This window comes from Sycon ciliatum, chromosome 6 (assembly GCF_964019385.1).
Source record: "Sycon ciliatum chromosome 6, ocSycCili1.1, whole genome shotgun sequence".
NCBI classification, from domain to species: domain Eukaryota; kingdom Metazoa; phylum Porifera; class Calcarea; order Leucosolenida; family Sycettidae; genus Sycon; species Sycon ciliatum.
In genome coordinates, this window is record NC_088648.1 from 18,290,077 (window position 1) to 18,361,281 (window position 71,205).

A 71,205-nucleotide genomic window follows, 5' to 3' on the forward strand; every position below is an offset into this window, starting at 1 on the left:
AGGCAAACGCCACATCATTTCCGTACCGCTCCTGTAAGCCGGCTGTTTGAATCCGTTTATACACATTTTGGCTCAGGTGGAAGAAGCATCCTCGTACATTGGCATCAGGGAACTTGGTCTTTGCAGCTTTTATCGCCCCAATCTCAAAGTCACAATGTATGGCATCGGGCTGGAGACCTGGGGTGTGGTTAAGTAGGGCTTGGAATATCCTTTCATACATGGCTGACGTCTTATTTGGCTGCAGACAATAGGCAGCGGGAAGAACTTGAAGTTCACCATTCCTTGCCAAAATTGTGTACAGCTGCGAGAACAGTAGTGGCACACATTTGAACGTTCCATCCATATGGAATGCCTTGGCGTCTCGAAGCGTACGCATGCTATCGGCACTGGCGAAGACAATGCATCTCAATTGGCCGGCCTCTGGCCCAGCGTCATGCAGCACGAAGTCATCGCCGGTGTGCGTTCTAAGGTAACGGTCAGGCAGCTGTAAATCCAGTAGCGACGCTGGTGTCGGGGTAACATTTCCAGCAGTTACTCGTGTCCTTTGAACTTTGCGTTTCAATACGTTGCCCGATGGGAGTTGTACCACGGCTTCCTGCGATACAGCGTTGGTTGCAGACGTCACAATGTGGTGACTGGAGTCTTGGGAGGATTTGGCTTTCTCCTTCACGTCCGTGAGCGCCTTCACAACCTCAGCTCTGGTTGCATCTGGAGCGTGATTGTGGCTCCCAACATAAGCTACTATCAATCCGGCGTCTGTCCTCAATCGTCCGTTACATGCAAACTCGTCGCGGCTCTCGCATTTCCAGTAGACAATCTCGTCTCGACCTCGCTTGTCCTGCACGTATCCATAGCCGGATTTAACCAGCTTCGGTCTTCCTCGGCTTGTGATGCCAACATAGTCGGGTTGTTCCTCGGCCATCGTCGACCTCGACAAGAATCTGTGGTAATTAGTCTGGTGCCATTGCTTTTGAAGGACGAAGGTGTAAAGTTAAAACCAGGGAGTCGTGAAATGAACAGGCGAAAAGAGGTGCGATTCTTCTCCCAGCAAAAGCCATTGCTTTTGAAGGACGGAGGTGTAGAGTTATAACCAGGGAGTCGTGAAATGAACAGGCGAAAAGTTCAAACCAGGGAGTCGTGAAATGAACAGGCGAAAAGAAGTGCGATTTTTCTCCCAGCAAAAGCGGGTGTGACGACGAAATGAACAGGCGATGTCGTGGCCATTCTCCGAACTGGTTCTCGTCGAATCGTCTGGCGCCGAATTTGACACACTCCGAAGTGTCCCCGTTCCTAACTGACCTTCTTCGAAATGACCGCTTCGAAATGTCGCGCGACAAGACGTCACGCTCCGAAGTGACGGGACACCAACCAGCCGAACAGCTACAACTTTACAAGTCGCAACTCCACATAATCATTGACCGTCAATGAGCTCTCATCCCTCGCTCCATTCCCTTCTTCACTCCATTTCACTCTCCTGAAGGAGAGCGAGGAGAAACGTTACTCTCCTATACACAAAGTAAAATGGCTCGAAAGAAGTCACGTATCACCAAATCACGCACAGTTTCAAGTTCGATCCGAACGTGACAGCCGGTGCGATTTTCGTAAAATCACGTGGCTGGCTCACACCCGTAAATCGGCGGTATCCCAGTATGGCAACCTAAAACGTTACTTTCCCATGTCTCACCCCAACTAACTTACCAAGGATGAAGTGAATACAGTCAAGTAGTGGTCAAAAAACCCGTCACGCTAGCCAAAGACGAAAAACGCGACAAATTGCAGCTACGCAGGACACTGTATGTTCTTTGAAGACAGACTCTGCGTCTTGCTTCCACTCTGGAGCATTACACGGCAGGAAATGCGCGAACTCCTACTTTAAAAGAGAGAAAGGCACATTTTCTCCACTACATGATTGTATCGCCAAAGTAGAGCTGATTTTACTCAAGTAAGTAACTTAATTCGTTCTTCGTGTCGATTTATGACTAGTTCCTCGCCGGTAGGTCACAGTCACAGGCACAGTCACTGGCACAGTCACTGGCCTCTCGCCACACGCTATAATAATAACTACAGTTCTGATCAGTGAAACGCAACAGCGCGAATCGACCAGCGCTGACTGGTCGTGCTAAACGTTGCGAGGGCGATCACAGGAATCCGCACAGTTGCAAGGTTCTAACATGTTGGTGAGACCGGATCTCATCGCATACGTCAGCAATTGGAACGATATTTGCGATCGTGAAATCATAGCTTACCGCAGACGCGCTGACACCTTTCAAAGCTCATATAAAGACCAGTATGAGCAGCACTAACACGCAATATGATTTTTAAAGCGTTCGGTGTTTTTGCAGATAGAACAAGTATGGCTAACCGGAAAATGAAGAATGAAGAAGGCGCCGGTGTCAAAACGACACACATTGTCGACACGTTCAGCCAGGAGGTCGCGGAGAAGCTTTCGTCTACATTCGACGGTTCATCGATAGTGGCACTGGATGCAGAGGGTGTGGATCTTAGCCGACTAGGACTCATCAGCATTGTCCAAGTCTCGACGCAAAGCTGCTGCGTTCTGTTTGATGTTCTGGGGAAAACTGCCGACGACCCGCTCGTCCAATGGCTGCGAACGCTGCTAGAGAATCCGACCGTCGTCAAGGTCATTCACGACTGTCGAATGGACGCAGATGCGCTGTACCATCATCTTAGGATTGATCTGAAGAACATACACGATACGTCCTGCTGGCATGCTTCACTGACAGGTTTCAGGGATGAGAGCCTTAGCAGAGTCCTAGTATACAACCGGCTTGACACGAACCAATTCCGAGACAGTTCCGTTTATAATGTGAACCCGGCCTTCTGGGCCAGTCGCCCTATCACGAAGAAGATGAAAGACTGGGCATCCGGCGATGTGCAATGCATGTTCGCCCTATACGAAAAGCAGCTCGGTGCCGGTGGTGCCTCTGCCAACATCCTCGCAGCAGCACGTCGGCGAGAGGACGCGTACTTGTCCTGGAAACGAGCGAGTGTGGATTTGGTGACGGCGATGGACCCCGGCTACTTCATTGGTCGGGGTGGATCTAACGTTAGGCAGCTGCAGGATGACACATCAACGATGATCTATCGCGCACCAGTGGACTGCAAGGGCTACCAAAACGGCGCGTTCATGGTTTACTATCATGCTGAAGATGCATTTGCCGAGGTGCAAGAGGCTGCTGCATGCACGGCCGACGAGGAAGACGATCATAGTTACTACTAGAGTGGAATACAGAAATCGGAGTAGACTCAATCTCTTTCTTTTTACTCATACATTAGTATGTGCCGGACAGTGGTCCGGTATTTGGCATGACTTTAATAATTTTTAATATACATTGTACCTGGTAGCGGTGGAGATAATTTTTTCGCTGTCATTGTTTTCGTGTACATGTACATGTACATGTATGGCAGTAGTTGTAGCTAAGTTGGCTAAGTTGCATGCAACAGAATTTATGTTATGAAAGGTCCTTCAGATTTGTTTCCCATTGCGTTCCTTTCACATCCATTATCTACTTACTGTGCTGAATGCTGACACCGACAAGACTTGTATGACGTGTACATAATTACATACTTTTGCGTCTCTTTACCCGTCACTTTGGATTTGATTTTTCTGCTTTCCTAGAATGGCTATTAGAGATCTGGAAAACTTAAATTGATCCTTCGAAGCAATTGATTGTTAGCAAGCAGGTTGTAACAGGCAGGAATTGTGGCATAAAGTAAAAGTGTATAGTGTTATTATACAAACGCGTCTGGTTCGTTACAACAAACTAGACGCGTGGTACTCTGTGACTCGTGTGTTACTGCTCTGCTTCTGCATTCAGCACTCTATCGAACCGGTGGACTCCGCTCTATGTAGTATTATTATAATTATATAACAAGGAGAGTGAGAGAGAGAGAGAGAGAGAGAGAGAGAGAGACGAAAATTAATGATTGTAGCCGACTGGCCGAAATTTAAATAATAAAATAAATAAAAAAGCCAATTGTCCTCCACGTCATTTGTTCAACACCTCCATGTGATGAGTGACACTGACTCTCCCTGCCGTCTGGAGTTCTCCACGTGGTTGCCGCGCTGGAAACGGGGTGTCACAAATTTCATTTTAATTTAAAGGGGAAGTTCAGGCAAAAATTAAAATTTCACCAGTTGTAGTCTTCGGGGTGCTGAGTCGAATGGTCGTGGTCCGAGGAAGCTGAGACGCTCCCTTCCTACTTGAATCCCAATCGAACTCGCGCACTTCCACCGAAACTGGGTGACTGCGCCCTACTAGATGGGGATTTGTATGCAAAATGTCACTAAAAGCGCCATTTCGTTCTTATAAAAGCACGGATGACCGCGATTGGCCCATATGTTGTGGTCTTTTGGACGCTGAGTCGACTGGTTTTGGTCCGAAAAGGCTGCGATGCAGCGTTTCTCCTTTATTCCCAATCGAACATGGTTGAAGAAGCGGTCACGTGGTCCTGGGTGCCCAAATCACCTGGTCACCACGCCAGCAGGTGACAACTATACTTTCACACCAAGGTTCAACTCGAGTTCAACTCGAGTGACAGGACTGCACCCAAAAAAGGTCAAACAGGCTAGTAAGTTGTACCCTGCAGGCACGGTGACCAGGTGACTGGTGTACGCAGGAGCACGTGACTGCTTCTTCAACCATGTTCGATTGGGAATAAAGGAGGAACCCCGCATCGCAGCCTTTTCGGACCAAAACCAGTCGACTCAGCGTCCAAAAGACTACAACATATGGGCCAATCGCGGTCATCCGTGCTTTTATAAGAACGAAATGGCGCTTTTAGTGACATTTTGCATACAAATCCCCATCTAGTAGGGCGCAGTCACCCAGTTTCGGTGGAAGTACGCGAGTTCGATTGGGATTCAAGTAGGAAGGGAGCGTCTCAGCTTCCTCGGACCAAGACCATTCGACTCAGCACCCCGAAGACTACAACTGGTGAAATTTTAATTTTTGCCTTAACTTCCCCTTTAATACTCCAGCTCAGCTGGTGACGGGCGAATTCCCCGAACCACTGTGTATTGATCAGGGAGTAGTGCTTTCTTGCAGGTTTGCTGAGTGGAAGGTTCGATGGACTTTTCGTACAATAGCTCTTCAGACCATTCTCACATTTAGTAGCTTGTATTATGCCACACTTCTACATGTACCGGTATGTGGAAAACGCGTACTTGCGCAATTTCCGCTGTATAATTAATATTCCTTTACACTACTTTATCATGATTATCATTAATATTATTATTTATTGCAACATCTCAAGACTCGGCGGAAACACCGGCCAATATTACGAGAGTGGGTGATTGCCAACCACGGCGATAAATAGAAATAAGGGGAGGGAAAAAGAAAGAGTAGCAAAACGAACAGCAACAACAACTCCGTAAAGAAAGATAATGTCAAATAAAAACAGTGAAAAACACAGAGACGCAAAGGACATGTGGATAATGAGCTATGCATGTCGTAGTAAATAAGGGGCGGCACGGATCTTAAACAGGCGGAGTGAGGTCAGGTCCTTAACTTCTCTGGGTAGAGTGAGCCAAACAGAATAAGCAATAAAGCATCCTTTACTAGTGCTGTGAGTACTGATGAGCTCGAAGGAGGGAAACAGCTGCCTAGAGGCGTAACAGCGGAAGTTTCCTTGCTGTGCTGGACTGCTGGTGCGTTTACAAAAATGGAAGTTTCCGGAGGAGGAAGGAGGAAACTGTAGTTATCACCAACCCTCACCGCGCCCAGCTCACGCCGCTACGGCGTGCGACCTGAGCTGGGCGCCCTGCCGTGCAGTATGGAACTCTCCTCAAGCCAGTCACGTATTAGGCAGCCCAGTGAGCTGTCTACCGGATCGCAGCGGTTAGAAGAGCCAAATGCGGCAGGGCCAGTCTCCGGCTGGTCGCGTAGGCGGCACGCGGCGACCGGCAAGGCTGCATTCGCATTTGGATCACCGAAGTGATACAGGTGCGTCGACGGCACCCCGTGGCACATCAGGGAGGCATCTGGGGCCCAGGCAGCCCGGCGCTGAGCCCGCCCGTAAGCGCACCACCGTATCAGGTATGCGCAGGTGGAGCAGCAGAGCAAGATGTGTGCCGGACACTCACCATCATCCGGTCGACTGCATGGTTGTGCGACTTTACACAGCCGGCACTCATTACTTGCTATTGCTTGCAGAAGGCCAGAATTTTTTTTTCGCTCTTTCCCATCTTCCAGGCACGGCTTCATGTTAGAGCAGTAAATTGCAGTTAGGGACTCAGCTGAGTCAAGCTGGACTCAGCGTGTCAAGTTTGGCATAATACAATAAGCGCGCTATCCCCAAACAGTTGTGTGGTTATTGTGTGAGTGTATATGCAGGAGTCCGGGGTCACGTGAGGGGGAGTGATAAACAATGGTTTATCATGGTTTCTGCTTCAGCATTGGTTCGGCTGATCTGAGACTTGTCACTTGAGGGCGCGTGGTGGGGACGGTACGGGTTGAAAATAATGTAGTAGAAAATGGTGAAGGACATTGAAAACGTATTACCCCAGCGCGAGCACACAGTCTACAGGTACAGCTGACATCATCAACCTCGTCTACAGTCGGCACAGAGAGCACCTTCTCACGACAGTACTCGTAGTGTCATGGTGGTGACAGTAAATGTTGTCAGCTGACGAGCTGAGAGAGAGGGACGCCATGGCATGGGCAGAAGTTGAAAAAAAAGGAGTTTTAATAGCTACTTTTATTTATGACTACATGTATCAGCCAGGAAGCTCAGGGTTCCGAGGCCGCCCGAGAACAACACTCCCGCGATCCATCAACAACGACCTGAAAAATTCCAGATCCACAAACTCCCTCACATCACACGAGGATCTAGTTGCACTGAGGCAGCTCGCCCAGGATCGTCGAAAGTGGAAGGAACTAATGTGTGCTGTGTGTAATGGCTGAAGTTATACAATTACACTAGATACCCTTAAAAATAATAACGGATACAATTACACTAGATACCCTTAACAATAATAACGGATACAATTACACTAGACACTCTAGATACTAGATACTCGGTACTCTAGATACTAGATACTCTAACAATTTTATCAAACATTATGATAATTACCACATCAAATGCTGCGGAGACCTATCCAGAATCGGCAATATGCTGGCCCTGGCCTGGAGATCTGCAACTACATGTATAATCAGCTTCTACTTTGCAACACTAACGGATTAGTCCCCTTTGTCGATTGATGGATCAATCGGTAGATTCGGCTCTGTTTTTCTTTCCTTTCTTTCTTGTTTTGAATTGTACGTTGAACTCATTGGATTTCTTTGTATTCTGTATCTCGTTATCGTTATCGTTAGATTTCCCTCTAGCCCTCTCGCTTAGGATGAGCTTTCTTTTTTATGGCAGCTTAAGCGAAGGCTATATACCTGCTTTATGCAGGTTGATGCCAACGCGAACAAGCAAAATAATAATAATAACATGTATCAGGACGACATCCAGGACTAGGAGCGATCAAAGAATACACGATTGACGTAACTCGTTTTGGAGAAGTCTAAAAAAACTCCCCTAGCAATAAGAGGGTCAGAACCGGGTTCAACACCCATTGTGGTTCAGATGTTGTTGTTGTTGTTGTTGTTGTTGTTGTTGTTGTTGTTGTTGTTGTTGTTGTTGTAGAAGTTTATTTAACGTCGCACCACAAACAGGCGATTTCGCCTCCTTTGATACATGTGGACGACAGAAGGAATGAGAGAGAGGGGGGGATAGAAGTATGGAGAGAGGAAGGGTAGAAATAAATAAGCAATCAACCTCAGGGCTACACCAAAGCAAAAACGGAATGGGAACATACTATATACAAAATAGCTTCATACATATATTGCAAAACACGTTTACTATTCTTCAGTCCGCTATACCACAGAAACACACTAGCCGAAAAGCACTTAAACGGAGCCATGATGCGCTTTTAGGAGGGCACAGAACTGAAGGTGGCTGGGCTCGGAACGGAGATCAGGCGGGAGCTGGTTCCACAGGACTGCGCCGATGAACTGCATGGTCGCTCGACCCGCAGGACCGGGCCAAAATGGTACTCGAACGAGGTGATGTGCTGCTCCCCGAGTGCGGTCACCAGTAACTCTCACGAAGAAACTGGTGAAGAGGGAGCTAGCTCGGGAGAACAGACAACGACGGACAAAGATGAGGAGCTTAATGTTAAACATGTCCTCCAGGGTGGTGAGGCGGAGCTGTTCAAAGATCGGGCTCGTGCGCGACCACGGTGGCAGACCGAAGAAGCCGCAGATGGTCCCAACGAACCGGGGCTCTACCAACCGTGGATGGTTGTACCAACCGTGGATGGTTATACCAACCGTGGATGGTTGTACCAACCGTGGATGGTTGTACCAACCGTGGATGGTTATACCAACCGTGGATGGTTATACCAACCGTGGATGGTTATACCAACCGTGGATGGTTGTACCAACCGTGGATGGTTATACCAACCGTGGATGGTTATACCAACCGTGGATGGTTGTACCAACCGTGGATGGTTATACCAACCGTGGATGGTTGTACCAACCGTGGATGGTTGTACCAACCGTGGATGGTTGTAACCACCGTGGATGGTTATACCAATCGTGGATGGTTGTACCAACCGTGGATGGTTGTACTACTTCAGCACTTGTACTGTTTCCGAACACGGACGTGTCCTCGTTTCATGCCGTCAAACCAACAATGGCAACATGGCAACAACATACTGTAATGTCATTACCATGATTACTCATTAGTACATCTCAGTACGAGCGTAGGTCTATGAGTCGTGGATCTACACAGTAGTACTGTACACGTAACAGTACCAGGCACTAGTAGTAGATCTACTAGTACAGGTGGAATCCTGATAATTCGAATATGGCTTAATTCGAACATACCGCTTAATTGGAAGTTTTTCCAGGACCGATTTCTGTCCATACGATTCCCACATAAAAATTCTGATAATTCGAACCTCGAACCTGACATGTCCGATTAATTCGAAGTTCCACGGAAGTTACATAGAAAATGTGTGGGATTTGTGCTGATAATTCGAAGTTTAGATAATAGCAAAGTGTAATTCGAAGTTCACTGTACACTGTACTGGTCAGTTCAGTTTGCATAAGCATGCTGTGCTGGTCAGTTCAGTATCCGTGAAATCTTTATCTACGGTCCATAGCGCAACTCTGCTTGACCATGGGAGCATTTTGACATACATAATTACAGTCAGACCTCGCTTAACCGCACACATCCGTTTTCCACAAAAATGTCCGGATAGGCGAGGGAACCGGATAACCGAACACCAGTTATGTAGGATGCATTGCGTATGCTGTAGATCTGTAACCAGCTATTTTCTTCCGGATAGCGAGGGATCCGGATAAAAGAGGACCGGATAAGCGAGGTCTGACTGTATTGTGTTGTGGGGTCATGTTTGGATAATTAGAATGTCCGGATAATTAGGAGTTTTTCCTGGAATTTCGAGGTTCGAATTATCAGGATTCCACCTGTAGTAGTACAGTAAGTATCGTTTATAAAGTGACCGGATATAATGATATACCGGTTATAGTGATAGAACACGTCAAAATCAAAATCAAATCTGAAAAAATACAGCTAAAATATCACTATATACACTATTATCGGCTATACTGATATATCGCTTATTGTGATGGCCTTCAGGAAGCAAACCATATCAAATGTACAGGAAAATATCGCATGATCAAGAGTGATCTTTCTGCATGCTCTTGTCCGTTTCTGGCTGTGTTGCCTCTCACGATGATGTTGCCAACTCACGTACACAGCCACTCATGTCTATTTCTGGCTCTACGCAACTCGTTGGACACCGAGTAGATCTACGATCTACGTGAGCACGGATCCAGCTCAGGCTTTTTTTGGAGAACACGCTGAAGAAGCAGCCATGCCACATGATGTATCGAAGTTCTAGTACATGTACAGTCTGTACTCGTACTGCAGTGCCATGCACTGCTCTGTGTCATGCACCGGTACACAGTCCGCGGAGCATGCATGCACTTTCAGCATGCTTTTTCCAGCGTGTACGCATCATTAAATGATGCGTACACGCGAATTTTCATGTGCAGTCATGTGCCATGTGTCGGTCAAACATGCAAATCGGCTATAGTGATGCACCGGATATAGTGATACATTTTCGAAAATCAAAGGGGCACGTTATATCCGATATTTACTGTAGTAGATCGTACAACCGGTAGTAGCAAGGAGGGGGCTAATCTTCTCGCAGAAAAGGGGGAAAAGGGGAGAAAAAGGGGGAAAAAGAGGGGGAAAAGAAGAGCGGGAAATTGAAAAAGAGGGGGTAAAGAATGGCGGGAAAAGGAAAAAGAGGGGGAAAAGGATGGCGGGAAGCATCCACCGTTTGAATGTGCATACATCTAAAGTGAGGCTTTTTCCAGGCTCTGCACGAGTACACGTCCACCACGGCCTCTCGCAGCCTCCTCCTCTTCCTCTCCCCCCCCCCCCCCCCCCCCATCACACACAATGTGCCGATTATCCTAATATCAACTATCCAAATGATTAATTATCCAAAATAATTGCTTCCATTTAATTGAGGGGTAGAAGATGAGTTTCAAGTTGTTGATTTTCGTCGCTCAGGGCACCATTGAAGCGATTCACAAGATGTATTACAACAGGTTTGAGTCAAAATGTGTAATAATAGTGTCATTAATTTAGAGGAGCTTGAGTGCACCTAGTTCCTATTGCACTGCTGAAGAGAATGAAAATGATGAAAACATGCTGGAATATGCATGATTTAGATTGATGTGTGACTACTCTCTTATCCGAACATTCTTCTCATCTGAACCCTCTGGAGACAGCCTGCGTCCCGAGGGGTGGGGATAATCGGCACTCTCCTGTACATCTAATTCTATTCTTAAATTATATACATATTGTAGAGCTCTTTCTGCTGCCGGGAATGAGAAAACACATCCCAGGTAAGGATACGCCCCTCAAGGAAACACAGCTGGTGGATTGCAACAGTCAGGGGCGTCGCACACGGTACAGTCACTACAGTATTGACCGTACCACTTTTTGCCCCAGATACCCCGTGAATCAACAAAATACACTGATCTGGGATCTAAATTTCCAAAATGTTCGGCTTAGCCACCACTCCCACACGAGTAAATTGTACTTCAGATGGCTGACCGTACCACACTAAAATACCTTCCGACGCCCCTGACAGTGGTATGAAACTCATACACAATCAATTAGAAAATAAACCTTTGTTGGTGAAACAAAGTTGGGCGAGAGTATGATGTTCAAGTAAAACAATACTAAAGTGCCGTAACGTGAAGAAAGGAACGTAGCGCACAAGTTAATGAAGATAAATTCACATACAGAACACAATATGCTCAGATGTGGAAATTTAAGTCAAGATGAGCAGAATATACACACATGCAAACACATACACACACAAGCGTGTGCACACAAACGCAAACACACACACACACACATACGCGCACACACACACACACACACACACACACACACACACACACACACACACACACACACACACTGTTGGTTGCTATAATGCGATGGCCTAGACAGAGGAAACAAAGTTTACACAAACAAATTCCTACTCTTTCTCTTTCTTTGTCTTCTTCTTCTTCTTCCTCATATTCGATTCAAGGCAGGCTCTTCTATTTTTTTGCTTCGGCCAACCTCGTTTTGGGATCTGACCCACTTTATTGGGGCAGTACAGGTACCCTGAACCTGAGAGTGTCCTTCTGATGTCATCGCTCTCCTACATTTTCTGCACGTCTATATTATTCTTTCTACGAGGACAGCAGAAGGACAGAAACAAAGACATCCACACCATTTTTAAGACTGCATCTTCCAAAGAACACATCAAAAAGCAAATTCTACACGCCAAGCATCAGTTCACGCCGTAACAAATCTCCACGCTATGAAAAATTCCATCGAATGCCTGGTGGGAGATGCTTTTAAAAGGCTTGCATACACTTTTCACAAAAGACACCGGATTCGTACAAGAATATGTCAACTTCTAATCAAGGACTGTAATAAGTTCTGCCTTAAATATTAAAGGGGAAGTCTGCTGAATTTTTTAAATTTCAGGACACGTAGATTCGGGGCGCTGAGTTGAATGTTCTTTTCCAAGGAGGCTGCGGTCCATGGTTCGTCAGATACGCCAAATCGAACATGAGCGAACGTGAGCACGCAGTCTACCTGATCCAGGTGATAAGGTCACAGTGTGCAGCCAGGTAGCCACACCATCTATTTGTGTGCAAAATGGCCAATATTCGAAACGCGTTCGATTTGAGAACCATCTGTTGCAGCTTCTCCGGACCAAGAGCATTCGACTCACTGTTACAAGCCCTACGTACCCTGTGATTTTCAGCTCGGCAAAATTTGAGGATATCCCGTTTTAGCCGTTTCCGATTTGGACTTTTTACATCCGCTGGCTTCTGCGTGCATGCCATAGTCAACAAACATACGGAACACTACACTACAGTACTGCCGGGCGCCGAAGAACGGGGTCAGGGTTCTAGCCTAGCCCGTTCTCATTTTTAGCGAACACAGCAGTTTCGTTCTTATTCGATGGTACAGTCTTACATGCACATTTATGCGTCTGAGTGTACATCATATTCATATTGTACATTACGTTTCTACCTAGACCGTTCTTAAAAAATGGCGAAATTATAGCCTGGCCGTTCATCGGCGGTCCGTTCTTCGGCGCCCGGCAGTACTGTAGTAGTAGTAGTAGTAGTAGTAGCAGTAGTAGTAGCAGTAGTAGTAGCACATGACTAGACCCGCACTGCTGTGCTAGCGCTACGCGGGTCGTGTGGTAGATCTAAATGTACAAGAGACTAGTCAATACACGGACGTGTCATGTACTGCACCCGGTATGTAGTTAGAGAAGGTGTGCTCCTCCGGGCCGGTGATTGTGCTTTGAGAAAGAAATATTTTAGTTTTCCGCTTGGAATAGTCCAGCCTCATTTATGCTACAATGATGAGTCCACAACCGTGACAAGCGACAAAACCGCGAACAGCTCCCGGACCTAAAACGTTCAGATCCCGAAGTGTTGTGAGCCTTGAATCGAAGAGTCGTGTCCGTGGTTCCAAGAACCTGCATTGTATATCCAATCGAGCAGCGTCTGAGCTATGTTTGCACCAAAAATCGTGAAATTTTCCACTGTATCATGGAAATGCCACACCCTGCAGTCCCGCTGTTACCATATTTTACCGGTATAAGTCGACTTATTGAATTGAATTCAGTGCAAACAGGAATTTCGGATAATTGACCGTTTGGACAGTTGACATTCGGATAATCGACATTCTACTGTAATCCTAGTGCATGCAATGAAACATACTTGACTGTTGGGAGTCTTGCTGCGCCAGTGCAACTTGGCAGTTAATGCTAGAAGCTGCAGTGAACAACATCACAAATAGAAAATATAGAAAAGCAAATACAACTGAGCTTTGATACTGGAAATTACAGATCTGTTGCCCGCATCCACATGTCCATATTCTACATGTGCGATTGATCCTGCAAGATCGTCACTGCCCGTCTAATTGAGGATGGCACCCCGAATAGAACGGGCCGCTTCTAAACCAATCAAAGACCCAGGTTGTTATACTCCAGCAACCGGGCAAAGACCTGTCACCCATCCATGACCCATCAGCCCACCTCCTTATGCTCACATTTTGGTGTAGTAGTTGAGCACCTGTCCTTCCTTCATCAAGTGGATATCCTAAGCATGTGACTTACCGCTGGTATATCTCTGCACTTCCATCTTGACTGGTTGTCAAGTCCCTTTCCGGAGAGGTAGAGTGGATGGTAGGGTCAGTGCAGTCCTGGCCACGCCATGAGAAAGAAGACATTTTCCCATCAGGAGAAGGCCAACATCCTCCCTCTGGGTAGTGCCTTGATACCTGCAGTGCAGTGCAGTAACATTAAACTGCAATTGAAATTGTCTCCATGCCATTGTTAAGCCCAGTTCACATTCGACGGGGCGCAACGGGACGCGACATAAGGATCAACGGGAAACGACGGGACGGTCACCCCGTCACGGACTGTGCCTTATGACTCGCACCATTCGCTGTTGAACATCGCAAAGACTGGAGCATGTCGTGTCGTACGAATTGTACAAGATTTTACAGCTCACCCCAGCTGTCAGAGGCCCTTACGTCCCGCACCGTCAGCGTTGCGTCAAAAGAGAACTAGGCTTTAGAAAGATTACGTGTTGGTATGTGCTCCTACTTACACACAAATATACAAAAGGTATATAAAGAGAAAGCATGATCCACCCCATCATTGACACCAACAGCCCGGCACAAGAGCAGCAGCACCTGCATTCTATTAACCCAAAGTTCATCTGCGAATATACTCACAGAGTCGTCTCCTTTACTGTGCCCGACCTTGGAAGAAAACAACACAGCAACGTAGTGTTGGTGTCGGTGAGGGCTTCTACGTTCACATGAACATACAGAAAAGCACAATATATTTCCAAACAGACGCCAACTAGTATAACCAAACAGCAACGACAACACCACAAAGACCTAACAGTCTCTTGAGCACAAAGTGTCTGGGATAAAAAAAAGAGCAGAAGTTCACCATTGACACTGGTATTATAAAACTTTCTACAACTGCTGCAGAGGCAGCAGCAGGGTTCTAGTGCCCGGACCCAAAGCTCATCTGAGAATTTTCGCCATTGATACAAAGCAACGACCATGGTAGCAGCAGAGAGTAACAGCAGCAGCCGTTTGAGCAGCAGTATCAGCAGTCTCCAGCTTCAAGGGAGTGACCTAGCAAATTTTACAGTAACGTGAAAGGTGCAACTGCACTCTTTCCGGCACCAAATATGCCCTGCTGTCCCCCGCTGCAAAATAGAGGACAACTCTCAACTGTCGCCAACACCTTGGCCCAGAGGGAGTCTTTCCTTGGACGTTCTCCCCGGCCAAAGAAGGTCAAAACCCAAGTGGTGTAATCATGTACCTGCTTCTCCTATCGAGACACTGGCAAGGCTTGTATAGGCATGATAAATTGATAATACTGTATGCATATAACAAAGGCAAACACACAAACTCACGTCCATGCACATGTGCACGGACGGTATCGTTGGCGTACACACACACACACACACACACGCGCATGCACAGGACAAAGGCATGTGCAAAGGAGCATGCTCACAAAAGCACAGGACTGGCACACGACTGATCTACGGATGTATCACGACATTGAAGGGACGGAGCTTGCAGCAAGCCTTCACCCTCTGGAGATTCCTGAAATACATAAATACATGTCAGCAGTAAATAGTAGCAGCATAAACATTTCCACGGGGACTGTGCAGCTTCACTAACCTTAACTTCAGTCTCCCCAGAATGCAGCAATCAGACAACGGCTACGAAGAGGTGCAGGAAATTTGAACAACTGTTTCAAAAGCAGTCCTCCAAGCCTTCTGCACCAACAGGTGATTCAGTTCGTGCTCTTATACCATCCTGGCAGGTAGAGACATTTTCTAATAACACGGAGAGCACAATCATCAATGTGGGCAAATCCTCAAGAGAGAGTGCACCCTAACTTACACTACAAATCATTTACTGGACACTACTGGACAGAGCGTCCAGTCCATTCAGTCCAGGGGAGAAGAGGCAAAGGCATAGGGCTCCTGAGAAGATAAAAGGGCAACACATTATCAGTACTACATTAATTTTATTATTGGGGGCAGACGTCTTCTCTGTAAAATATGAGGACGAAAGGCACATCAGTACTCACATCCCTGCTCATATCACTGCTCATCCCTGTCCTCTACGAGGGCAATGCATTTAGGGCTGAAACAAGTATACAGATAACTCGCAAACCGATCGTTTTAAGAGCGCAATCGATAATCGTTAGTGTTCAAAGCGAATGCAAACGATTTTTTATGCATGCATACCAGTGGCAGTATTCTAGCCCTTGCACTCCATCCAATTGTGGATACGAGTGCAATCGTGTACTTTCAAGCGCAGTAATATTGATGCGTGGCTATGAAAGAGATCGGGAGTCAAGACGGTATCTTTTCGATTGATTCGTTGCGGAAGTTGGTGATAAGAGCTTCAAGCCAAAGGGTGACGACAAGCCTGATTCTTCGTTCTAGAAACAACAACATGAACTCCTCTAGTTCATATTGATAAAGCCTAGTTCAAATTCGACGGGACGCGGCGTAAGGATCGATGGGAAGCGACAGGACGGTCTGACGGCGTCCAATGTGAACACCAGGAACGGGAACGCAACCATACTACCGTACGGATCGGGAAGCGACGGGAAGTGTTGGATCAGTTCAACTTTTCATACCGTAGACGGGCATAGACGGAGACGCAAGCGTACAAAACGGCTGCATTTTGAGTGAGAACAGGAGGCGGCGTCGTGCGCCATCCACTCCCGATTCGTACTGGGAAATTTTTAGGATTTCGAACACTGCGCTTCCCATGATAACTCGCAGAATGGCTAACACGACTTGAGTTGAATTTTAGCAAGATAAGATCTCATGTCACTTATGGTATTTAGGGATAGTTTAGGAGAATGACAGATGAACTGTTTTATCATTTCCTAGGGCTACTATTCGAATGGCACAACTTTCAGGGCTACTTTTTTGTCTCCATGAAAAACTGGTATTGTGAATTTGATTTCGCTTCATTCAAGGAGAAATAATTGAAAAGAAGTCCCGAAAAACAAGAAATTAGGTCCGAAAGTCACCCCGTCACGGACTGTGCCTTATGACTCGCGCCGTTCGCTGGAGAACATCGCAACGACCGCAGCATGTCGTGTCGTACGAATCGTAAAAGATTTTACAGCTCACCCCAGCCGTCCCGACAGGCCCTTACGTCCTGTACCGTCAGTGTTACGTCGAATGTGAACTAGGCTTTAAACCAGTCAGATGTCTACAGGAGTCGACACAATTGCCTGAAATGTTTACAGAATATCAAACACTGAGCGGTAGCCTGGGTATATGTAGAGTGTTTGACTGGTGGCCACAGCGAATGTAGCAAAGGCATCATGGAATTTCTTCATAGTCTTGTGTTCGAGGTGCACGACTACAGCCGGAAAGAATCTATAATTCAGTATGAACCAACAATTATAATTGATCTCAATGTCTCAGTACTCATACTCCTTGTCAGTTTTGTGCTAGATTGTGCACGTCTGACTATTCGAAATCTGGTTTAGTTGGTGGACTCGATTGCATAACTTGTGCCCACATTTTTCTATGTTACAATGATATTCATCTCTAAAGAGATTGGTTGATCGCTTGGAGTTATTGAATGATCGTTTCAGCCCTAATTTATTTTCACCCTGGCCACAGCACTAGGCGAAATTCTCTGACACGGCCTTTACCTGCATCCACTGCTCTTTCGCATCACGACGAAGGACATGCAGGGGTTCTCTCTGAGCAGAGGAAAGTAGCCATCGCCACCACCACCATCACCATTCACCGACAATACTAGAGAGACTATTTTCCCCGTCGTGGGTACTTCCAATAAAGTAATTCCACTTACATAGGTACCGTCAGCGGCGCCACCATGTTCCCAACAGTGTATTCCTATTGTGGGTACTTCCACGGGCAATAAATTCGGCTCGTGCTGTCACTCGCAAGCCATCAAATTCCTATACCTCCCTTGCGCGAATTGCCTCTGCAAACAAAATTATTTCAATGATTGGATTAATTCAGTTCTTTTCGCTCGTGCACGTCACGCCGGGTGCACTGCGCGCGGCCCATCTCCGCCCGTACATTGTTTCATCTTGTTTCATTCGCGGCCCATCTACGCCCGTACTTCGAGTAAGGAGGGGGCTAATCTTCTCGCAGAAAAGGGGGAAAAGGGGAGAAAAAGGGGGAAAAAGAGGGGGAAAAGAAGAGCGGGAAATTGAAAAAGAGGGGGTAAAGAATGGCGGGAAAAGGAAAAAGAGGGGGAAAAGGATGGCGGGAAGCATCCACCGTTTGAATGTGCATACATCTAAAGTGAGGCTTTTTCCAGGCTCTGCACGAGTACACGTCCACCACGGCCTCTCGCAGCCTCCTCCTCTTCCTCTCCCCCCCCCCCCCCCCCCCATCACACACAATGTGCCGATTATCCTAATATCAACTATCCAAATGATTAATTATCCAAAATAATTGCTTCCATTTAATTGAGGGGTAGAAGATGAGTTTCAAGTTGTTGATTTTCGTCGCTCAGGGCACCATTGAAGCGATTCACAAGATGTATTACAACAGGTTTGAGTCAAAATGTGTAATAATAGTGTCATTAATTTAGAGGAGCTTGAGTGCACCTAGTTCCTATTGCACTGCTGAAGAGAATGAAAATGATGAAAACATGCTGGAATATGCATGATTTAGATTGATGTGTGACTACTCTCTTATCCGAACATTCTTCTCATCTGAACCCTCTGGAGACAGCCTGCGTCCCGAGGGGTGGGGATAATCGGCACTCTCCTGTACATCTAATTCTATTCTTAAATTATATACATATTGTAGAGCTCTTTCTGCTGCCGGGAATGAGAAAACACATCCCAGGTAAGGATACGCCCCTCAAGGAAACACAGCTGGTGGATTGCAACAGTCAGGGGCGTCGCACACGGTACAGTCACTACAGTATTGACCGTACCACTTTTTGCCCCAGATACCCCGTGAATCAACAAAATACACTGATCTGGGATCTAAATTTCCAAAATGTTCGGCTTAGCCACCACTCCCACACGAGTAAATTGTACTTCAGATGGCTGACCGTACCACACTAAAATACCTTCCGACGCCCCTGACAGTGGTATGAAACTCATACACAATCAATTAGAAAATAAACCTTTGTTGGTGAAACAAAGTTGGGCGAGAGTATGATGTTCAAGTAAAACAATACTAAAGTGCCGTAACGTGAAGAAAGGAACGTAGCGCACAAGTTAATGAAGATAAATTCACATACAGAACACAATATGCTCAGATGTGGAAATTTAAGTCAAGATGAGCAGAATATACGCACATGCAAACACATACACACACAAGCGTGTGCACACAAACGCAAACACACACACACACACATACGCGCACACACACACACACACACACACACACACACACACACACACACACACACACACACACACTGTTGGTTGCTATAATGCGATGGCCTAGACAGAGGAAACAAAGTTTACACAAACAAATTCCTACTCTTTCTCTTTCTTTGTCTTCTTCTTCTTCTTCCTCATATTCGATTCAAGGCAGGCTCTTCTATTTTTTTGCTTCGGCCAACCTCGTTTTGGGATCTGACCCACTTTATTGGGGCAGTACAGGTACCCTGAACCTGAGAGTGTCCTTCTGATGTCATCGCTCTCCTACATTTTCTGCACGTCTATATTATTCTTTCTACGAGGACAGCAGAAGGACAGAAACAAAGACATCCACACCATTTTTAAGACTGCATCTTCCAAAGAACACATCAAAAAGCAAATTCTACACGCCAAGCATCAGTTCACGCCGTAACAAATCTCCACGCTATGAAAAATTCCATCGAATGCCTGGTGGGAGATGCTTTTAAAAGGCTTGCATACACTTTTCACAAAAGACACCGGATTCGTACAAGAATATGTCAACTTCTAATCAAGGACTGTAATAAGTTCTGCCTTAAATATTAAAGGGGAAGTCTGCTGAATTTTTTAAATTTCAGGACACGTAGATTCGGGGCGCTGAGTTGAATGTTCTTTTCCAAGGAGGCTGCGGTCCATGGTTCGTCAGATACGCCAAATCGAACATGAGCGAACGTGAGCACGCAGTCTACCTGATCCAGGTGATAAGGTCACAGTGTGCAGCCAGGTAGCCACACCATCTATTTGTGTGCAAAATGGCCAATATTCGAAACGCGTTCGATTTGAGAACCATCTGTTGCAGCTTCTCCGGACCAAGAGCATTCGACTCACTGTTACAAGCCCTACGTACCCTGTGATTTTCAGCTCGGCAAAATTTGAGGATATCCCGTTTTAGCCGTTTCCGATTTGGACTTTTTACATCCGCTGGCTTCTGCGTGCATGCCATAGTCAACAAACATACGGAACACTACACTACAGTACTGCCGGGCGCCGAAGAACGGGGTCAGGGTTCTAGCCTAGCCCGTTCTCATTTTTAGCGAACACAGCAGTTTCGTTCTTATTCGATGGTACAGTCTTACATGCACATTTATGCGTCTGAGTGTACATCATATTCATATTGTACATTACGTTTCTACCTAGACCGTTCTTAAAAAATGGCGAAATTATAGCCTGGCCGTTCATCGGCGGTCCGTTCTTCGGCGCCCGGCAGTACTGTAGTAGTAGTAGTAGTAGTAGTAGCAGTAGTAGTAGCAGTAGTAGTAGCACATGACTAGACCCGCACTGCTGTGCTAGCGCTACGCGGGTCGTGTGGTAGATCTAAATGTACAAGAGACTAGTCAATACACGGACGTGTCATGTACTGCACCCGGTATGTAGTTAGAGAAGGTGTGCTCCTCCGGGCCGGTGATTGTGCTTTGAGAAAGAAATATTTTAGTTTTCCGCTTGGAATAGTCCAGCCTCATTTATGCTACAATGATGAGTCCACAACCGTGACAAGCGACAAAACCGCGAACAGCTCCCGGACCTAAAACGTTCAGATCCCGAAGTGTTGTGAGCCTTGAATCGAAGAGTCGTGTCCGTGGTTCCAAGAACCTGCATTGTATATCCAATCGAGCAGCGTCTGAGCTATGTTTGCACCAAAAATCGTGAAATTTTCCACTGTATCATGGAAATGCCACACCCTGCAGTCCCGCTGTTACCATATTTTACCGGTATAAGTCGACTTATTGAATTGAATTCAGTGCAAACAGGAATTTCGGATAATTGACCGTTTGGACAGTTGACATTCGGATAATCGACATTCTACTGTAATCCTAGTGCATGCAATGAAACATACTTGACTGTTGGGAGTCTTGCTGCGCCAGTGCAACTTGGCAGTTAATGCTAGAAGCTGCAGTGAACAACATCACAAATAGAAAATATAGAAAAGCAAATACAACTGAGCTTTGATACTGGAAATTACAGATCTGTTGCCCGCATCCACATGTCCATATTCTACATGTGCGATTGATCCTGCAAGATCGTCACTGCCCGTCTAATTGAGGATGGCACCCCGAATAGAACGGGCCGCTTCTAAACCAATCAAAGACCCAGGTTGTTATACTCCAGCAACCGGGCAAAGACCTGTCACCCATCCATGACCCATCAGCCCACCTCCTTATGCTCACATTTTGGTGTAGTAGTTGAGCACCTGTCCTTCCTTCATCAAGTGGATATCCTAAGCATGTGACTTACCGCTGGTATATCTCTGCACTTCCATCTTGACTGGTTGTCAAGTCCCTTTCCGGAGAGGTAGAGTGGATGGTAGGGTCAGTGCAGTCCTGGCCACGCCATGAGAAAGAAGACATTTTCCCATCAGGAGAAGGCCAACATCCTCCCTCTGGGTAGTGCCTTGATACCTGCAGTGCAGTGCAGTAACATTAAACTGCAATTGAAATTGTCTCCATGCCATTGTTAAGCCCAGTTCACATTCGACGGGGCGCAACGGGACGCGACATAAGGATCAACGGGAAACGACGGGACGGTCACCCCGTCACGGACTGTGCCTTATGACTCGCACCATTCGCTGTTGAACATCGCAAAGACTGGAGCATGTCGTGTCGTACGAATTGTACAAGATTTTACAGCTCACCCCAGCTGTCAGAGGCCCTTACGTCCCGCACCGTCAGCGTTGCGTCAAAAGAGAACTAGGCTTTAGAAAGATTACGTGTTGGTATGTGCTCCTACTTACACACAAATATACAAAAGGTATATAAAGAGAAAGCATGATCCACCCCATCATTGACACCAACAGCCCGGCACAAGAGCAGCAGCACCTGCATTCTATTAACCCAAAGTTCATCTGCGAATATACTCACAGAGTCGTCTCCTTTACTGTGCCCGACCTTGGAAGAAAACAACACAGCAACGTAGTGTTGGTGTCGGTGAGGGCTTCTACGTTCACATGAACATACAGAAAAGCACAATATATTTCCAAACAGACGCCAACTAGTATAACCAAACAGCAACGACAACACCACAAAGACCTAACAGTCTCTTGAGCACAAAGTGTCTGGGATAAAAAAAAGAGCAGAAGTTCACCATTGACACTGGTATTATAAAACTTTCTACAACTGCTGCAGAGGCAGCAGCAGGGTTCTAGTGCCCGGACCCAAAGCTCATCTGAGAATTTTCGCCATTGATACAAAGCAACGACCATGGTAGCAGCAGAGAGTAACAGCAGCAGCCGTTTGAGCAGCAGTATCAGCAGTCTCCAGCTTCAAGGGAGTGACCTAGCAAATTTTACAGTAACGTGAAAGGTGCAACTGCACTCTTTCCGGCACCAAATATGCCCTGCTGTCCCCCGCTGCAAAATAGAGGACAACTCTCAACTGTCGCCAACACCTTGGCCCAGAGGGAGTCTTTCCTTGGACGTTCTCCCCGGCCAAAGAAGGTCAAAACCCAAGTGGTGTAATCATGTACCTGCTTCTCCTATCGAGACACTGGCAAGGCTTGTATAGGCATGATAAATTGATAATACTGTATGCATATAACAAAGGCAAACACACAAACTCACGTCCATGCACATGTGCACGGACGGTATCGTTGGCGTACACACACACACACACACACACGCGCATGCACAGGACAAAGGCATGTGCAAAGGAGCATGCTCACAAAAGCACAGGACTGGCACACGACTGATCTACGGATGTATCACGACATTGAAGGGACGGAGCTTGCAGCAAGCCTTCACCCTCTGGAGATTCCTGAAATACATAAATACATGTCAGCAGTAAATAGTAGCAGCATAAACATTTCCACGGGGACTGTGCAGCTTCACTAACCTTAACTTCAGTCTCCCCAGAATGCAGCAATCAGACAACGGCTACGAAGAGGTGCAGGAAATTTGAACAACTGTTTCAAAAGCAGTCCTCCAAGCCTTCTGCACCAACAGGTGATTCAGTTCGTGCTCTTATACCATCCTGGCAGGTAGAGACATTTTCTAATAACACGGAGAGCACAATCATCAATGTGGGCAAATCCTCAAGAGAGAGTGCACCCTAACTTACACTACAAATCATTTACTGGACACTACTGGACAGAGCGTCCAGTCCATTCAGTCCAGGGGAGAAGAGGCAAAGGCATAGGGCTCCTGAGAAGATAAAAGGGCAACACATTATCAGTACTACATTAATTTTATTATTGGGGGCAGACGTCTTCTCTGTAAAATATGAGGACGAAAGGCACATCAGTACTCACATCCCTGCTCATATCACTGCTCATCCCTGTCCTCTACGAGGGCAATGCATTTAGGGCTGAAACAAGTATACAGATAACTCGCAAACCGATCGTTTTAAGAGCGCAATCGATAATCGTTAGTGTTCAAAGCGAATGCAAACGATTTTTTATGCATGCATACCAGTGGCAGTATTCTAGCCCTTGCACTCCATCCAATTGTGGATACGAGTGCAATCGTGTACTTTCAAGCGCAGTAATATTGATGCGTGGCTATGAAAGAGATCGGGAGTCAAGACGGTATCTTTTCGATTGATTCGTTGCGGAAGTTGGTGATAAGAGCTTCAAGCCAAAGGGTGACGACAAGCCTGATTCTTCGTTCTAGAAACAACAACATGAACTCCTCTAGTTCATATTGATAAAGCCTAGTTCAAATTCGACGGGACGCGGCGTAAGGATCGATGGGAAGCGACAGGACGGTCTGACGGCGTCCAATGTGAACACCAGGAACGGGAACGCAACCATACTACCGTACGGATCGGGAAGCGACGGGAAGTGTTGGATCAGTTCAACTTTTCATACCGTAGACGGGCATAGACGGAGACGCAAGCGTACAAAACGGCTGCATTTTGAGTGAGAACAGGAGGCGGCGTCGTGCGCCATCCACTCCCGATTCGTACTGGGAAATTTTTAGGATTTCGAACACTGCGCTTCCCATGATAACTCGCAGAATGGCTAACACGACTTGAGTTGAATTTTAGCAAGATAAGATCTCATGTCACTTATGGTATTTAGGGATAGTTTAGGAGAATGACAGATGAACTGTTTTATCATTTCCTAGGGCTACTATTCGAATGGCACAACTTTCAGGGCTACTTTTTTGTCTCCATGAAAAACTGGTATTGTGAATTTGATTTCGCTTCATTCAAGGAGAAATAATTGAAAAGAAGTCCCGAAAAACAAGAAATTAGGTCCGAAAGTCACCCCGTCACGGACTGTGCCTTATGACTCGCGCCGTTCGCTGGAGAACATCGCAACGACCGCAGCATGTCGTGTCGTACGAATCGTAAAAGATTTTACAGCTCACCCCAGCCGTCCCGACAGGCCCTTACGTCCTGTACCGTCAGTGTTACGTCGAATGTGAACTAGGCTTTAAACCAGTCAGATGTCTACAGGAGTCGACACAATTGCCTGAAATGTTTACAGAATATCAAACACTGAGCGGTAGCCTGGGTATATGTAGAGTGTTTGACTGGTGGCCACAGCGAATGTAGCAAAGGCATCATGGAATTTCTTCATAGTCTTGTGTTCGAGGTGCACGACTACAGCCGGAAAGAATCTATAATTCAGTATGAACCAACAATTATAATTGATCTCAATGTCTCAGTACTCATACTCCTTGTCAGTTTTGTGCTAGATTGTGCACGTCTGACTATTCGAAATCTGGTTTAGTTGGTGGACTCGATTGCATAACTTGTGCCCACATTTTTCTATGTTACAATGATATTCATCTCTAAAGAGATTGGTTGATCGCTTGGAGTTATTGAATGATCGTTTCAGCCCTAATTTATTTTCACCCTGGCCACAGCACTAGGCGAAATTCTCTGACACGGCCTTTACCTGCATCCACTGCTCTTTCGCATCACGACGAAGGACATGCAGGGGTTCTCTCTGAGCAGAGGAAAGTAGCCATCGCCACCACCACCATCACCATTCACCGACAATACTAGAGAGACTATTTTCCCCGTCGTGGGTACTTCCAATAAAGTAATTCCACTTACATAGGTACCGTCAGCGGCGCCACCATGTTCCCAACAGTGTATTCCTATTGTGGGTACTTCCACGGGCAATAAATTCGGCTCGTGCTGTCACTCGCAAGCCATCAAATTCCTATACCTCCCTTGCGCGAATTGCCTCTGCAAACAAAATTATTTCAATGATTGGATTAATTCAGTTCTTTTCGCTCGTGCACGTCACGCCGGGTGCACTGCGCGCGGCCCATCTCCGCCCGTACATTGTTTCATCTTGTTTCATTCGCGGCCCATCTACGCCCGTACTTCGAGTTTCATTTGGTTTCATCTTGTTTCATCTTGTTTCATCTTGTTTCATTTTGTTTCATTTCGTTTCATCTCGGCCCCATCTGCGCCCGTACATTGGCGTTTCATCTTGTTTCATCTTGTTTCATCTCGTTTCATCTCGTTTCATCTTGTTTCATCTGTTTCATCTGGGGGGAAGACGGGCCCGTCAACCTTGCGATGCCAGTCACTAGCCCATGGCATGGGCCATGGCCCAGTAGTACTAGTAGTACAGACTCAGGCCATGCATGGATCCAGATTTCAAAAACCTTCTTTTTCGGGACTTTTAAAGTTTTATCGTCCGGTAACACTTGTGACGTGTTTGTGTGCTTGAATCTCGTTTTGTGACTAAAATAATTGCGTCAAAATTGCCAGCGCGCCGATTCAATCAGCTCCGTCGAAGGGTAGGTGATATCGCAGACACCACGTCCCTGATAAGTATTATGATGACTGACGCCGACACGAGAGAAACGTTAGGTAGAACAGATCTGACAATGGATAGCGACGACGGAAATGTGCAACCCAATGAAGACTTCATGATGCCAGTCACAGTGGACAGACAAGAAGAATCAGAACCGGTTGAAACGTTAGATGCAATCGAGGAGCTGGTGATTGAATCGACAATGGCAAGCCAGCAAGACGACATGGCGCTAGTCGCAGAGTCGATAGAAGCTGATGTTGTGGATCCTGCCGAATCTTCTGCCGACACTGCCGCTCCCGATGCTGCAGTGAAGAAGTGCGCTGTGTGCGCAAGCATACGTGGCGGCTTCGACACAGCGCTATGGACTGACGTGGGCAGGTTCACTACGAAGGAGATGCGCGCTGCATTCGGCGTGGCACCGTCGGAGGGAGTACTGTGCAAGACGTGTCGGGTGGCGATATTCTTCATGCGACAGAATCCCAACTGCGTGAGCAATTTCCATCATTATGTGAACAAGCGAATGAACGATTGCGAGCAGACCTATTCTGAATCGTCAGCCAAGGTACGAGCGAAGCACACGTACACGGCTTCAACATTATTTTAAAAAAAATTTCAAATGCCAATTACCGTACTGGCAATATATGTTGCCGCGTAACGCGTAACGCAGGGGGGTGCGGCGTAACGCGTAACGCAGGGGGGTGCGGCGTAACGCGTAACGCAGGGGGGTGCGGCGTAACGCGCGACCAGGCTAGTGCGACAAATTTTCGTTGAGTTCGTAACGCGCGTACGGCGGGGTGCGGCGATCTTTTCATTGCAGTTTGCACTGCACAAGAAAAATGATGCGGCAAAAGCAAAAAAATGATGCGGCAATAGCAAAAAAGTGATGCGGCAATAGCAAAAAAAGGACTGCGGCAATATAGAAACCTGTGTAACGGCTCCTGTGCGACTTTGCATGTAACGCCCTGCATGCGGCAAACATGTGCCAATGTAACGCTTCATGGCCTCACTGCGGCAACATATATTGCCAGTACGGTATTATTAAAAAAATTCGTTTGAAAACATGGAAAATACTGGGGCACGAGCTATGCGTTAGAGTCCACCAACTAGACCAGACGTCAACGTGAAATCAAGTGCCGGCATAGTAAGACTCCACTAATCTGGCCAGGCTGGGACCGAGCAATGGCTGTGGCTAGGAATTGCCCATAACTCAGAGTGTGACATACTTACTGCATGCAAGTAAAGGTCTTTCTATACCCGTCTCTAGCTTTCGGGGCCGGTAGATATACGTGGCTGGATTAGGGGAGCTTCACTGAAATGTCATACGTTGAATAACGGGTACTGGAAGTATCAATAAAATTGTGAATGGTACCGTTCGGCTGTTTCTAAATTACTGTAAAACCTGGTTTAAGCGACCACCCCACGGTGCAAACAAAGCGGTCTTTGAAGCCAGGTGGTCTTTAGAACCAGGTCCCACAGTGTCTGTGTAGAATTGTCCGTGCATGAAAAACGGTCGTTAAGAGCAGGTGGTCGCTAAAAGCAGAGGTCGCTTACACCAGGTTTTACTGTACATAAAACTCTCCTCCTCCATGAGCTCTAAAGTCGACCATTGCTACTCTCAGTAGCCATTCGTCACACCAATAATCTAAAAAAACCGAAGGGGTCACGGGTAAAACATTTCGTTCCCCTACGTTGTTTGAGATCATTGGTGTGAGGAATGGCTATCAACAAGAGTACATAACCCCCCAAGAGTGTGCAACTCCACTATGGGTGCTGTCCCGACAGAATTTCAAGTTGACGTCATTTTGATGATGCAATGCGCACTGTACACGGATTATCAGACGAATCTGGAACCTGTGGTTGACCAAAGCCGATCGATCCTGTACAAATTATTACAAAGAAAAACGTGTGATGCGTTGACACCCGTACACATGTTGTAAATCACTGGTGCAAGGAGCATTGCGTCATAAATAATGACGTCAAATTGAAATTCTGTCGGGACAGCAGGGTATGTGGGAGTTGCACACTCTGGGGCGTTATGTACTCTTGCTATCGAGGGTAGCAATGGTCCTGTAAGTCAACAAATATTCAGAGCATATTCATTCTCGGCCATTTTTAGCCTGGGAAGCCGGAATAGTTGTTTTTGCAGGGTTCAGTGTGACATTGTATCAGTACAGGGCGAAATTTTAATGCGGCCAAAATGTGTTTTAGCCCTGGGAGGCCGAAATTTATACGCGCCGAAAATTTGCAGACTTTAGTAGTGGCCGGTCACACGGAGGTAAATTTTGAAAATAAATCACCCGTTGTTACCATGGATATTTGCCGCTGAGGGGGGGGGGGGGGGGGAGATTTGAGATATATAATCCACTCGATGAAAATGAGACTAGAGACCCTGCTTTTCCGCGGAAGATTATAATCATCCGCAGCTTCCACTACATTTCTTTGAGTTTCCTTGCGTTATGAAGTGGAGCGATACCCTGGAGGCTGTGCTCACGCAGCTCTGGCCCAGGAGCGCTGAGCGGGGCTGACAGACTGCCAGAAGCGAATGGTGACAAAAAACATAGCTCGTGTGGGTGAGATTTTTTCATCATGCGTATCCAGTGTGACCGGGATGAAAAGTTTTAAAAAAGCCTGTTCCCGGTTTAAAAAAATTTATATACTCTTATTCCCGGTTTATAATCCGAGTATTGTTCCCTCAATGTGACTGGCCCCTAAGGCCCTCTTCAGACTAGGTACAAAACAGCCTATAAGTCACATTTACATAGAAGTTTCCAAGACAACAACAAGAATCTGGCGGGAAGCCTAAAAAGCTGCCCAATCCTTTCAGGCAGGGTGCCAACCCTTGTACAAGGCAACTTTCCTGCATTTATCGTACTTTCACCAGGCTGTTGTACGAACTTTGTACCCGGGTACGACTGTCCGCTGCTTTCACACATCCCAGGCCCCTTGCGCAATTTCGTAGGGTCAAAGGTTGCCTGTATATTGCATGTGAAATGTGTAGTCTGAATGCAGGCATGGGAAAATGTTGCCTTTTAGGTTTTATGTGATTTTGTACTGGATTTTCTATGTACGTAGTCTGATGAGGGCCTTAGGGAACAATCCTAAGATTATAAACCGGGAATAATTTTTTCTGCTTTTCATCACGGCCACACTGCATACGCACAATGAAAATAATCTCACTCACGCGAGCAATTTTTTGTCACCATGCGCTTCTGGCTGTCTGTCAACCCTGCTCCTGGGCCAGAGCTACATCAGTACAGCCTCTAGAGTATCGCTCCACTTCAGAACGCAATAAAAACGAGGAAACTCAAAGAAATCCAGTGGAAGCCGCGGATGATTATAATCTTCGACGGAAACGCGAGGCCTCGAGCTGATTTTCATCGAGTGGATTGAATCTCTCAAATCTCCCGATCAGCGGCAACTATCCATGGTAACTAAGAATTATTTTCAGAATTTCTCTCAGTGTGAGAAATAAGCAGCAGCATTCGGGCCTGTACAGATTTTCATCAACCACCACATCATAAGTGCACTCTCCAGCTCTCTTTCTCTCTTAGCCATTCTAGTGATGCAATATCTACCTTCAATGACAGGAGTGTTCTACTGGAAACAGCTGTATGAAGGAATTCAGTTCTTACAGATGTGTAGCTTTGCTGATGGTGATGGCCGCCGTGACCAAAAACTTGGCATTCTTGAAGAAAGCCTTTCTTGAGATTGGCTCGCCGAGTTTTCTCGTTTGTAGTCCAGAAAGCCAACTCAAAATCGGCTTGGCGCCGGCACCACACAAAGTGCGCAAAGAAATTCATTGCCAGGTTCAGTCGACCCGACGGTGTACACTTAACCTGGTTACCATGGTGATTGGTAATCATCTTTAAAAACAAATGGCGCCCTGTTGTCTAGGGTGGGTCGTTTTGTTCCTGGCCAAGTGGCTGCACAGTGAATACCATGGAACAGTGGTCTTCGCCAGACTGACACTTTCTGCTGAGGATGGTGCGGTCCGAGCCGTGCCCTGGGGATGACCTTGTTCGACTATAGATCTTCCAGAACGAGATCGATAACGGCTGGTAGATAGTTCTGGTCTTGCGTGAACACATTTCTCCATCCTCCAGAAGGCGGGCTTGGCCAGTTCGGCCCATTGCATGAAGTCGATCTGCACTTCTCAACCGTATTCCACGCACGGCGTCCTGGGCAAATGTTGTTGTAGAGACTCTGATGTTTTTACCACTGGTTGAATAGCGAACTGTCGAGCGGAAACACAGGCGTTCGTTTTCCTTGATTGATGGTGATGAACCAGCTGTTCCACTGCCTCCATCGACGAACACTGTCCTTCTTCAGTCGAAATCCATCTCGTGATATTCCATCGCCTTTGTGCTTTGTGTAAGCTAAGCCTTGGACCAGTGAAATAGTAAACTTGACACGATTTACAACGACGAGTACTGTCTTTCTTTAGGCGAATCCATCTCCTGATATTCCCTTGCCCTTGTGTAAGCTAAGCCTTGGACCAGTGAATTAATAAACTTGACACGTTGTACAACGGCAGGGCTCAGTAGTAACCTGGAGCGACGAAGACAAATCTTTGACTGGAACATTCTAGCTCAAACACCGGCTACGGGAGGGGGGGGGGGGGATGTTTTTACCACTGGTTGAATAGCGAACTGTCGGGCGGAAAGACAGGCGTTCGTTTCCTTTGGTTGATGGTGACGAACCAGCTGTTCCACTGCCTCCATCGACGAACACTGTCCTTCTTCAGTCAAAATCCATCTCGTGATATTCCCTCGCCTTTGTGTAAGCTAAGCCTTGGACCAGGGAAATAGTAAACTTGACACGATTTACAACGGCAGGGCTCAGTAGTAACCTGGAGCGACGAAGACAAATCTTTGACTGGAACATTCTAGCTCAAACACCGGCTAACAAGTTGCTTTTGTGTAGACCTCCTACGCAACACTCCTCATGCAAGATTGGTATGTCCATGGTGTTGATGCACTAGACTCAAAGTTAAATTCAATGAACAGTAGCATCGCTGACACCGCTGCTCCCAACGCAATGTGGCGTGATCCAGCGCGAGCTACTGGCATGCTGGCAGTTTGCACCAAGACGTACTTGTTATCTAGCTCACTCAGCCAAAGTAGTAGTGGCGCTACTGAGATGAATGCCCTCAAACTATTTGTCACATGTTTCCCAAACGCTATTTGGTATTGGATTCTTTGCTCTCAAGCGCAATGCTTGACAAGTAGCCGACTTCGAGCCAATCGCGTTTGACACCTACGATTGCAAATCTAGTCATTTTCTTGCTGGCCTGCATAGCGGTGGTCGTAACACGTTTGTACACCGCACTGCACTCAACGACTTTTCCTGTACATCTTCTACGTGACGCCTCAGGTTAGCTACTAGTGTAGTAGCAGGTTTACTTGCTGTTATCTTTCCACATACGTGTACATTGTCTTGCGCAGTTTGCCAGGTATACTTCTCCTTCAATGCCAGCAATGCATAAGGTTAGGCCTGGTCGGGCCTGTACGGGATTTTCATCAACCACCGCACCATAACTACGCTCTCCAGCTCTCTTTTCTCTCTCTCTCCCTCCCTCTCTCTCTCTCTCTCTCTCTCTCTCTCTCTCTCTCTCTCTCTCTCTCTCTCTCTTCTCTCTCTCTCTCTCTCTCTCTCTCTCTCTCTCTCTCTCTCTCCCAAAATTTGCCGGTTTTGCAGTACATTATCGGAGAAAATAATTTGCAAAACCCGTAGTTTATTTCAGTAGTGAAGTGCTGTCGGATTCAGCAGAACCCGGGAGATCAGCCTTGTAGCCTAGGCCAGGTTCTTATTTTCATGTGCTATTCTCTATGCACAGTTGTACGTGTCTGGTTCGCGAATTTTGAGAATTTGCGCAATCTGGAGATCCCAGGTTCCTGATTGCCAGATGGCCTGCGTGCATTCTGGGGTGACACGAAAATATTTTTGGGGCGAGGCGCGGTAAATCCGCGACCCTGGGCTTCCATGAGACCTCTAGGAGTACACCTAAATACGTGTGGTGCAAGATTCACGTGCCTGGTTCGTGCAGTCTGTTCATTTCGTTGAAAACTGAAGAGCACAGCGAATCCGTGTGTGGTGCTATCTGTGAAAAGCATGGATGAACATGCACTGAATGCACAAGCAGTTATTGTCTGCGCAATCTAAGAAATCTCGGAATGCATGTTTGCGCTATCTGCAGATTGCGGAAATTCTCAGATTGCGCAGAGCATGTACATTTGTATATGCTGTGCATGGTGAAGTTCTAGGTAACTTCTAGCCTGTACCTTCTTCGGCACTCCGTTCCTCGGCACCCGGCAGTTGTGAAGTTAGCAAACAAGTACGGATTGCAGTGTGATTGCAGTGTGATTGCAGTGTGATTGCAGTGTGATTGCAGTGTGATTGCAGTGTGATTGGAGTGGCATACAGGTGCGTGTACCGATCCGTTTCCTTCGACTGGGAAGGTCTGAAGTGCAGTCACCTCAGTCACCTCGGTTTCAGGCCATTAATGGGTTGAAAGACGGCAATTGCTCGGGAAGTTGCAAGGGGGCTCGCTGAAACCTGATATCTTCATGTATACCGTAACGTCTATTGTGTTTTCTTCAGGATATGGACAAAGTACGTATGCAGGAGGACAAGAAGAAACTGCTACGCAAAGAATACAAGAGACGGATACGCCTCATTCACAAGATGAAGGCTGGTAAGCGGAGCCGAGCAACGTGGTATTGTGTTAACTCTGGTGGTGGCGGTGGTGGTCGTTTGGTTGTTTGTGTGTCTGGGTCTGTGCATCTGCATGTGCTTTGGCATGCATGAGCAGTGATGATACCGAGACCCTTGGTCGGTTTAGCTGCTCTTGTCCCGCCTCCACTGCTTCGGCTATGTGTATCCCTGTTCGTTTTAGCCGGTTTGCACCATGATGGTTTGTGGCTATCTTGTAAAACAATGTGTATCTGTCTGTCTATTGCATTGGCGAATAGGCCGACCACACAACCGGAACAAAACTTGACTGTTTGATACTGATATATAAATTACACAAGGCAGAACAACAGAGACCAAAAGGTTTCTCGTTACTCCAAGTTTCGTGTTCAAAAACACTCATCAGACGAGGATATATTTATTATATTTACGTTTCGACGACTACCTTCTTCAGAATGCTGTGTGTGTGTGTGTGTGTGTGTGTGTGCGTGTGTGTGCACGTGTGCACGTGTGTGTGTGTGTGTGCGTGTGTGTGTGTGTGTGTGCGTGCGTGCGTGTGTGAGCATGTGTGTACGCAAGTGTGTGTGTGCGTGTGTGTACGTGTGTACTGACATGTGCCTGTCACTCCCACAGCCGAATCGTCCCGAGAGAGCCTGGATGGCAAACTGCTGGACAGCGAACAGGCACCGGCAACCAGTGCGGATGTGACTCAAAGTGAAAGTGTTGTCGACCGGCTGCGTGACGTCATCGAGTGTGAGCTATGCGGCTACCGTGGCGAGCGCAGGTACTTCTTGAAATCCGGCCGCTTCTGCTCGAAATACTGCACGAGATCGTTCAGCTCGGCGTTTCGTCTGGCAAAACTCGGTGAGAGAAAGAGCACGGTCCTGCTTTAGGATGCATGGGATTCAACTGAAGTGTTTCCTAAGGCTAATATGTATTGTCGTGTTTTCCATAGTATACGTAAGCCGCACCCCCATTTTCTTCCCACGAAATACAAACATCTACCCAATTAAAAGGTCGGCGTGGAGACAAGGAACCTAATATCGATGAAAGTAATGTGACCGCACTCATACCACGAGAACAATGGAACAATAATTCATGATTTGAACGTTGTTTTCACCGTGATAATCATCAGAAATCGTCATCACACTGAGAGTTGGACAACAGAGTCGGCTGTGAGAGCGCATGGAGGAGAGGAGAGGAAGAGTTCTTTACATTATTAGATCTAAAACTAATACAAGAAACACTGATATTCTAAACCTAGCACTATTGAAGGCGTGATTACATGAGCAGCGAACAGTGTGAAAGAAAGTGTAGATTGGAGAAGTGCAGGTGAGAAAGGTACATGTATGTGAGTGGGTATGTGAGTGTTGGTATGTTTAAAAGTGAAGGGTGTGAGTGCTGTATTGAATTCTTTCTATTTGCATAAATTTTTGCGCGTATTTCTGCACGCCCTGTGGTACTTGATGTAGCAGCTCGCTATGTCGGATACCACTATCCACCATGCATAGACTAGGTAGGGAGTTCAGTTCCGGTCACTGAAAAGCGAAAAGTGCAGTCACAGCTCGCCTGTACAAAGTGAATGGGCGCCTCGTGACTGCAGGTCGAGATGCAGTTCGAGGCCCGAGTATCTTCTCCCGCGGCCTTTTCAGCCTTGTCGATGCTATTTTTAGGTAGCTGAGGTCATTACCTTTCCAATGGTGCCACACATGCCATGCTTCCAAAAATAATGCCTCCGCGCTTGGCGCGGATGCACTTCGAAGTACTAATTTCGACCAGATCCGTACTCGGCCCCGCGAGGAACACCCGATTTTCGTGTTCAGCGGCCTCGAATCAGCCTAAACCAAGAAAGAGGATTCTAGAACATTGAGGCTTGCGCTTTATCGCGGTAGAAGGAAGATGATCACAGAAACCAGCCCACGGCGATTTCCTGGTGGTAGACGAAAAAAATCGAGTGAACTGCGCGCACACTGTAGAAGCAGTGACGGTGAAAACGTGTGACTTGTGCAAGTAGGCGCGCACGGCATGCGTGCACACTGCATGCATGCACACATCCTGTATAGCCATGTATGCACCAGATAGTGCAGTGCTTGACGGAAACCACACGGCTCACACACATACTCGCATTTACTTCTGTGACTACTTTTGGTTCAAATTTTCTCAGGTTGTTTCTCACATCTTCCCGGTTTAGAAAAACTAGCGTTTTATGCGAAACTCGCGAATTTGGTTTTTCGATTGAAGTCCCTAGACTAGGTGCCATAGTGGTGGTCAGAAGGAGAGCTCTGTGCGAAAGTGTAACCTTGCAGTTTAAAGGCGCGTGTGGGTAGGCGTGTATTTACCGGCATTTTGCCAGGCATGTTTTTTACGTTCATACAAGTCAAGCATATACATGTACGTACAGCTGGAGTGGAGTCTTCCATTTCATACTCTTGTATGATGTGGGCACGTATTGCTTGGTGAACATAGTGGAGGGTTCAATTTCATTCTCTTGTGTTGCGTGGGCATGTATTGTTTTGGTGAACGTTTCCACAGCTCTCAACCGATCAGTCTCGGCCAATTCGGGAGCGGCAAAAGCAACGTTAAAAAAGTCCAAGAAGATCAAGAGCAAAAAGCCTACGAAAGTGGCTGTGCCGAAACGGCCGATGCGAACCGCAGCAGGTACGACGCTGAGAGCAATTGGCGGAAGTGACTTCCTCCGATCAGCAATGTCATCAGCGCCGCTCCTGAAGGTGAGGAGGACTGCGAGTGAGTTGTCCGATGAGTGAGTTGTTTGGACTCTTCTCCCGGAACATATGCATGCCCAAAGAAAATCTCACCAAACTTAGTCTCTTCGCGTAGCATTCGCACATGCTGGCGTACTGTATGTCAACAATTGTTCGGCGCATATTTCTTTTGGGCCATTTTCGGCTTGGCCACTTTGGGGCTAAAATTTGTTATGGCCGAAATTTTGTTCCGCAAGGTTCGGTGTGACAGTGTATACAGGCAGCAGCAGCAGCAGTACGGGCTGAACGTTTAAATTACTGTGGCCGGAATGTGCGTTAGTCCTGGGGGCTGAAATTTTAATGCGCCGGAAATTTGTCGACTTACAGTACGTAGGACAACAAGAGCACAAGCATGGCTAGTTTGTGGCCCTACTCTGAGTTTCATGCTTACACAATCATCAGGCAACATGAGGGTGGTATTGGCCATGCCGGTACTTATGACTTCCAGTACACATGACGTTACTGCCTGTGCCGTGGACTCCCTGCACTGTCACAGGCAGACACCCTGTGTACTCACCTCTGTACTTCTCAATCACCCCCTCCTCCTCACCCCCCCTCCCCCGAGGTGTAATAATGTTACTACCTACATGTAGGAAGCTAGTATTGTTGGGATGTTTCTTGATATAATTGTCGTTTTGTTGCTTCAGTGTTGAATGCCTGACCATATGTATATTTGTGTTTGTGTGCATGCGTGCGCGCGCCGAGCGCTCAAGCGGCTGAGCTCTGTAAACCTCATGCCGAATGATAATATTATAAGAACTCGTCTTACCATTATGACTGTGTTCAAGCAGATGGAACATGCTTCCACCTGGATGTCGTCAAGCTAAGCCCCTTTCTGCATTTGTCACAAGCACCAAGTCATTCCTACGGTTCCCAGTAAAAAGGCAACGCCTGTTGGGAGTTCCCTAGTAAAATGATAAATTCTACTACTACTACTACTACTACTACTACTAGCTGCTGGAACGGAGGGAGAGGCAACAAAAGAGATTATGCAGAACGCACAAGTTGTGCGATTGTGCCCACGTTTTTCCATGTTACAATATTTTCCTTGGCTCACCATCTGAGTTCTTATATCGTGCTGTTGACGATGAAATGTTTCCCTCTGCCCAGACTGAGAAAAGAGGCTTGGAGAAGAAGAAGCGCAAGATGGAGGACCTGGCGCATGCCCTACCAGCACCGCAGACCGCGGTCGCCAGGAGCCTTGCACCAACGCAAGTGGCAGCGCCGAGGCAGAGGCGTCCCAAATGGGAGCCGCACTTTGATCGCCACACCCATGACGTAAGTACATGCAGTTTACCGTTCAAATTCACTCTTTAAAAAAAAGGAGTTTGAGTGTCCTCAAATACGGACTTTCTTATTATTATGGCCGTTCATCCTTCATTTCGTGTACAGGAAAGCCATCACGCGATCAACGCGCGATGACTTACCCGTACGCGAAATAGTTGAGCTCAGATCAACCTTTTTCGTGACGCGGCGCGTTTCCCGTATGCGAAATGAAGTATGAATCAGGCTTTACACTGCTGCTAATAATCCGTTGTTTGAGTGATGAATTTTAAATTGAATCTACGCTGATTGTGTGTGCTGTTCAATGTTGAAGTGCATCCATGCTAACCGTGTGTATTGTGAAGGTTGAAGTGCATCCGTGCTGGCTGGATGATCCTTTGATGGTGTATCAACCGTGTGTATTTCACTGCATGCCAACACCTGTTCTGGAACATATCGTCGTCAGCATTTTTTAGTCTGGGAGCTCTCATGTTTCCTGCCGACTTCTTCGCAATCGGGTACTTGCTCGGAAAACTAGGATCTAGTGAATAGTCGAAGTGTTGCACTCGATCATTTGACAACTGGACCATGTAGTAGGGCTGAGGCGGGTAGCATTTTCTTCGGGTTCGGGTAGTTTTCCACGGGTAGCACGGGTACCGTATCAGGTAGGATTTCCATGGTAACACCACAATGCACCCCTTCTCTTACACACTGGGTAGACATGCGGAGTATTACATGAATTTGTTCACGTGCACTGTACATAATGTCATCTGCGACTTCGGATTTTCGGGTACTATTCTGTGCCTGTCTACCCGAGGTCCTCACGGGTAGCACGGGTACCCGACTACCCGTGCACACCCCTACCATGTAGTGCTGTGAAGCACTGATGATCGAACAGACTAGGGTTTAGTACCTGATGCAGGATGCCCATACGTACGTACACGGTGGCTCACCTATATCAACATTATCAATTATATGCAACTTGAAATAGGAACGAGTTAGGCTAGGCCTCGGAACCCCGGTAAAGTAACTCCAATTTCACTTCAAGGTACCAGTGCATCTAGTGTCTGCTTCTATCAAAGCAGTGTGCTGTCTATACTGGTTACCTCAGCAAGTGTAGGGTGTGCATAGGTAACTGTCTTGGCCGTTTTATGCCGATGTACTCCGTGTGGTGTAGACCAAGCGTGCATTGGTGGTCGATTCACATGGCTTCGCCAGTTGTGTGGATTAGACAGTTATCTGGCGCAAGTCTTGATCTGTCCCATTCAGATCTTGTTCGCTATCGTTGCTATAAGAGAAAATCTGTGGGTGCACATCTAGTGCATCTGCAGATTTGCTTGGTTCTCTTGCGACGGGCGTATACATGGTACATGGTCTCCCATATGATGCAGTGGTAGGTGCAGTATATTTCCAATCAAGAGGCTGCACGTTCAGTTCCCGCCTAATATGATCACACATGTCCTTCTTCTCTTTCTCATTCTCCTAGCTGAAATGGACTATCGGGATTCAATGGCTAGAAACAGTCACTTTAATCAGTTGTGTTATGGAGACCCAGCTAAAATTGGTGGCGGTCAATTCGTCAGCCTTGCAAACTGTTGAATGGTGTAATCCCAGCACAAGTTGCTATGTCTAACATACAGTCGTCGCCAACAAAATCCGGCCAATGCCATGGCATGGATACATGTACCAGATGTACAGTGGCATGGTGCCTGTACTGTAGCATGCATGCGTTAGTAGAGTGTGCACACTGGTACAGTGGCATGGTGCCTGTACTGTAGCATGCATGCGTTAGTAGAGTGTGCACACTGGTACAGTGGCATGGTGCCTGTACTGTAGCATGCATGCGTTAGTAGAGTGTGCACACTGGTACAGTGGCATGGTGCCTGTACTGTAGCATGCATGCGTTAGTAGAGGGTGCACACTGGTACAGTGGCATGGTGCCTGTACTGTAGCATGCATGCGTCAGTAGAGTGTGCACACTGGTACAGTGCATGGTGCCTGTAGCATGCATGCATGCGTCAGTGGAGTGTGCACACTGGTACGGTGTGCATGGTCCACAGTACCAGCACCATACATGCACGAGCACAGCGGTGAAAACAGGCCGAGCTGCTCTCTGCCTGCAGAGTTGAGCACAGCACGGAATGTGCAGAGTGCAGACCCTGCAGCAGCTAGCAGACCATGTGCCATGATGCACTACAGTACTGCACGCTACCATGGTCTACCATGGTAGAGTCCTACTACTAGCACTAGGAGTGGCAGTGCATGCGGCCACATACAGCTACCGGTGGCGAGCACAGCATTGGCCGGAATTGTTTGGCGGCGACTGTACCTTGTTCGCTATCATCGCTTCAGGGATGGGCAGGAGTATCAGTATGAGTATACATGTATGTGCGTGCGTGTGGTTCTGTCTGTTCAGCTATACTTGAGTGACAAGTGCAAGACACCATTGGTCCTAGCTTGTGTGGGCCTGTTGCCAAGACGAAGGGGTACGGACGGAAGCCTCTTGTCAAGCAGTAAGTGTCGAAATGGATGCTATGCAAGAGAGGCATGCTGTTCCTGGCAGTGAGCAGGTATAACTGTGTGCGCGAGCACGCGTGTTTGTGTGCACGCATGCGCACCTGTACATGTATGTGTGTATGTGCGCGCATACGCACCTGTATGTGTGTGTATGTACGCGTGATGACCTTTCTTGTTTGGCAACACTCCCAATGCGGATTTATCATATTTTCTTCTTCTCCGCAGAGCCGTTTAGAACTCCCGAGCACTTGCGGGACAAACCACCGGCATGTTGGACGTGTGATGATGTGTTTGACTTCATAACGGAGCAGGACAAAGGGCTGGCTAGTGCTGCTGAGGTGCTGCTCGGTCACGAAATTGACGGCGAGGCGTTCTCACTGATCACTATGGAGGAGCTGGTGAGGACGCTGTTCCTGAAAGTCGGACCGGCGCTCAAGCTGGAGGCCATGGGCAAATCTCTCACGCTGGCTTCGATGCAGTGAGCGTGCATGCTCCATGCCATTGAACACGGTGACGTGTGCTGCATAGACCCAGTGCCACTGAGCGCAGTTTTGTGTGCTGTGTGGAACCAGTGCCGCTGAACACAGTTGCGTGTGCTGTGTGGAACCAGTGCCGCTGTACACAGTTACGTGTGCTGTATGCACCCAGTGCCACTGAACACATTAACGTGTGCTGCGTGGACCTAGCACCTAGTTACCCTCCACTGGATAGCACTGGTGAACTAAACTGACTAAACGGAAATGAATATCACCCCCCCCCCCCCCCTGCCTCCCCTCCCCTTATTTTCTTTTGCTCCCCCCCCACCCCCGCCTAGACACAAATACACACACATTCCCTCCATCCCCACCCCTCTCTTGCTCCCTCCGTAGAAATGATAATAGTAGTATGATATCTATACTGGGTACAAATAATGCGATGCTGTGCAGTCATAGACACAAACGCCATCCAAAGAAAGTTTCTCGATCGACGCATTTTTGTTGCGAATGGCCAATGTCATATCTGGTTAAGATTTTGGTAGTCTTGTACAGTCATGTATGTCCACAGGTAGCACTCTTCATCTGGTCACGTGCACTTGCCAAAAAATGAAAAATAATCGTCGCTCGTAAGCGTACTAATCGTAGTAGATCTGCCCTGTGTACTCTGAGATGCACCAGAGTAGATCTACAGTATTACTTGTTACGGTCTATCTATACTCCTCATACAGATTATGGATGGACGCATTACATTCGGTGAATATTAACTTTAATTTCTGTAGAAAAACCAGGCACCTAAATTTAGATAACACCTAAAATGCACTGGAGTAGGCACTATACCGTTAAAGTCCGTTAATAATCCCCGGTATACTTTGCAGAGCGTCAAAAACCGGGCGTATATTTGGGCATGGGCTTATTTTTAGGGCATGGGCGTTATCTCGGACGCAATCTGCTGAAGATCAATCTATCAGCAACCCACTAGTTTCAGTGAACCACCATTCACACTGAGCGCGGTACAGGTACATCAAACCACAGCTGGAAATTTGGTCGTAACCAAGAATGTAGCGATAAATTACAGATTTGATAGGTAAACCACTTGTCCACTTTGCGCCCTGGGCTTATTTCGGGCATGGGCGCTAACACGGACTTGCAGTGTACACCGCCTAAAACTGGGCTTATTATCGGACATGGGCGTTATTTAGGGTGGGCTTATTTACGGAATATTACGGTATGTGAAGGGAATGCTGGTCACCTATTTCTACATTACACACCTGAAACCTGGCAGGTCTCTGACATGGAAATTTTAGTACAGTCAGATCTCGCATAACCGCACACAACCGTTTTCCACAAAAATATCCGGATAGGCGAGGGAACCGGATAATCGAACACACACACTGTATGCATGCATGGCATATGCTGTAAATCGGTAACCAACGATTTTCTTCCGGATGGTGAGGGATCCGGATAAAAGAGGACCGGATAAGCGAGGTCTGACTGTACACCTCAATTACAATGTTATGTTATAGATGGGGGGGGGGGGGGGATAAGCATTGCGTGTTAGTGCTGTAGTCTAGATGGTTGCCATGGCAGTTTGGTAGCGGCTAGTGGTAGTGCCTAAGCAGACTACGTGTAGACCCAGTCTAACTCTAAGGACTTGGAGTAGATCTCCAGGAGACAGTCTTGATTCTCTTGCGACACTGTTATCGGAGCCGGCACATGAGAAAACAGACCTTTAATATCACAAACAAATCTTTGTGTTTGGGGAGCGAGCCGTATCTGCTTGTGTGTGTGTGTGGATGTGTGTGTGTGTTTGTGCGCGCGAGTGTGTGTGTGCGCGCGTGCCAGCTAGTTTGGTTGGTGGGTACACTTACGCCTGATTGTGTTGGGTCTGTTGCCAACGGGCTCGGCTACGTGAAGGTGTCACCTGGTCACCACGCCAGCAGGCGACAACTTTCACACCAAGGTTCAACTCGAGTGACAGGACTGCACCCAAAAAAGGTCAAACAGGCTAGTAAGTTGTACCCTGCAGGCACGGTGACCAGCTGACTGGTGTACGCAGGAGCACGTGACCGCTTGTTCAACCATGTTCGATTGGGAATAAAGGAGGAACGCTGCATCGCAGCCTTTTCGGACCAAAACCAGTCGACTCAGCGTCCAAAAGACTACAACATATGGGCCAATCGCGGTCATCCGCGCTTTTATAAGAACGAAATGGCGCTTTTAGTGACATTTTGCATACAAATCCCCATCTAGTAGGGCGCAGTCACCCAGTTTCGGTGGAAGTGCGCGAGTTCGATTGGGATTCAAGTAGGAAGGGAGCGTCTCAGCTTCCTCGGACCACGACCATTCGACTCAGCACCCCGAAGACTACAACTGGTGAAATTTTGATTTTTGCCTTAACTTCCTCTTTAACCATGGACTGCTTCTGGCTAGATTAACTCTTGTGTAATCAATGGTGCTAGTGAAGCTTATATCAGATCCAATCTGATTTAGCCAACCACACTAGTAGCAAGTATTACCTTCGCTGGGGGCAGGGGTAACTGCAGTTGGATCCCGGAACGGATACCCTGATGCCGGCAATCCTTTTTCTGCACCTTGTCCTCACCCACTTCCTGAGGTGTGGTGAGCCTATAAGTGGGATCATTTTCAAGTCCACCCAGAGTTTTGGGGTTTTCAGGGGATGTCGGCCGTTGGGCGGTTCAATACCCAATTGAGTCATCTTTCCAAGATTCGTTTTGAGTCTCTTTCCCCTCTCCCGGGGAGACCCACGTGACCGGTTTTGGCAGTGAGCGGCAAAAAGTGTGTGTGTGTGTGTGTGTGTGTGTGTGTGTGTGTGTGTGTGTGTGTGTGCATGTGTGCGTGAAGCGCGCTGCATACGCACATGGTACACAGTCGTTGTCCGAACCACCAGTCACCAAAGCTCCGTACTACAGTGATAATGAACTAAATGATCTGGCAGATTATCAAATAATTCGACCTATATTATAATGTGATGAGCTCAATAAAAAATAATCAGGCTGCAAGGCAAATAGTGCAGAGTTTGCAAAATATCAGCTGCGTTACTTGACTCCGCTTATAACAGACTCACTCATAGCGAACCATGAAGTTCCTGTCATAGTAAACCATTGCCCATATCATTGAACCCGTACAAAATTGACACTTTAACGGCAGAGAGCAGTTTTTTGTTTGTTTGTAACGAATCGTATTGTGTAGGGCCACATGTAACCAAGCGCACTCATACAGTCATGGGCCAGAAGCCAGACATGACGTGTTGCATGAATGGTATGTGTGCCTTTTGATTACTTTAAAGACCTTCGGCTATAAAGAATTTTCTCCTACACAATGGTGTTCGTCGTATCAGGAGTCGACAGTGCATGCTTCAACATGACTGTGTTTAGACTAAAAGCCACGCCGCAGTACTGCTACGGCGAGCTTATGAGGTCGTTGATCCAAATCACTGGTTCTCTGAAGGTACGCATGCGGTTGAACAGGCCCTGTCGTTCAAACACAACGTTGGACGACCAGGTCGACTGCTTACTGCCGATGAAAGTCGGCGCCGCTGTGAGCACAAACAGACCGATATACCAACAATAACAACAACAACAACAACAGCGACATGCTTGGTGGAATATTGCCATCAACAATCATTGTCTCAAAATCTTTAAGGGGGGAGCCTACCCATAAATTTCATATGGCATTCAATTGACCGTAACTTTGGTGTTTCTCAGTGGATTTGAGTGAAATTGTGACCACACACTCCTGCCACTATGCTGGCCCTCAGGACATGTTTTACAAGTTCTTGCGCCTCACTGACAGGCTTTCCAGGCCGGAAAAACTCAAATTTCCGGCATAGTGCTACGGTGTGCGAGCCACCCAGGAGCCAAACAAATGCATTTACATTTTTTTCACATTTTCGTGCCCATTCTGTCCGTGCGCGGGACCCAAACCTAAAACAAGTCCAGAAGCAGCCATGGGTGGTGGGGTAGGGCCCCTCAACGTGGCCCTGGAATCTGTCACAACGGAACGAGTGGGCGTTCTCTCACGGACTCCCACAGACCCAAGTCAATTTTTGATTTTTTTTAGGTTTAGCACGTGCTACGAGGTCGTACCTTTGATACAACATCCAGTGCTGGGACCTCCACAGCAAGCCATTTCCACAGCGCTGCACACCAAATCCAGGATGCCCTCAGAAACCGGCAAAGACTGCCACTCACGTTTCACTACTGCCTAGTACTGAATCCTACCTGACTTCTTGACACGACTCAAACTTGCCAAAGTCACTAAATCAACGTCAACTACAATAATCAAGCCACATTTATTTATTTATTTATTTATTCAACATCTCCTGGCCCGTCCGAAGACTGCCAATAAACATGAGAGGTCAGGTGATAGCCAACCACGGCAAGCTAAAAAGGGAAAAAAAAGAAAGATGCTGTCAGAGAGGGAAAGGAGATAGCATACCTGCAACGTCACGAGGGTGCAGCCCAATACGTGGTTTTTTTAACGTGATTTTCTGGACTTTTTTGGACTTGGGGCAAAATTCTGCACACTTTCGCGTGTTTCCATAATACGACAAGTTGCGCACGGTCTGCTCACATTCAAATACAGTGCTGCCAACAAATGACAGCATGCAACAAAAAAATCTTTCCTTGCAAGGGCACATTTTCGTCCATAACTCTTGAACGGCTGGTCAGATAGGGACACAATTTTCAGAGAATTTGCAGCTATTCATGCTCTTTCAACTGACGTAGCACTCAATATGAATTTACAAATTCGATTTTCAGCGAATTCTTGGGTAGTCTGCCACCTTAAGATGGTCATGAAGACCGAAACGTTGAAACAATACTTCTAATGGATTTGTGTGAAATGCAGCGCTCTCTTCAGTGTAGGCAGCTTGCCTGCAAACTATTCAAAAATCATTGTCATTCTCACGAATACGACCAAGAAGAAGACAGTACACGAGGTCTGTCTCTTGTACCACCCCAGCACAATGATGGAACGACTACAGCAAGAGCCCAGAAGTAGCTTTTAACGGGTCCTGCCCTACAATAACCTTCCAGCATACGTGGAAATCGACCTACCCGCGCCAAACAAACATCGATGTGTACAGTCTTGAACGGAGGACCACTTACTCGATGCTAATTCCTGCTCCACAATTGAGAGCTCAAAGTTGGACGCGATCGGCTTCAGACCCGCGTGCTTGAGCAGGTAGGTGTCTTCGCCAACGACAGCCAGCAGGTCGCGAGACGTCAGCAAGCCAGGGAAGTCGCGCCGCAGGGCAAGCAAGACTGGAGACTGCAGCAGTAACCATGGTAACACAATAAGAAAAAGAACAGCGGTCAACGGTAAGTCTGCAGGTGACATGCAAACCTTGAGAGAAATTGCGGAGAGTTGCCATTTGAACCAAAGGAAGATTCTTAGCTAGCTATATGTCCGCATCCCGAGCTCATCCACAAGTTAACCCAACACAGCTTCTACAGTAAAATCTGTCAAGGCGACCACTCGGATAAGGCGACCACTCGGATAAGGCGACCACTCGGATAAGGTGACCACTCGGATAAGGCGACCACTCGGATAAGGCGACCACTCGGATAAGGCGACCGCCTGTCCCAGAAGACCACTGCAGCCAGTACCAAGGGATGCTATTTCCAGTCAAATGACACTGGACAAGGAGACCACCTGGTTACAGAGACCACACTTAGACAGTCCCTTGAGCGGCGGTCGTCTTAGACAGGTCTCACTGTACTTACAAATTCACTGACTGGTGTAGCAACATAGATATGACGAATGTCACGAGACTTCAGCAGCCTGTTGAGAACGATGGGTAGGTGGGACACATTCAGCGCTATCACATTTCTGCAGATCGACCGGAAGTTTGGATTTGTGAGGTGAGATTCATCGTAGGGTCCGGACACTGGCTGATGACACCTAACGACAGGAATTTAGATACGCAGATAGTAAGTGGAGAGAGAGAGAGAGAGAGAGAGAGAGAGAGAGAGAGAGAGAGAGAGAGAGAGAGACAGAGAGAGACAGAGAGAGACAGAGAGAGAGACAGACAGACAGACAGACAGACAGACAGACAGACAGACGGACAGACAGGGAGAGGCAGACAGACAGGGAGAGACAGGCAGAGAAAGGCAGACAGAGAAATAGAGAGAGAGAGAGAGAAAGAGAGAGAGAGAGACACACACACACACACACAGACAGGGACAGAGAGGTAGATGGGAAGATAGACGAAGAGAGACAAACAGACACACGGACACACATTATAGACATGAGAGACAGCGAAATAACATTAGAGGAAGAATAAGACGGAAAGAGAGCTCAGTACGTCGTAGATACACCGCAAAGGGAGCACAATCCAAGTTGCAGCAAGGTTAAGGAGCACACGTAAACGCTCCTAATCACATGAACGCGAACTTTATTACAATATCGGACTCGTCGGACAAAAGGCTTCGCTCTGGCCGGAATGCTAACAAGAAGACATATCTCCCAGTCACAGCTTTGTGTACCAGCCATCACTCTCTTCATTCGCAAGCAAATGAGCAAGGAGAACTGCAATGCACTGACAGACTTCAGAATCACCGGGACTTACCACACACCTCCCCATTCGTTGTTGTATCTCCAGTGTAGAACAGCGTACGGCCCGACGGACATGCGCGCGGACGCAAAGACCGCCGCCAGCTTCTGCAGGTGCTTGCTGCGCCTGAGGTGCAGCGCCAGCTCCACTGTGTTGTGACTGATGTCCACGTGCTTGTACGGAAAGAGCACGGCGGCGCAGCGCTGCGGCGACGAGAACCGCTCCTGCGCCTCTTCCGGTGTGAGCAATGCTTTGAATGAGTTGGTGACCTGTGAGGAGATCAAACACACACACACACACACACAAGCATTATACGAACCACTTCTTGGTTCCATCACACACCTCAACATTTGAAGCACAGTACGAGAAACGCACCACCCTAGTACCCTGTCCCGACTGAATAAAGACAATGCGATTACATCATCGGTTGAGATGCGATTACATCATCGGTTGAGATGCGATTACATCATCGGTTGAGATGCGATTACATCATCGGTTGAGATGTGTTGGCCAAGTCGCGGCACAGCGCTGCACTTGCACTAGCGACTCACGCTGCATACTTAGCTCTCATTCGAAAATCTCCTTACTCACACCTTATACTTGTGCCTACTCAAGTATACTGTAATTTCACAAATTTTCGGTGAACTTTTATTTTCGGTACTTTCGGTGCATCTGCTTCATACCTAAAATTTCAATACACCGAACAAACACTAACACACATAATCCAATAGGGCTTGAAAGTGATGACGTCCAAAACGGCCATGGAGTACTAAGTTGACATCAGATTTCTATTTTGAATCCACTAAGGTGTGACTTTGCTATTGCCTCAGTATGTGGGTGCATAGCAACCCACTCATGTCGTATGCAGGGGTGACTTTTACTTCGCCACCAGTTGTAACCCCGCCCCCAGTAGCCAAATCAGTCAGTTTCACTGGTTACATCACCTTGCTGTGAGTAAGACGGCTTGAAGTGTGCTTGGATCCATACAAAAATTGGATCCAAGTGGATCCAATTTTTGAATTTTTTTTGAAATTGTTGCTATGCTGTGACGTAGCACTTTCAAGCCCTATAGGGAACAGCTTCCCTGTACCGAAAATTTCTGTTCACCTAACCTGGCCTTTCGCCCTCATACCGAAAATATTGAGCACCGAAAATTTCTGAAATTAGAGTATTGGAAAATCTTCATGAAATCATTGGTGTACCCTCTATAGGCTTTTACTTGAGTTCATAAAATTGAGTGGAACAGGGTCAGATTCTCTGTTTCAATGGCGATTGTCTTGACACAGTATGAGCCAGTCGACATGGGCAGCTCGCAAGAGTGTTCAGTACAGCACAGCGCGGAGCGGTGAGGTACACAACTACATTAGACTGCAGAGTATGTTAGCAGTCAGCTGAAGCACTTGCCGACCAGCAGATGGATTTGATTATTCCATTGTTCCCAGAGGGCCTACATACGGCTCCCTTGTGTGTGTGTGTGTGTGTGTGTGTGTGTGTGTGTGTGTGTGTGTGCGTGCGTGTGTGTGCGTGCGTGCGTGTGTGTGTGTGTGTGTGTGTGTGTGTGTGTGTGTGTGTGTGTGTGTGTGTGCGTGCGTGTATGTCAGTGAGCAGGTGGGAATGTAACTGCGGGTCGGCATCATTATTATCATTTGGCCAAGGAGAAACAACAGAGCTGCATGATTGAGTGCAGGGCAGTAACTAACCCGCATAGGCTTGTGAATAGCAGCCATACTGTCGTAGGCCTGGTGAATGCCGACAATTTGCAGCACTCGGTCAATACGTGCGTGCAGGCTTTGCAGTTTGAATGACTTGAACTGGAACATCACTTCTATCGTGCCGTTGCAAAGCTCCTGCCATGCCTCCCAGTGTACCATCGGTTGCAGGTCTGTGAGACAGACATACATATGCACACAGAAGGGTCCACAGTCATACAGATACGTATAATTGTACGCCTACACCAAACTGATGCGCATATGAATACACACAAACACACCTCACCTCCTCACCTCAGACCTGCCCATCGCGGAAGCGATGATAGCGAACAGCTATGTTAGACATAGCAACTTGTGCTGGGATTGCACCATTCAAGCTTGCAAGGCTGATGAATTGACCGCCACTATTTTTAGCCTGGTATCCACCACACAGCTGATTGAAGTGACTTTTTCTGGCCAGTGAATCCCTATTTTTCATTTTTCCATTTTTTCTTTTTTTTCTACACACACACACCACACCACATACTCCGGCATACACTGGCTGTTGGTAACCACCCAGGACAATGAAAGAAAAGTCAGGAAGAGACCGAGAAAGAGAAGAAAGACGTGCGCGACCATAATCGTCGGGAATTGAACCCGCACACACACACACACACTCACATACACAAGTGCATGCATACATACAGACATACATACACACAGGCACGTGGACAAGCCCACACAAAAGATGAGAGAAACCATCCAAAACAATTATTACAAAGGCACTAGCAGAAACGAAACCAGTCCCAGGTGTCAGTTGTCTGATTGATTTCTCTTTCTTTCTTTCTTTCTTTCTTTCTCATGTGAGCAGAAAATACTGGTTTGTGTGGACATCTATTTCAGGTACACAAATAAGTTACTCATGCATACAACTTGGTTCAGAATTGTAAGATGGCTTGACTACCATAGTCTATGTGGCTTGGCTACCATAGTCAGTTTAGTGTTGGGTTTGGAACGTGGGCTGTGCACTTTGACACATCCATAGTCCTAGACAAAGAAGCCCCACCTCATGGTTTTAATAGCGCCAAAGACCATTCGACCCTAGCACTACTCATACACGCACCACTCTGCTCACTTGGGTGTGGGGCTACTTTTATTCATGAGCTCATATCTCTCTGCCAAGACCTGTTGTGGAGAACCATGCTTTGGTGTGAGTAACATTTACAGTATGAACCATGCATGCGTTTCGTGTACTGTATTGCATGTGATTTCAGGCGTATTAAGATTTCGGTGTCATGGACCCGCCAGGTTTCAAGTGTAATGTATAAGTAAGTGACCAGCCTACCCTTCACATACAGTGCACCTTTCACATACAGTGCACACTCTAGTGCCTTTTAGGTGTATGTAAATTTCGGTACCAGGGACCTGCCAGGTTTCAGGTGTAATTTAGAATTAGGTGACCAGCCTACCCTTCACATACAGTGCACACTCTAGTGCCTTTTAGGTGTAATGTAAATGTAGGTGCCTGCTTGGTTTCTGTACCGAAATTAAAGAAATTAGAGGTAACACCGAAATCAACAACGTGCAATGCAGTACAGTAAAACTGGCCAGGTCCAGGCAACCAGTAACTAGGGTCCGGGCAACCAGTAACTAGGGTCCGGGCAACCAGTAACTAGGGTCCGGGCAACCAGTAACTAGGGTCCGGGCAACCAGTAACTAGGGTCCGGGCAACCAGTAACTAGGGTCCGGGCAACCAGTAACTAGGGTCCGGGCAACCAGTAACTAGGGTCCAGGCAACCAGTAACTAGGGTCCGGGCAACCAGTAACTAGGGTCAGGGCAACCAGTAACTAGGGTCCAGGCAACCAGTAACTAGGGTCCAGGCAACCAGTAACTAGGGTCCGGGCAACCAGTAACTAGGGTCCGGGCAACCAGTAACTAGGGTCCGGGCAACCAGTAACTAGGGTCCGGGCAACCAGTAACTAGGGTCCCGGCAACCAGTAACTAGGGTCCGGGCAACCAGTAACTAGGGTCCGGGCAACCAGTAACTAGGGTCCAGGCAACCAGTAACTAGGGTCCGGGCAACCAGTAACTAGGGTCCGGGCAACCAGTAACTAGGGTCCGGGCAACCAGTAACTAGGGTCCGGGCAACCAGTAACTAGGGTCCGGGCAACCAGTAACTAGGGTCCGGGCAACCAGTAACTAGGGTCCGAGCAACCAGTAACTAGGGTCCGGGCAACCAGTAACTAGGGTCCGGGCAACCAGTAACTAGGGTCCGGGCAACCAGTAACTAGGGTCCGGGCAACCAGTAACTAAGGTCCGGGCAACCAGTAACTAGGGTCCGGGCAACCAGTAACTAGGAATTGCACGTAACTTGGAACATACGTACTTACAGAATGCAAGTAAACCTTTTTTATCCCATTCAATAGTTTTGCCCTTTTGGGGCCCTTTTTTCGTTGAAATGCCAGTTTTCGTGACTCTAGATGGGTCAGAAAGGTGCCCGGTAGAAGGACGTGCACGGATCTGGGGAGTATTACAGTATACTTGCAATACAAATTTGACGCGGCAACGCTCAACAGTGTACTTACTGGCCAGCTGAGCCCAGTCAAACACATCCTGGACGTCCGCCGTGTCTTCCGTTCCACCTGTGACTGCGGTGTGATGCTTGAAGAACGGCGGAACGACCAGCGTTCGGTTCAACCACTCGGCGAGCACTAGCGCGTCGCGAAAGCCGCGGAACTGATTGTTGGGCCCGTACGGCAAGATTGGCAGCAGCAGCGGAGTTGTGTCCGTCACCGGATGAAGAGTCGGGTGAGCATAGTCACCACTGCTTGGCGTAGCTGAGATACCAGAGTGTGCAGGTTCTCCCCTGGTCCCACTTGCTGGGTCAACACTGTGTGCCCGGTGGTCGCTTGCAGCTAGTATCGGTGCATCGTCATTGCTGCTACTGGTTGAACCAGCGACTAGCTTGTTGAGATGGGCCAGATCTGAGACAGCAGGGTAGAGAAAGAACGAAAACATGAGTGCAACATGCAATTTCACTGCAAAAAGAGCTATCCGGAAATATATGTTACGAACACAAGAGTCCTAGCATTGCTTTGTGCAAAACGAAATGGTTATGATTGATGAAGCTTGGTGTTCTGCGTTGCTCTCGCCAAGAGCTTACCAACAAGCCAGCCCTAGATTGTGAAAATCAAGCGAGAGAGAAGACTCAAGTTATGACCTGGTGAAGTTGAAAGTTGTACTGAAATTTCTAATTCTGTTGCATGCTGTGCTCATAATCCGGTAGTACAGGGTAGATTTTTCAAGGGAACCGACATCGAAATAATTGATGCATTTCTACTTATTACCGCTGACTAGGCCCAAATATGCTAAAAAAAAAGAGCATATTATGCTCGTCGCATATCAGGGAAAACGTCCATAATATGCCAAAGGCTTAGCGAGATATGCAAAAAGATATGCCAAAATATGCTCCACATAAGCAGAAAGTGTAGATCATTTCAGTAAAATTACAACCTTGGAATATTCATGGGCTTCACGGCAGTATCATGCTTATGGTGTAAATCAAAACACATGCGGAATAGCATGGCTGGGGTGTGTCCCCAGGAACCGTAGCGATAGTGTTCATCCATGGGGAAATGTAGCAAACGCCTCAACCATTCCAAATTCATCCATAAATGGCATTTCTGAACGCATTTTGTCCATAATAAGAATGTATTGTCCTCATTTTCTTCAGACTATTTGAAGTATATGCTGGTTTCATTCCAATATTCCCTTTGTCGCTCAAGATGCCATATATGAACTGTCTCACAAAATATGCGGAAATATGCGCAAGCATATTTGGTCGAGGCCTACCGCTGACCCACAACCTCTAATGCCGTCCAGTCACATTATGATAAGAGTATGCGTCAACGCAAGCAGCAGAGCGCTGTAAAGACTCCCCACTGTACAAGTCCCTAGAATACTACAACGCCCTCCCCGCTAGCATTCATGACGTTCCCTCCTGACCTGCTTTCAAACAAGAAATCTACTCATTGCTGATTAACTGAATCTGCTCCTGCAGCGCTCACCCTTTCCCATACTTGTAAATAAAATTGAAAGTGATGTAAATTACTTTCCAACTGCATAACCCGCAGCCCCACCCACAGCATCTCACCTTCTCATAAACTTATCTCTTATTGGCGATGGTGTCATCGTGAGAATAAACAATTCAAAGAGATGGTGAGTAAGTAAGTAAGTAAATTATCGTGTCCGTTCCCGGAGGGAACTCGCGACGGCCGCTAACACCCGCTAAACCCTAGTGGCAGATGCAGCGCCTAACGGTGGGGGTGAGTGGATAAGTCTCACAACCACTGTCACAAGTGCCGAGAACGACCCCATTAGCTGCATCTGTGCACCCCTTGTGCCTGGCCACAAGTTCCCACAAGATGGTGAGTGCCGAGCATAAATGTTGACCGAACTTGCACTAAGCGCCACTATTTGTAACGTCCTTTGCATAGCTTCGGGAATTGAAGTTTAGGCTTTGTTGAAGCTGCAGAGCTCTGGGTGTGTGTGTGGGGGGGGGGGGGGGGAGGGGTTGCGGACAAATCGATCATCAGGCAATGTTATAGGACAGCTTGGAGCCAAAGCAGAAGGTCCCGTTTTTTTTAAAGAACAAAAATAAATAGAAGCGGGACCGACTGCTATTCTGGACACTCAGAGTGTGATGCACTAGTACCAGTACAATCAGTCATGAACCCAAACAATCCAGTGGTGTTAGTGAAAATGCATGGACACTGAGCACCATAACTACTTACTTTTTTTTCCAATGAGTACTTATTATGGTACATGTACTAAGTACACACGGCACAGAGCACCACGCATCATTCGTCGTATCTAATAGTTTCATGCCCATAGGCAATCATCAGACAACTAAAATGTGTTGTTAGGGGCCATCCGTAAATATCGATAGTTTTTTCAATCCGTGAATTTTACAAAGTAACCAGGACCCACCACCCACCCCCCTACTTTTTACGGAATAAAATATTGATGACACATGTACTGTATCTACATGTAGGTGGAGTCCATACACACGCAGGCATGCGCTCACCGTGTCATTCATAACTAGAGTCATCTACGCCTACTACGCCTCGATGACGGCGTAGTAGCCATCGTCGTCTTCACCAGGGCTGTCAAGCTCTTTGAAAAAAGTATCTTTTTTGGCAGCTGTACCAAACAAAGTAGTCTGCCGTGCCATTTTCGTTAGGCAGCTGTACCAAACAAAGTAGTCTGCCGTGCCATTTTCGTTAGGCCACGCTCCACATGAGAACTGTTCCAACCATTGGCGATGTAGCAATTCTTCGATGTGGAGTTTAAATAAGAGCTGGACTTGACCCGGATTAATCAGGTATTGTGATACTTCGAATAATTGTGCAATAATTATACTTGAAACTCGGATGTTGAGCCATAAATAAATGTAAAAGAGAAAAGGACATATGGATACGAGTTAAGAGTAACTCTCCATCACTGTAACATGATACTATATACAGTCAGAAAGTGCAATAACTAGGCACAAAACTGACAGAGTAATGAGACATTCGACGTCCTGACACCTAACTTCAACACATCTCCGTAGCGCTAACCGACAGCCTTCCAACTTGGAAGGTTCAAGGTTATACTTGTGAATAATATCTGACAAACTTCCCTCTTTCTTTTGCTTCAAGAGTTTCGATCTCCACTACATTTTTTGGAGACAACAATCTACGTGTACGTGTGGTTCGACGCACGCAGACCCACGCACACGCAGTACTGGGCGCCAGGTCCGCGTGTCATCGATATTTTATTTACTTTGAATTTCGGCTGCACCCACCACCCAGGTACGAATATTTCACGGACTGTAAAAACTATCGACATTTACGGACGGCCCCTTACGATACGAAGTATAATTTAAAATGGTATTAGGCCACCCAGAATTAATTCGTTGTTTCGGGTCACCCGACCGACCGTCTTTTTCACCTGACCGCAAAATGTTTTTTTATATACATGTATTGTGCATGCAAATGTACGACTAGTGTCGACTACACACACACGATCCTATAATAGCAGTCTAGACATCGACCTCATTCTCAGAAGCAGCCAAATGACAGGATGCAGTGCTTGGTGACGAGGTTGTCTTCTATTATCTCCGATCCGCAATCGGTCCTGAAAGAGCTTCAGCTCCGCTACCGCATCGCTCATTGACAAAGGTTTTGGTGAGAGCTGCTCGTCAGACTCGTTTGCCAGCGAGGCAAAGATCTGGTCCTGGAGGGGACCTGGATCTAATGCCAGTAGCAATGGGACAATGACTGCGCACGCTGGATCGTCTACAACAATGTACAGTCAGATTTGATCGACTGGCTTGATGGACAAAAGCCATTGGATATGCATAATCATGTATGCACACCGCAGGAAGCAAAATATAAAATAAAACAAAATAAAAAATAAACCCGACCGACCGACCCTGGTACGGATGAGTGAAGTGACCCGAAACAACGAATTAATTCTGGGTGGCCTAGCTTATAGAGGAAACCTTCCACCTACTTCACTATAATTTTTTAGGGTGCACACAACAGGATGCAGGCGAGCCAAAAACTACCGGTAACTCTGCAGTATGCGAATCATCAGTATCCTATATCCTGGAAACAGGACTCGTGTACTTGTATCATGCCGGATATAATGACTACCTTGATCGCTAGCCTACTTACTCACCATTACTGATGGGAGGTTCGGCTAGGAGGCGGGCGAACTGAAATCCGTGCGCGTATCGTGACAGATCAATCGGGTCTCGAGGCAAGAACTGGCGAACACAAGCGGTTACAAAAATCACCAGCAGGACGGTATATAGCGGAGTGATGGCTTTAGAGGACAGGAGCTTTGTGAAGACACTACGCACAGCCATTCAAACAACAATACATAGCTGAATTCTACAAGGCAGTGCCGAGCTGTTTCGCTGCAGCACTGGAAAACTCAAGACGGTCGCCCGGATTTCTCGATGATCTTACAGTGATTATGTCAAGGCAGAGCATGACGATACTGTATTTTATGGACTGGGCCACGCGTCGCGGGTGATGCCGAGTGAACGCAAGACTCGTACTAAAATCAGGAGTGACTCAGTGAGAGCTACACACTGAAAAGTAGTGAAAACCAAAACAAGCGACAAGGAGCTGCAGGCGAGTAGGAGGTCCTCCTAGTCCTAGACGTAAAACTGCGATAGCACGAAGATGTGTAGCAGTGCGGGCACGTGGCTTCTGATCAAACACACTTTGCGAGATAAGAGTGCAGATTGTGTTGAGAGCTACACGAGTAGTGTCAATGGCAATGGATTTTGTCCATTCATTGAATTATTAAATGTCTAAACAAATAATTCAGACGAGGCCGGCTAGGCTAGAGGAGTCGTGAAAAAGAGCTTCACGACTCCCAGATGATCTAGACTACTGCTAGGCCCTACTACGTCCCTCGGAAACTGTCGAAGAGTAAATCTACGTGTAGATAAAAAATATTCCGGAAATATAATGGCTATGATTATTGTACAGTGTACTTGTCTTTGCAATTTGGACGAAGCTGTGAATGAATCAGTTTTGACAGTTGCCACTACGGCACTAGGGACTAGGGTCGTAGGGAGTAGAAAGAAACTAAACAGATTGCGAGTGAGCAGAAGGCGAAGTGGTTTATAGCTTTCGGAGTTCAGAAAAGGAATTAGATACTAGACAAATTTTCTATTTTTCAAGTGCTACTAATACTATCATGTTTATTGTAGTATCCTTTAAACATTCTTAATAATTTTCTGGCTACCATGGTACCTGTCAGTGGGTCCTGCATGCAGCCCTGTATTCCTAGAGTAGACGGACCGTGAGTGGACCTACTGTGCTACAGTTTCATGACATTGTAATTTGTAGTACATACCCTGGCAATTGTCAGGATCATGATCGACATGAACCTGCACACAGACACACAGTCAATGTCAGACATGCACACTGACGTCACGCACTGACACGCATAATTATAATTTATATTAGAAAAATAATCACCCCCTCACGTGAACATGCATACACCCAGCTTACATCCACAAGATCCACGGCCAGGGCAAGAGAACACTGAAGGCGGGCACCACTGGACAAACTGATGAGGGTGCTCGCATACAGGAACAAACTCCAGCGTAAACCAGCATTCAGCCTTCATCCAGGAAGTATTCGGCGAGGAAAGAAAACACCGACAAACAATACAATTCTTACAATAAGTCCCCGCCAGAATCGGAAATACAAAGACAGAGTATTCGATGATAGGACAAAATACAGAGTATACGAGTAGCAATGACTTCAAATGATCATTCCCAATTCCATTGCGTTGCGAATTGAACACGACCCAAGAATTCAAACACATCGTTCAAGAAATAAAGTGGAACCAAAATGAGCCTAATGGAGCTAAATCAGAGTCAAAAACCTCGATCCGCGACATTTCAAGTGTCTAAAAAATGGTAAATTTTTGTTTAGATATAAAAATAGCAGCGATAAATAACAGCAACAAGACTTGACAAGCTGACGTCTAGGAAGCGACAGACTCATAATAATAGCATTGGGTTGTTGCATCAAGGTACTGCACCATACTGAGATATGACCGACCTGAGGAAGCATCACGCACCATTCGTGTCGTAAGTTGCAGCCTGGTGCAGTCATTAGAAACCGGGAGTGGAAACAGTGGAAATAGCGGATCAACGCCAGCCTGTAAATATGGTGATAACATGTACGGGGATGTAATGCCCGGGTCTTTAACGGCTCTAAACTCAAATATGACAGTGAAATCCTATCAGCAACATAACGTGTGTCCACAGTGAGATCAATGTTCGAGTGCTTTGTCGCACACATACGCACACACCCACGCACACACCCACGCACACACACACATACACACACACACACATACCAGACGTTGACCACCAGCTACTTGGAGTCGGAACACTTGTCAAATGGACGTGTTGCGCCCAATGACCTGACTGGGTTCGGCCGCCTCCGACATTGCATCTAACATGTCGCTGATCATCAGGTCGACGTCCGCATTCTCCGGAACGGGCATGCCGGGCCGCGAGGCAAGCAGCATGATCGGAAGATCGCACCAGCAGAACGCGTCCATGGTTGTATCACACGGGGCGAGAGTCACGCGTGACGAGGCGACAAACGTGCAAGCGGACGCCTGCACGGTCAGCTCGCGCGCCTGTTTCATGTGCGAGAAGACGGCATCCAGACTACGAACGCCGCTTTCGTCGTCCTCGTCGTCCTCAAAGAACGCATGTCCCGGCGGGCTGCTGTCCTCCGCGGTGAGTATCTTCATGGGATCCGTCAACAGGCGCAAGACGGGCTCTAGATTGGGTACGCTGGCCTGTGTGTGGCGATGCGTGCTGGTACCGTGTCGCAGCTGCCGGTCAATGCCGCATAGCTGCGAGTCGAACAGCAGGGCAAGCTTACTGTCGCCGGAGCGAAACTCGGCCCAGGTGGCCTCCAGGCGGCGCACACGCGGACTGCGCAGGCCGCGCATGACGGCCGTGAAGCCAAACAGGTCGGCCACGGCATCGCTCTGCAGGCACTGTGCCACCTCTACCAGCTTGCGCAGCACAGTGCAGCGCGTCATCATGTCCCCCGCACCCATCACCATAATAGCTGCAAACTGCGACAGGGCAGTGAACCTGCGAAGGAGGTCGCGTGCCACCGGCTCGCCTTGTCCCAGGATGAGATTCGCGAGGCCGCTCGCCTGTCCCTGCTTCCAATCGTTCTGCTGCTGGGCACACTTCTCCATTACGCTAGGCGAGCACGCCACACTGTTCTTGGCAAACGGCATGTGAGCGAGATGATCGTCGGTCAGCTCCTTGGGCAGCAGGATGTGCGACTTCTGCAGGTTGACGCGTGCTATGTGCCGCGCTAGGTCACTCGGCGAGTGCTGCAGGACCATCTGCACGGATACCTTCACCGCATCCGGATGCGGCAAGTCCGGGTTATGCACCAGCGATTCCGTGCTGCTCGCTTTGTTCAAGGAGCCCAGCGAACCGGACAGGCGATCCTTCAGCGACGGGTTGAGAGCGCCTGCAAGACCGCTCTCGGAGACCGCACTCGGTGGACGCCGCCGTGCGTTCAGGGGTGACTTGCCGCGAATCTTCACGCCGAAGTTCACCTTTGGTTTAGACTGCGGCGACGTGTTTGCAGCTGTTATGGAGGTGGCCGGTAGGGACAGTGCGCCAATGCTTTCCACACCCGGACTGGCCCTGTCCAAGCGATCCACGCTGCCTCCGAGGCCTTGGCGGCCGCCCTTCCTGTCCATGACCATGACGCTGTCCATGTCTTCCAGGCGTAGGCTGTTCCGTCGGCTCACAGACGAGCTGCTGGTGAGCGACAGGCGATCGTCCGCGGAACGCGTCACGTGCCGTGGAACTGCGTACGCTGCAACCGGGCCGCTTGCGTCCGAAATGGGCTGCTTGGAGGTGAGATGATAGGTCACCAGCTCCACCATGGATGGGTACGCCTCGCCTCCAAACCGATACCAGACGGAACTCTCCTCGGCCAGACACGTCGGTTCGGCCGCGTCCTTTCGGCTGTCCTTGCGCCGTCGCGACTGAGGCCTAGGCACGTATTTCTGCGCCTCCAGCGGAGATAGTTCTGTGGCGACGAAGTGCACGGCCTTTCCTTTCCAATGGGCCGTGAGGACATACTGCCCCGGCTTGCTGATGCTTTCGCGCACCAGGATGTCGCCATCGTTGCACACGGCCGCCTCCGCCAGCTTCCTGTTGATTCGTCCGTGGAACCAGGGCTGGTGTTGCAACAGTGCATGTCTATCCTGCAGGACATCGGACACAGTAGACGACACAGATGATACACTGGGTCTTGAACGTGACTGTGCTTGTTCGGTGGGGGACGGGGTCTTGTGTCGCTCGGTGGCTTTCAATGGGAATCGACCCTTCAGCAAGCCTTTCTTTTTCTTTGGCAGCAGTGGAGGGGCGAGTTGCAGTGATGTTCCACTCGGTGCACGAGTAAGCGTGGCTTTCTGCTCGGCACTGGGAGCTCCGAAGTCGCGCTCCAGCTTCGCCAGCATGCTGCGGCGATCCCTGGCATTGACCACGCCGATCCGGACAAAATCAGCTTCGCTCAGCACGCAAAGGGCATTGACGCTATCATAACCGGAGAACAGGTGAAAATACTTCAACAAATCTAACGAGTCCAAGAAGTTGTGGATTGACTGGCCCTCCTCATCAGCCAGGCCATCGAACTCTAGGTCGTAGCGGCCGTCATACTGGCCGCGCTGCATTCTACGTCTTCAGGCACTTGTAATGACCGGCAGTGCCGATCAAGTGCATCCGCTACGACTTGGAAACACGCTGCCACTCTCGGGCTCGATCAAAACAACACAGCTGCGCCACAGAAAATAACAATGCACAATCAATGTACATGTATGTACTACAAGGCTTGTGCTGGCTCGCTACTGCATTGGTCTACACTACTAGTATCACTACATTAATTTTGTACAGAGATAAGAATAAGATTCAGTTCTCGTGCCGAGTGCGCCAGGACTGAGCCTGGCCTGTGCTACAACAAGAAGTAAACTGTAAAGGGCGTTCTATTCTGTGCCTCCTCGATCTTGTCCGCCTGCACTGGTACTCTACTGATACTGATAGATTTGTGTGATAACGTCTGTCTGATCTGGCACTACTGCAATGAATCACCGTAGATCTACCGACCGTAGGCTTTTTCGCCAGCAAAGCAGCGCGGTGCACTACAACGACAACTACCGGCGCAAGACTTAGTGCAACAAATTGATACTCGAACTTGCAATAATATCGCGTACCACAACACCTTCCACCTGCATTCAACGAGGAAACATTGAACAATTTCAAGGAACTACATAGTACAAGTAGAAGTAGAAGTCAAGAACCCTTGGCCTTGCTACGTAGGATTAGTACTGTTGCACGTAGTGTAGACCGGTCTACATGGAATTACTACAACAATAATTGTAGTATTGTATTGTATTTCCAAGATCTCTTCATACGTAGATCTACGTCATGTGCAGGAGACTTCTTGACCAGATCAAGAACACACTCCGTCACAGTCCGTGTGTGCTCTTCGAAGTCCGATGGGCAGGACAGACTACAGTACAGTGGTGTGCATCAAAATCAAAATAATATTTAGCTACTAGGCATTATTATTTTCAACCTCATTTCAGAGGCATGTTGCCATATGCACACATTTCAGGGGGTTTTCGCCGGTACAGATAATGCATTTACACAGTGTGCATATAATGGAGACTGAGCACTTTATGTTTTGAATGCCGCCCCAAGGTGTTGGAGACGTGCTATTATTGGAGACTGTGCTTATATTAGAGATAATAATATAGGTATGTAGTATCACGTTGATTGTTGTGATTGTATTTTAGACAGCCAGTTCCGAGTTTAGCATACTACCACGACTACACGAACCAAAGCAAAAAGACCTGCTGAAACCATAATCTTCTTTACTTATAAAGAAGAGGCACCTGTGACGTGTGTCTGTGTGTGTGTGTGTGTGTGTGTGTGTGTGTGTGTGTGTGTGTGTGTGTGTGTGTGTGTGTGTGTGTGTCACGCTCCTTATAAAGAAGAGGCACCTGTGACGTGTGTGTTTGTGTCACGCTGAAGCGCTGCGGAGCAGCGCTGCCCTGAGCACGCGAAGCGTGCGAACAGTGTAGCACATTGCACAGTGTAGCTAGCGGCCGCAGAAGCACTGAGCACGCGAAGCGTGCGAACGAAGCGTGCGAATCGCGAATCGTGTAGCTAGCGGAAGCAGCCACAGAAGCACTGAGCACGCGAAGCGCGCGAATCGTGTAGCCACCACCACGTGCTGAGCACGCGAAGCGTGCGAACAGTGTAGGTACTAGGTGGTAGCAGACACGATCAGTACGAGTAGCAGTAGCAGCCGCGCGCAGAAGCACTGAGCACGCGAAGCGTGCGAATCATGTAGCCATCTAGCCTAGGCCATAGCCCATAGCCTAGGTAGCACTAGCAGCCGCACAAGCGCTGCGGACCACGTGAACCGTTCTCTGCAAATAGAAACATCTGCAACAAAAGGATACAAAAGATCTGCACTGACTGCACTCTGCATCTGATCTGCATGCAGTGAAGAGCGCATCGCACTTTTGTTCGTAAGGGGTCGTCCACAATTATCGAACTTTTTTCACGAAACGAAATAATTTCGTTATGGGGTGGGAGGGGGTTGACCAATTTCATTTCAGAAAACTTCGATACATGTACATGTACATGGCCGTAGGAGCAGTGACACACTTGCGACTTTTTGTTGTATACGCATGTATATCTCAACATTTTTTACGTTCTGAGGGGGAGGGAGGGAGGGGTTGGGTCTAAACTAAAATAATTCGTTTGGTGAAAAAAGTTCGATATTTACGGACGGCCCCTAAGTTTATGAATTTTTTGAGCCGCTTCATCCGCCACCACGTACCAGGTGATGGACAACCCTGACCAGCCTCCCGAAGGCGTAACAGACGTCCTCCTTCTCCTTCCAACGATGAAGAACCTCCCTCATCAGGACTTCAGCGGTCTGGCCACCACCACGTGCTGAGCACGTGTGCTGTTCATGTACTTGCTTCACCCGCATGCCACATTCGGCCAGGCAACGCTGGCCGGTGGTGCTGCTAGTTATACATAAATCACAAAGTAGTGGACTAGTTTAATATGAGTCTATCCTGTATGCTGCAAAAGATGCAGGAAATGTGACTGGCCTGACAGGCCTGTCGACGCAGGATGGTGCTGGGGTAGGCATCGGCCATTGAGAACTGAATTTCGTCTGTTTTACGTGGAATTTCTTGGAGTTTCCCAATGACAATGTATTAATACATTGGGAAATACTTGAATCAAATCCTATTTTACCCTTCATTATAGTATCTTTATTTTTTCACGTCTACATGACTTTATTTTTGCCCGTAAAAGAGGCCGTTACCCCAGAAAAATGTATGTAGGCATGTTCATGTTCGAACGACGTTCAAGCTCTGGAGTCTTGTTGTTGGACCGGAAAAAGTAACCATGGCGATAGTTTACGACAGTCATGTCGACACCACAATCATGCGTGGCTACAGACTCAGTACAATACTCTTTGCGTGTCCATCGACCATGTGCAGTGTGTACGTGTACTTCCTTGCTCATTCTCTTCCTTTCTTCTTTTTCAAAACGGACTTTCTGGTTATCCATCGTGACTCTATGTTTGTAGCTGCCGCTGGTGAAGAATGGTTCCTGCTCTAACTCAGTCTAATTATTCTCAGACTGTGTGTATCTGCAGTTTTCTAGCGTATTCAGACGCTCGACGAGGTCTACCAATGATTTATTTTGTGCACTCGTGGAAAAGGCGCCGTGAACATAACACAAGGCAGTCGCTAAAATTTCAGTAGTCCGGATAGCAACCGATGCAGTGGCAGTATGGTTGAGCTGCTGCAGCAGCAACAGCAGCAGCATCACAGTGGACGTTGTGCACTAACTTACCAGTGCGACGCAGTGTCGGTCCTTAGTCTCAGCAAGTACGCGCGCGGCCGGCGGGCAATGGTGGACCTTGCGAACTACTGGCAGTACTGCCATGGAACTGTACAATGTAGAGTAACTTCCAAGCTGACACCTTGTTAGGGTATTGAGGACTGTTTACAGCAAGGACTTCGGACACTTTGTGTACAATAGTCTATTAGTCATGTACATTTACATGTACTAGTGTCCACGGGGACCACCCAAATGCCAACTAGGAAGACGCCACACAGTGGACAATACTAAACAGAGCGGGTGAGCGGCTCGACGCGGTGATGCATGCAGTGAGTACAAATGTTTTGTTTTTTAAATCTACATGTAGATATACAGTGCTGGCCAAATAAATCCGACACCTCATGAATAAAGTAGCGGCGCGGTTGAGTGCACAGACCTGCAGTGTGAGTAGTGCTAGGGCTGCGTAGCGCCCTCCCTCCTCCTCCCCCCCCCTCCCCCGCCCCCGCGCGCGCCATTTTATTCATGAGGTTGGATTTCTTTTGCTAGCACAGTACATAGTTCTGTCCCCGGGGAAAATTGCGATTCCGCGGCCGCGTTTTTTCCGCGTTTTTTGCGATTTTTTAAAAGACCGCGTTTTCCGCGATTTTCCCGCGTTTTTTGAACTTTTTTGTTGCACTACACGTACACACAGTGCACTGTTCGGTCAGCAACGTCTCATCGTGGCGGCTTTTTACTCAAATATGACGAGTGCTTACACCAGAGACTTGTAACTGATTGATTTCACTACATACATGTACTCACTGAAAATTGCCGCACATCACTATTATTCACCGCATATTTACCCCATATTTACCGCAAATTCACCGCAAATTATGCCATATGCCGCGTTTTCCCCCGCGTTTTTTGCGATTTTTTTCCGCAATTTCCCCCGGGACAGATAGTTATACCAAGTGACAGCTTTAAAAAGGGGTGGGGAGGAACTGCAAAATGGATTAAATGAAACTCTGGGCTAGATTTCCAAAACCAGACGATCAAAAGTGGCATCCTGCTGCGGCCAGCACAGCGGGAATGTCCGCAGAAGCTCCGTTGGACTTCGGTTGAGTGGCGCAATGTCCACGGAGGCTAGCATTTGCTGAGCGGACAAAAGAGAAAGAGACCCTTGACCTGATCCAGGCCAGTTCTGTCCAATAAGGTTCTTATTTTCTTGTCCTAAAGCATACAGACAACTCTGTTGTAGAGCGCAGAAGCCGCTTTGCCAAATCCTCCTGATGCACTCAAGACTACCGGCACAAATGACGCGTGCTCTATTTCCCGGATTCGCTCCTCATACGATCGCCTCTTCTGTTCTGTATGTTACCGGAAGTGACTGCTGGCGGTTGGAACGCGCATGCGGGTTAAAGACGCGAATTTCGTGTAATGTCATCTCAAAACGCCCACCCCATATGCGGTTGCTGCCACGTCCAGGCGAGCGCCATCAGCTGAGATTGCTGTGCGATGACGCAAGGTCTTACCGGTGAGTGGTTGCAGCGAAGGTTCGGTGCTCACTTCGTGGGCCACGTCTTTCAGGAGTGATGCTGTTACATCACGGAGGTCATTGTGACGCATGGAGGGGTAGCCAGCAATCGGACAGGACAAATGGTGTTCTAATATGAAGGAAGTACGGCATGCGCAGCTTGAGGGCAGTCCAGTTGGTATCTAACCATAGCCCAGGTGAAGTGCGCCGCGGAAAGCTTGCTTGTGGAGGACGACCCATAGCGACAGAGCGGGCGGCAGGTAAGCCAACTAGAGGCTGCCTTCTCTGAAGCCCGTTCCAGCACCCGAAGCATGGCAGTCGGGCAGCTATACTTGATGGATTTTGGCATGGCCCATGCGTGCACGGCGGGCGTAGGATGAAGCATCTGCCTTGCTTTTCTGGCGTTGTGAGGGATGCCGTCGAGGGATTGATCCTGAAGCAAGATGCGCTCTACGAGTGCTTGGATGATATCTTTAGGATCACAATGCTGAGCTGACAGGGACGCCGGGAAGATGAGCCCTAAACCTCCGTTTCTGCAGGTTAGCGCGAGAGTGAACATTTCAAGATCACCTGAGGGCGGGTCGGTTGGTTATGGCTGGAGTGAGTCTTGTGCGGATCGTGTCACCGTGTTAGCCATGACGGAACATTTGGAATTTGAAAGGTTGGCAATCGGTAGTCACTGCTTACCTCTGAAGACCACTTTGGTCACAGGTGTTTTACTGGGATGTCTCTTGCATCGTTGTACTTCCGTCTCGGTTACACATACAGGGGTATGGTATTAGATAAGCCTTGCTTGGTTTTTTTAAATTCTTGATTCTCACGATTGGTTGAACAACGCGTTGTCTTGTGACATGCTGTCAACCCAACAACTTGCACATAGGGTTGTAACGGGAAGCCTCCACTGTCGTTGAACTCGCTGTCCCATTTAGAAGATGAAGAACAAAGAATGAAAATTTATCGGCCCTCTGTTAGATGTCAATACTGAGAAGACTTGGCGTCAGGTTCAGAACTTACCGTCAGCCTCTGCGGAAGATATGCTTTCCTATCCCTTCACAACGAACTCTCAGCAATAATGAGCGCAGTTCAGTCAACGGAACAGCTTTTAATTCCCGTAGCTATGCAAATCTTTAGTAACGTCTGGCGGTAGGCAGGATCCACACCGCTTTGATTCGGTATTTGTGCCTGACAACGGCATGCAGGGCGCTATCCCGGTACATGTCCCGTACCGTACCATCAAAAACAGCTAGCCACTTCATTCGAATAGGGCTTTCAACTGCAAGATCATAACTTGAAGCAACTTGGAAGAATGTATGTGTATGCAAAGTGTGCTTGCAAATGGCTACGCCGATAACAAGAAACAACGGAGCAAACATCCCGTCGTTTGCAGACTCACTGACTTTGTGAAAAGATGCGTCGACAGCAAGAGACCGCCGAACAGTATTGAGCAGGGAGTGGTGCTTTCTTGCACGTTTGCCAAGTGTAAGGTGCGACGTGCTCCTCGTGTACTCCGGAAGGCAGTCGCGAGTCAGTCAAGTGTCCAGTTCGGCAGGAAGCGCGTGTTCGTCGTTGGAACAACCAACTTCATTAAAATTACATTGTTAGTAATATCAGGGTAGTGTTGATACAATGGTAAATTGCAGTGAAGCTAAGACACGGTGGGAGTCACGTCACGTGATCACGATACTAGTTACAAGTAACACAGGTCTGGCTAGGTAGCTGGTCGACATATGCATACTTCGTGCCATGCTCTGTTTTAGAGTACTAGTAACGTAATCGCACTATGCTTTGTGCGGAGTGACGTCATCGTGCTATGCCTCGTGATGAGTGCCGAACTAGTGCATACGATACCACTCCAGACAAAACGCTTCGAAAATCGTAATCCCATAGAAAACGCTTACACGGATGGGAAATTGACCCGACCTCCTAGATACATGTACCGGCGGCACTAGCAACACGGAAGAGCTGTGTTTTTGCGCACCCTAATGGTGTTAAAGGGGAAGTTAAGGCAAAAATCAAAATTTCACCAGTTGTAGTCTTCGGGGTGCTGAGTCGAATGGTCGTGGTCCGAGGAAGCTGAGACGCTCCCTTCCTACTTGAATCCCAATCGAACTCGCGCACTTCCACCGAAACTGGGTGACTGTGCCCTACTAGATGGGGATTTGTATGCAAAATGTCACTAAAAGCGCCATTTCGTTCTTATAAAAGCATGGATGACCCCGATTGGCCCATATGTTGTAGTCTTTTGGACGCTGAGTCGACTGGTTTTGGTCCGAAAAGGCTGCGATGCAGCGTTCCTCCTTTATTCCCAATCGAAACATGGTTGAACAAGCGGTCACGTGCTCCTGCGTACACCAGTCAGCTGGTCACCGTGCCTGCAGAGTACAACTTACTAGCCTGTTTGACCTTTTTTGGGTGCAGTCCTGTCACTCGAGTTGAACCTTGGTGTGAAAGTTGTCGCCTGCTGGCGTGGTGACCAGGTGATTTGGGCACCCAGGAGCACGTGACCGCTTGTTCAACCATGTTCGATTGGGAATAAAGGAGGAACGCTGCATCGCAGCCTTTTCGGACCAAAACCAGTCGACTCAACGTCCAAAAGACTACAACATATGGGCCAATCGCGGTCATCCGTGCTTTTATAAGAACGAAATGGCGCTTTTAGTGACATTTTGCATAGAAATCCCCATCTAGTAGGGCGCAGTCACCCAGTTTCGGTGGAAGTGCGCGAGTTCGATTGGGATTCAAGTAGGAAGGGAGCGTCTCAGCTTTCTCGGACCAAGACCATTCGACTCAGCACCCCGAAGACTACAACTGGTGAAATTTTAATTTTTGCCTTAACTTCCCCTTTAAGATGAGCTGTGCTGTCCTCAGATTGTCATAGGTAGTTACATACAGGCGCTAGCTCGTGTATAGTCAGCGTACTGTCTAAGCACACATTTCGTTCACAAAATCTTTCGTTAGCTCACTCCACCAGGAGGTTCGCTGCGTACTAAATTTGTTTCCGTACTAAATTTCGTTTTTAGTCGAGATCTGTCACCCCGAACGTGCAGAAAAAAAACTTTAGTTTGATACAAACTTTAGTGTTTCCATGTCCCCTAACGAATATAACGAAAGTTAATTCCAAACGAAAATTTGTACTTCTACAGTAGACCGGTGACCACAGCAGAAAATGTCCATCATACATGTGCATGTAGGTAGTGCATAGTCACTAGGCAAAATATCAGCTATGAGGACGCCGTTGGTGCTACATAGTCACTAGGCAAAATATCAGCTATGAGAACGCCGTTGGTGCAAGGTCACCACACCTGATATGTGTGCAAGTTACGATCCTGGTAATCACCTGCCTATTGATGATCATTATTTCAGGGTTTTACTCCGAGTCGCAACACAGCTCCAACCCCCCCCCCCCCCCCCCCTCTCTACCTGTCCCTCTCACTCTCTCTTCCACCCTCTCTTCCTCTCACTCTACTTCTCTGTTGACCTCTGTCATTCTTTCTCACACTAGCTCCCTCTATAGTTCTCTCTCTATGTTTTGTGTGATGTTCTGCCTCTGAAAGTGCCCACTGAACAGAGAAAGGCAGTTTTGTTCCAACTTCTCCATTCAATCACTAGTATACTATTGCTGTTGGGTTTTTTTTCTTCAGGTCACGATGTCCCTGCACGTACGAGTGACTTTATTAACTCTGACGGGCCACAGATCCTGGCTGGGCGTTGGTACTGCATCGATGTCAGCTGTCGCGTTCCACAAATGGCGATCTGAAAAACGATTTCTCCTCGGTGAAAAGAAGGTCCAAGCAGTTCCTTTAATTGAAGTAAGTTTTTTTATGTGAACAGTATCCTCTGAGACAAGAATACGATGATACTAATAATTTATAAGAAGAGCTCAGATGGTGAGCCAAGGAAACATTGCAACATGGAAAAATGTGGGCACACTCTTTGTGGTTCACTATCTGAGTTCCTTATGCACACCTGAAGAGCCGTGATGAACAATACAGCGAAACAGTGGTCATGTGATACTGTGCATGTCATTGCAATTAGTCAGTTCATCATTGTCAGCACAAAGTACGGTACTGTAGGATATCGGCATTTTCGTTTTGTTACCCCTCATATTTCATGTCTCATAATATTGAGCCTCCCAAGTTCGGTGGTTGTTGCTTTGCGTTGTCGAATTGCGGTTTGACCGTTCTGTCTGGTCTTGCCATCCCGTTATCGCACCAGGCCAGCATACCGCGAAGCCTTGGAACGTAGCTTGTGCTCGGCTCAATGGCGCTTACCTTCCCCTCTTTGGATTTGGCATTAATATCCATGAACCTTCGAAGTTGGAAGGTCGTTGGTAAGCGCTATCGAGCAGTGCTCAAGCTGACTTTCATGCTGTGGAATGTCTCAGCACTCCTTGTCAGTTTTGTGCTAGATTGTGCACGTCTGACTGTTCAAAATCTGGTTTAGTTGGTGGACTCGATCGCATAACTTGTGCCCACATTTTCCATGTTACAATATGAGAAGAAAGACACAGTCCAGCCTCTTGAACATCATCTTGAAAGTTTTCACTAGTACACTTTTTGGGATTAATGGGGAAGTGAACTGCCTGAAAAGAGAAACAAATTGAGGTTCTCCTAATCCTATAAAATTGGTATACTTTTGCCTGTATTTTGAACAGACGTTGAAAAAGACATTGCCAGCTGAAAAAATATCCGTACCAGCTCCAATATGATTCGTCGATAACAGTAGTATGATGGCACAAGCACTGCATTGCACACCCTGCTGTGAGTCAAAATTGCAAGTCCGCCGACACTGTATATATACAGGTACATGCATGCAGGTACGGTTTTCTTCGTCCAGTGTAGCAATCTGGGTTCATTTGTCAGGTTGGGAAGGAGGTGCGAGCACGAAATGAACAATATTCGCTTCGGGAAGGACAGAAAACACCTTTTGTGACCACCCCTCAGTTTTCCCCACGAGGACAAAGAATATAGAATCCAAGATGGAAAGCATTGTGTAAAAGAGCATAACTGGGTGAACCCAGACAGGAAGAAGACTCATGTGCAGGCGTGAGTAGTGAAGTGTTATCTTCATTGTCGTCAATATTGCCTGTTGTGCCTTTGTGCTTTGCTTGATTCTGCTTTTATGTTTATAGACGAGGTTCACCGCTCAAGACGGCGAGGTATGTGCATCTCCAAGCGGCTGAACAACTCTTAAGCATGGTCTATAGATCATGCGTCATGTGTTTGGCGATGTGTTTCCTCAAGACCCACTGGCTCATCTCCACCTACAGTCAGACCTCCCTTAACCGCACACATCCGTTTTGCACTAAAATATCCGGATAGACCAAGGAACCGGATAATCGAACACTGATTATGTCAGATGCATCACGCCTGCTGTATATCTGTAACCAGCTATTTTCTTCCTGATGGCGAGGGATCTGGATAAAAGAGGACCGGATAAGTGAGGTCTGACTGTATTATCATGCCGCCCAGGCCATGTCGGTCTCTTTCTGCCACACCTGGTAGCATGTATCAGCGTGGTCACCTCGCTGATTCCGTAGCAGCAAGTTGAGATCATTTTGGAACTGTGTATTTAAAAGTACTTCATGGCCTGGCATGTCTCCTTGTTTGACCGTGAATGTGTCATGGACAATTCAAACATCCGAATTGTTCTTCGCTTGTGTCAGACCAGTTTAGTGTGTCAGCGAGGAGTATCATAGATGTGGATGTTCATCAATTTAGTCAGAAAATGAACCGAAATCCTTTGCATGTATCTTCTTTTTTCTGTTACATTGCGTTGATATACCGCTGACTGACCGCAGTCAATTTTTACGGCGGTGTTTAGATTTTCGTCTTTTTGCCAATGGGCCAGGACTTGGGTATTTCATATTAATGTCACTGTTTCTATTTGGAATATGTCTCTTGCCTGCTGCTCTGTGTGAGCTGAGGTCTGTTTGTCTCTCCTTTTGCATGTCTGTCGGCCTAGCTGGCTGCATGCCCATCCACCTGCATATCTGCTTGTATGTCCTTCTGTCTTACTGGTGCGAGATGTACCCACAATGCGATGGCGTCTGATGAGTGGACTTGAATCTTTCCTATTTTTGAAGAAGATAAAAAAATGTGTCCCCAGACCTTCACTGCACATTGTCTCCTGAAAAACAGTTGGAGGAATGCCATGTCGAGTGCGTACATGCTTCTTATTATTTGTCTGACTCATACAATCATACCGGTACACTATAATTATACACTGACAGATAAGACACAGGAGTGGTGTGTTTGGTCTGGACTCCGGCCCCAGATTATTCTGTGTTGGCAAACTACATGGTGTTGATATGTTGTTATACAACATTTTGTGTGACAGTCCATATCAAATCACCAGTGGCTGAGCGGTTAGCTGGTATGTCTATGGAAGCAAGATGTTTGGGTTCGTGTCCAGCTTAGGTAGTGATGTACCTTTTTGTGCTGCTTTTCGCTCTCGTTGAACAGTCTGCACCTTCAGTCCATGCCTTCACGCGTACTGCAATCAGGGAGTAGTGAAATACCTACTCCCTGCTGTAACTGGACATGGTAGCAGCTATGTAGTACATGTATGCCCAGGTATTTCAGTTGTGTGTGTGTGTGTGTGTGTGTGTGTGTGTGTGTGTGTGTGTGTGTGTGTGTGTGTGTGTGTGTGTGTGTGTGTGTGTGTGTGTGTGTGTGTGTGTGTGTGTGTGTGTGTGTGTGTGTGTGTGTGTGTGTGTGTGTGTGTGTGTGTGTGTGTGTGTGTGTGTGTGTGTGTGTGTGTGTGTGTGTGTGTGTGTGTGTGTGTGTGTGTGTGTGTGTGTGTGTGTGTGTGTGTGTGTGTGTGTGTGTGTGTGTGTGTGTGTGTGTGTGTGTGTGTGTGTGTGTGTGTGTGTGTGTGTGTGTGTGTGTGTGTGTGTGTGTGTGTGTGTGTGTGTGTGTGTGTGTGTGTGTGTGTGTGTGTGTGTGTGTGTGTGTGTGTGTGTGTGTGTGTGTGTGTGTGTGTGTGTGTGTGTGTGTGTGTGTGTGTGTGTGTGTGTGTGTGTGTGTGTGTGTGTGTGTGTGTGTGTGTGTGTGTGTGTGTGTGTGTGTGTGTGTGTGTGTGTGTGTGTGTGTGTGTGTGTGTGTGTGTGTGTGTGTGTGTGTGTGTGTGTGTGTGTGTGTGTGTGTGTGTGTGTGTGTGTGTGTGTGTGTGTGTGTGTGTGTGTGTGTGTGTGTGTGTGTGTGTGTGTGTGTGTGTGTGTGTGTGTGTGTGTGTGTGTGTGTGTGTGTGTGTGTGTGTGTGTGTGTGTGTGTGTGTGTGTGTGTGTGTGTGTGTGTGTGTGTGTGTGTGTGTGTGTGTGTGTGTGTGTGTGTGTGTGTGTGTGTGTGTGTGTGTGTGTGTGTGTGTGTGTGTGTGTGTGTGTGTGTGTGTGTGTGTGTGTGTGTGTGTG

The 71,205-nt window shown here is 47.5% G+C and overlaps 3 protein-coding genes and 3 long non-coding RNA genes across 8 annotated transcripts; 2 read left to right on the forward strand and 4 right to left on the reverse strand.

Annotated features, from left to right (window-relative positions):
- Nucleotides 1-10,982: 10,982 nt before the first annotated feature.
- Nucleotides 10,983-17,737, reverse strand: LOC135819547 (uncharacterized). Of its 2 annotated transcripts, XR_010553936.1 has the most exons (7): nucleotides 17,357-17,737; nucleotides 15,346-15,503; nucleotides 14,981-15,037; nucleotides 14,377-14,452; nucleotides 13,754-13,917; nucleotides 13,356-13,409; nucleotides 10,983-11,798 (listed from the first exon to the last, which is right to left on the reverse strand). It is a non-coding gene; the product is annotated as an uncharacterized LOC135819547 (long non-coding RNA). The 2 variants fall into 2 exon arrangements; XR_010553935.1 differs by lacking the exon at nucleotides 14,981-15,037 and having other exon boundaries at nucleotides 10,985-11,798.
- Nucleotides 17,738-18,558: 821 nt separating this feature from the next.
- On the reverse strand, nucleotides 18,559-25,560 carry LOC135819548 (uncharacterized). Of its 2 annotated transcripts, XR_010553938.1 has the most exons (7): nucleotides 24,932-25,560; nucleotides 22,921-23,078; nucleotides 22,556-22,612; nucleotides 21,952-22,027; nucleotides 21,329-21,492; nucleotides 20,931-20,984; nucleotides 18,559-19,373 (listed from the first exon to the last, which is right to left on the reverse strand). It is a non-coding gene; the product is annotated as an uncharacterized LOC135819548 (long non-coding RNA). The 2 variants fall into 2 exon arrangements; XR_010553937.1 differs by lacking the exon at nucleotides 22,556-22,612 and having other exon boundaries at nucleotides 18,561-19,373.
- Nucleotides 25,561-25,743: 183 nt separating this feature from the next.
- Nucleotides 25,744-40,262, forward strand: LOC135819549 (uncharacterized). The gene is made up of 7 exons (XM_065332779.1): nucleotides 25,744-26,369; nucleotides 32,408-32,501; nucleotides 33,131-33,361; nucleotides 35,030-35,226; nucleotides 36,370-36,537; nucleotides 38,939-39,035; nucleotides 39,265-40,262. The coding sequence occupies exons 1-7, from the start codon at nucleotides 25,830-25,832 to the stop codon at nucleotides 39,519-39,521; spliced, it is 1,584 nt and encodes a 527-aa protein (XP_065188851.1). The 5' UTR covers nucleotides 25,744-25,829; the 3' UTR covers nucleotides 39,522-40,262.
- Nucleotides 40,263-42,440: 2,178 nt separating this feature from the next.
- On the reverse strand, nucleotides 42,441-55,093 carry LOC135819551 (uncharacterized). Its single transcript, XM_065332781.1, has 7 exons — nucleotides 54,505-55,093; nucleotides 50,367-50,765; nucleotides 47,793-47,974; nucleotides 46,108-46,361; nucleotides 45,263-45,440; nucleotides 44,645-44,807; nucleotides 42,441-43,071 (listed from the first exon to the last, which is right to left on the reverse strand). Exons 1-7 carry the CDS (start codon nucleotides 54,692-54,694, stop codon nucleotides 42,935-42,937), a joined length of 1,503 nt encoding a protein of 500 aa, XP_065188853.1. The 5' UTR covers nucleotides 54,695-55,093; the 3' UTR covers nucleotides 42,441-42,934.
- Nucleotides 55,094-55,885: 792 nt separating this feature from the next.
- Nucleotides 55,886-59,741, reverse strand: LOC135819550 (breast cancer anti-estrogen resistance protein 3 homolog). Its single transcript, XM_065332780.1, has one exon. The coding sequence runs from the start codon at nucleotides 59,080-59,082 to the stop codon at nucleotides 56,755-56,757; it is 2,328 nt and encodes a 775-aa protein (XP_065188852.1). The 5' UTR covers nucleotides 59,083-59,741; the 3' UTR covers nucleotides 55,886-56,754.
- A 2,209-nt stretch (nucleotides 59,742-61,950) lies between these two features.
- Nucleotides 61,951-70,007, forward strand: LOC135818878 (uncharacterized). Its single transcript, XR_010553799.1, has 3 exons — nucleotides 61,951-62,610; nucleotides 67,436-67,603; nucleotides 68,926-70,007. It is a non-coding gene; the product is annotated as an uncharacterized LOC135818878 (long non-coding RNA).
- Nucleotides 70,008-71,205: the final 1,198 nt, after the last annotated feature.

Coding starts and splice junctions, on each gene's coding strand:
- LOC135819549 (XM_065332779.1), top strand. CDS start 25,830: ATGATGACTGACGCCGACACGAGAGAAACGTTAGGTAGAACAGATCTG. Junction 32,502..33,130: donor CATTCACAAGATGAAGGCTG/GTAAGCGGAGCC, acceptor TCACTCCCACAG/CCGAATCGTCCCGAGAGAGC. Junction 33,362..35,029: donor GTTTCGTCTGGCAAAACTCG/GTGAGAGAAAGA, acceptor ACGTTTCCACAG/CTCTCAACCGATCAGTCTCG.
- LOC135819550 (XM_065332780.1), bottom strand. CDS start 59,082: ATGCAGCGCGGCCAGTATGACGGCCGCTACGACCTAGAGTTCGATGGC.
- LOC135819551 (XM_065332781.1), bottom strand. CDS start 54,694: ATGGCTGTGCGTAGTGTCTTCACAAAGCTCCTGTCCTCTAAAGCCATC. Junction 47,975..50,366: donor TGACTGGGCTCAGCTGGCCA/GTAAGTACACTG, acceptor TCTGTCTCACAG/ACCTGCAACCGATGGTACAC. Junction 45,441..46,107: donor AACGAATGGGGAGGTGTGTG/GTAAGTCCCGGT, acceptor TCCTGTCGTTAG/GTGTCATCAGCCAGTGTCCG.